At 44.0% G+C, this 71,823-nt stretch overlaps 17 non-coding genes across 17 annotated transcripts; all 17 read right to left on the minus strand.

Moving 5' to 3' along the window:
• Positions 1–6,369: 6,369 nt before the first annotated feature.
• Positions 6,370–6,441, minus strand: TRNAH-GUG (transfer RNA histidin (anticodon GUG)). The gene has a single exon. It is a non-coding gene; the product is annotated as a tRNA-His (tRNA).
• A 4,231-nt stretch (positions 6,442–10,672) lies between these two features.
• On the minus strand, positions 10,673–10,754 carry TRNAS-AGA (transfer RNA serine (anticodon AGA)). The gene has a single exon. It is a non-coding gene; the product is annotated as a tRNA-Ser (tRNA).
• Positions 10,755–15,183: 4,429 nt separating this feature from the next.
• On the minus strand, positions 15,184–15,255 carry TRNAH-GUG (transfer RNA histidin (anticodon GUG)). Its single transcript has one exon. It is a non-coding gene; the product is annotated as a tRNA-His (tRNA).
• Positions 15,256–16,551: 1,296 nt separating this feature from the next.
• TRNAS-AGA (transfer RNA serine (anticodon AGA)) lies at positions 16,552–16,633 on the minus strand. Its single transcript has one exon. It is a non-coding gene; the product is annotated as a tRNA-Ser (tRNA).
• A 10,503-nt stretch (positions 16,634–27,136) lies between these two features.
• TRNAS-AGA (transfer RNA serine (anticodon AGA)) lies at positions 27,137–27,218 on the minus strand. Its single transcript has one exon. It is a non-coding gene; the product is annotated as a tRNA-Ser (tRNA).
• Positions 27,219–28,716: 1,498 nt separating this feature from the next.
• TRNAH-GUG (transfer RNA histidin (anticodon GUG)) lies at positions 28,717–28,788 on the minus strand. The gene has a single exon. It is a non-coding gene; the product is annotated as a tRNA-His (tRNA).
• A 2,868-nt stretch (positions 28,789–31,656) lies between these two features.
• TRNAH-GUG (transfer RNA histidin (anticodon GUG)) lies at positions 31,657–31,728 on the minus strand. Its single transcript has one exon. It is a non-coding gene; the product is annotated as a tRNA-His (tRNA).
• A 614-nt stretch (positions 31,729–32,342) lies between these two features.
• TRNAH-GUG (transfer RNA histidin (anticodon GUG)) lies at positions 32,343–32,414 on the minus strand. Its single transcript has one exon. It is a non-coding gene; the product is annotated as a tRNA-His (tRNA).
• A 5,148-nt stretch (positions 32,415–37,562) lies between these two features.
• Positions 37,563–37,634, minus strand: TRNAH-GUG (transfer RNA histidin (anticodon GUG)). The gene has a single exon. It is a non-coding gene; the product is annotated as a tRNA-His (tRNA).
• Positions 37,635–45,436: 7,802 nt separating this feature from the next.
• TRNAS-AGA (transfer RNA serine (anticodon AGA)) lies at positions 45,437–45,518 on the minus strand. The gene has a single exon. It is a non-coding gene; the product is annotated as a tRNA-Ser (tRNA).
• An 8,122-nt stretch (positions 45,519–53,640) lies between these two features.
• Positions 53,641–53,712, minus strand: TRNAH-GUG (transfer RNA histidin (anticodon GUG)). Its single transcript has one exon. It is a non-coding gene; the product is annotated as a tRNA-His (tRNA).
• Positions 53,713–55,001: 1,289 nt separating this feature from the next.
• TRNAS-AGA (transfer RNA serine (anticodon AGA)) lies at positions 55,002–55,082 on the minus strand. Its single transcript has one exon. It is a non-coding gene; the product is annotated as a tRNA-Ser (tRNA).
• Positions 55,083–56,581: 1,499 nt separating this feature from the next.
• Positions 56,582–56,653, minus strand: TRNAH-GUG (transfer RNA histidin (anticodon GUG)). The gene has a single exon. It is a non-coding gene; the product is annotated as a tRNA-His (tRNA).
• Positions 56,654–57,941: 1,288 nt separating this feature from the next.
• On the minus strand, positions 57,942–58,023 carry TRNAS-AGA (transfer RNA serine (anticodon AGA)). The gene has a single exon. It is a non-coding gene; the product is annotated as a tRNA-Ser (tRNA).
• Positions 58,024–65,412: 7,389 nt separating this feature from the next.
• On the minus strand, positions 65,413–65,484 carry TRNAH-GUG (transfer RNA histidin (anticodon GUG)). Its single transcript has one exon. It is a non-coding gene; the product is annotated as a tRNA-His (tRNA).
• Positions 65,485–68,355: 2,871 nt separating this feature from the next.
• TRNAH-GUG (transfer RNA histidin (anticodon GUG)) lies at positions 68,356–68,427 on the minus strand. The gene has a single exon. It is a non-coding gene; the product is annotated as a tRNA-His (tRNA).
• A 2,862-nt stretch (positions 68,428–71,289) lies between these two features.
• On the minus strand, positions 71,290–71,361 carry TRNAH-GUG (transfer RNA histidin (anticodon GUG)). The gene has a single exon. It is a non-coding gene; the product is annotated as a tRNA-His (tRNA).
• Positions 71,362–71,823: the final 462 nt, after the last annotated feature.

Consider the following 71,823-nt stretch of genomic DNA (forward strand, 5'->3'; position numbering starts at 1 on the left):
GAAAAGATCCAACTCCCGCATTTGACGGAGGAAGAGGCGGAGCTTATGAATTCTGAAATAACAGTAGAAGAAGTAAGGAGCGCCATAAGTCAACTAAAGAAAGGAAAAGCGGCAGGTCCAGACGCATTGCCCAACGAATTTTATACCGCGCTGAAAGAAACACTAATCGAACCTCTAACTGAAACGATGAACAAGATATATCTGGAACATGAAATGATCCCAGACTCATGGAACGATGCCACGATAAGCATACTGCTTAAACCAGGAAAAAACCCAAAGATCTGCACATCATATAGACCAATATCGCTCCTAAATTGCGATTATAAGATCTTCATGAACATAATAGCAAAAAGAGTATCTAAAGTTATGCCTAAATTAATCGATCAGGACCAAAAGGGTTTTATAAAAGGCAGACAGATACAAGAAATCACGCATGAACTAATAGCAACAATCGACATAGCGATACTGGAAAATCTTTCTCTTACACTTATCACATATGATGCCGCCAAAGCTTTCGATCGTGTAAATTGGGCTTTTCTAATCAAAAGCATAGAGAAAAGCAAGTTCGGTTTCAACTTCATCCACATGGTTAGCGAAATTTATTCGAACCCAAGAACAAAGGTAGCTGTCAACGGCAACCTTACAGAAAATATTGAGATCCAAAGAGGCACAAGTCAGGGATGTCCTTTATCTCCATTACTTTTTAATTTATATATTGAACCCTTGGCATGCTCCATTAGAAATAACATCAATATCACACCTTTCAGATATTTACAATGGACAAGGAAAGTAGCGCTCTACGCAGATGACCTAATGGTGTTCACGGATAATTACAATTTCTCTAAAATGGCAATTGATGAAGAAATGAATAAATTTGGAAAAGTTTCAGGATATCTGATAAATACTGACAAAACGGAGATAATGAGCTGGAACTCACAATTAACTTCACCGCTTTTGAAGGATAAAATAAAATATTTAGGAATTACCATAACACAAGATCTTGGGAAACTAGCGGAAATAAACCTCAACCTAATTATGAATGAAACGAGAAGGCTCTTCAAAATCTGGTCAGGTCTACCATTAAGCTTTTTCGGTAAATCTAATATAATTAAAATGTCAATTATTCCAAAATTTACCTATCTTTTCAATAACATTCCATTAGAATTCGAGAAGGATGCCCTAAAAAAAATACAAGGAGAAATATCTAGCTTTATTTGGTCATCAAAGAGTGCAAGAATTTCATGGAATAAACTCAGGAGAAAGAAGGAACAAGGGGGCATAGCAAGTCCAGATTTATATGAATATTACAGATCCTTCCAATTCAAAAACGCTAGAGTCTTACTGAAAGCACACCAAGCATATCCAATATACTTGCAATACCTGACAAATGGCGAAGATTATTTCCTCTTCAAGTTTGGCCACCCTAAATTTTTCAAAAAAGTCAAACTAAAAGTTCTGAAGAATGCCGTCAAGATCTGGAATCAAATAAGATCCATTACACAGATTCCATATTATAGTAATATGGCTCCAATTTGGGACTCCCCAGGCACCCCTGACTGTTTAAAAGACTCTTTATCAAAACCACTTAGGCAGCATGGCATTGAAAAATGGAAACAACTTTTATCTGGACACTCCCTGATATCATGGGATCATTTGCAAATAATTACAGACCGCAAAATTTCAAAATTTAAATATTATCAACTGAGCAGTTGGGTAAGCAACATTCCAAAGGGAGCCTCAGATCCGGAAAACCTAGAACCAGAAATGGTGGGTGAAACGGTATTAAAGAAGGAAGTATCAAAATGGTATTGGGCATTAATTGAAACAGAAAAAGAAGAATTAACAACTGCTGAAAAAATATGGAAGAAAGACTCACAATATGAAGCTTCAGACCTTTGTCAATTCTGGAAAAAATCAGTAGAAAAATGTTGGTTATGTGTAAAGGCCGCCCCACTAAAGAGGAATCACCTTTTCTCTATACACAGAGCGTACTGGACCCCCAAAAAGTTATCAAAGTTCAAAGGAACTTCCGTAAAATCATGCAGCAAATGCGGAGAGGAAAAAGCGGATGATATACATATGTTCTGTGGGTGCCCCTCGCTCACACAATATTGGCAAGAAATTGGTAAGACTCTAACCGCAATACTGGCAACTCCAATAACTGTGAGTATTATTTTAATTATTTTTGGGATATATTGCACTACTCAACTGAATCAGATAAAGTTAGACAATCACCAAGAAAACTTATTATTTGTCATGATCTTGTTAGCTCGCAGAGAGATTTGTATTAATTGGACAAAACAGGTTCCCCCAACACATGAAAGCTGGTTAAACACGGCAATAAGAATTAGTAGTCTAGATAGAAAAGGGAAACAAACCAAAAAAATGAAATACTGGGAGATCCTGGAAAATTATATTAAATCTAGACAATAATCAATAATCTCTTCCTGCCAGAGGCCCCTTTGCCGGTTTCCCTTTTTCTTTTCTTTTCTCTTTTTTTCTTTACTTTTTTTTCTTTTTTTTTTTTTCTAATTCCAATGATTAAGCGGACAATAATTCCTGGCATGACTTGAAGTCTGTCAAACATCCAAAGGGTCACATAACTCCTGAAACAGTGGAATTATTGAGTAAGATGGAGGTGTGCAGAGGAGAACTGATCAGATCAAGAACGAGGCCTACCCCTTGTACCTCCCGATAGACGATCAGGGGCAGTTTTGTGAAACACCTTGTTCAGATGTGTATGATCCCCCAAACGCCTTTCTTTTCTTTTTACTTAACCCGCAAAATGAGGATAAAAAAAAAAAAAAAGACATGTACTGTGGTAGTTTGTATGTCCTAGTAGTATCAAACAGTCTAGTACATTTTTCACTACTGTGAGGTCTGCCCCTCTCATAGGTTAGCATTGGGTATTCCCTTATACTTTTTGGGGGGTAATTCCATATCAGAGAGGAGAGGCTTTATTTATTTATTGATAAATCCTATCTACTCGTGAGGTTGGATTTAATCTTACTATTGTATAAATGCCATTTTTAGAGAGTGAGCATTTCTCTGCACTTACTGCTCTATTTGCATGAAAACCTGTCTTCAATTGACGTCTGGATTGGGCTGCGAGACAGCTACTTATGTGCATTCCCTGTAGACAGCCACAACACAGGTCACTCAACTGCAACTGCATTCATCTGCATTCTGATTGGCCTGGGGGAGAGCTCCGCTCCCCTTACCGCAAATATTTTCAAGAACGATAATTTATGTCAGTAAGTACAGTATACCTACATCTTATAATCATGTGTGTTTAAATAATTTGTTGTTAGATCGTTTAAATATTGAAAAGGATCTGTTTTTAATAGACATTTTACAAAAACAACTGGTACATTTGGGAATTCTGTAAAGGAAATACCCAACTGCCGTGACATTGCCAACCACAACACCGTGACTCGGATTCGAACCGAGGTTGCTGCGGCCACAACGCAGAGTACTAACCACTATACAATCACGGCGAGCTACTTGGGCTCAATAACGTACAGTGACATGAAGAAATTATAATTAGGAACACTCAGGGCTACTCCTGTGATAGGCTGAATGTGTTCATTGCTTCCTCATTCCTTATACAAAGGCTTTATCTCCTCAGTGGATGATAGGCTGAAACCGTTTCCTGGCCGCCTGCTTGTGAACTGGCAGGAGTCAAAGATCATACATACACTGGTGGGCCTGTGATGGGACACCAATGCAGAGAAACACACCTGGCGCAGATATTCTATTCTGTTTATTAGACCTGCATCTCCCCTGTACCTCCTCAAGCCATCTGTATGTGAAGCAAGAAAGAGTTAAGGAACGGTCCATCTACACTTTTATTGGGAGGATGCTGCCGTGAGCTCCTCCCAGCTAATCACACAAACAGCAGTAAAGCAAGATAACTACACAGTTAGGGGGGACTGTATAGTTAGGTTTTTGAGGAATTATTGAAACTGACCTCAGTGACCCATAATCAGAGCTGTGGCTAATAACTGCATGCCTAATCATGATGAAGCAAGCACCATGGCTCGTAGGGGCCCCACAACACACTTTTCTTAGCTCATTGAATTAAAGTATAAACTTCTGCCATGTGTGAGTGGTAAAGGCTTGTTAATTTTGTTGCTTTTCAAATTCACGTCTGACAACAAGACGAAGGAACATTGGGGCATCAGACGCTTTGGAAAGTAGCCACCAACCGCAGAGAAAGAGAGAAAGAGGGAAAAGACAGTATGAGGTGTGGAGAAAACAGCAGCAGGTACAAGGAGCTCAAATGAGATTAATGGCGCCTAAATAGAGCACGTAGAGGAACAGTTACAAATCTAAGAAAAGGGAAAGAAAAGACTAGGAAAAAACACAGAAAGAGCTTGTAGATGAAATTCTCTTCCAGGAACAGCAGGTTAAGAGAAATTACACAGGGAGCAGTTAAGCTTGTAACACGGGGGAGAATAGAAAAGAAAATGCAGTTTTATGAAGTGTGTTTGCCTAATCCAGCTAGCACTTTTATTTTATTTCTCTATTGCCTTCTTTTATTGGTAAAGTAAGTTTCAAGTGCATGCACAGGTATGACCGAGAGAGCCAGGGTATAATAATTTGAAGCGTTTGCACCAGCGCTAATGAAGGACGAGAGTTATAGCAAAGATATGAAAGGGGGAGCAATAATAAATATGTGATATGGCAATAGTGACACCAAAATAAGCCACCTATTTATAAAACTGACATGGAAGAAATACTAAAGGTTAACTTCTGAAAATGTAGCAGATGTTAAAAAAAGATCTCCTTGTCGGCAGGATTCGAACCTGCTCGGGGAGACCCCAATGGATTTCTAGTCCATCGCCTGAACCACTCGGCCACAACAACTGACTGTAAGGCGTGTGCACATAATCTGTATGCAAGTTTTCAAGGTGTCCCACAGCAAATTCCTGATATTCTGCAATGCACTTTTTAAAAATAATGTTTTTTTCAGCAGGCACATTCTCTCCTAAAAACAAAAATTGCAGGCGCATATCTCTAGTTTGGATTACCATAATCTTGCATGCATACTCTCATGGGTCACTCAAGTTTTCTGGACCCTATTGCACTCTGTTTTCGTGCTGCTTTTAGTATATGGCCCATATTACAGAAGTCTACCATCTGTGAGTATTTGAGGCTCCTTTGTAAGTGCTTTATATTTTTTTCCTTGAAGAGCTATATAATAAAGGGGTCCGGGAAAGATTAAATTTATGGAAGATAAAAGAAGGCCCACTTGTCTCACCAAATGCTGTAGAGAAACCTGATGTTTTACTCATGTTATCCTTAGTTCATTTTTGTTAGACCTTGCATTCTTAAGGTGGTCCCAACCCCACCTTATTGCTTTTCACCTCCGCATTTTGCTGTATCTTTTTGTTGGCCTTAGGACTCTGATCACTTTATCGCTACTAATCAGTGCTGAAGTGCACGTGCTTCTTCCCTAATCATGTGTATAATTGGAGTATACCTGACTGACAGATTTAATTTACTTGAAAGCCCCTTGTAAAGTGGTATACCATATACCCAGGGACTGATTGTGCCGCCCAAAGAAATAGCATTTCAAACCTGTCTCAAGCCTGCTACTGCAGTGCCTGTGCTGCAGTGTAATGCCACTTCGACTTGGCATTTAAAACTACTTGCCAAGCCTTAAACTCCAATTTTATTACATATCAGTAACCCCTAAGGTAGGCCCTAGGTAGTCCTAGGGGCATCATGCTATGTAAGTAAAAGGTAAGACATGTACTGTGGTAGTTTGTATGTCCTAGTGGTATCAAACAGTCTATTACATTTTTCACTACTGTGAGGTCTGCCCCTCTCATAGGTTAGCATTGGGTATTCCCTTATACTTTTTGGGGGGTAATTCCATATCAGAGAGGAGAAGCTTTATTTATTTATTGATAAATCCTATCTACTGGTGAGGTTGGATTTAATCTTACTATTGTATAAATGCCATTTTTAGAGAGTGAGCATTTCTCTGCACTTACTGCTCTATTTGCATGAAAACCTGTCTTCAATTGACGTCTGGATTGGGCTGCGAGACAGCTACATATGTGCATTCCCTGTAGACAGCCACAACACAGGTCACTCAACTGCAACTGCATTCATCTGCATTCTGATTGGCCTGGGGGAGAGCTCCGCTCCCCTTACCGCAAATATGTTCAAGAACGATAATTTATGTCAGTAAGTACAGTATACCTACATCTTATAATCATGTGTGTTTAAATAATTTGTCGTTAGATCGTTTAAATATTGAAAAGGATCTGTTTTTAATAGACATTTTACAAAAACAACTGGTACATTTGGGAATTCTGAAAAGGAAAAACCCAACTGCCGTGACATTGCCAACCACAATGCCGTGACTCGGAATCGAACCAAGGTTGCTGCGGTCACAACGCAGAGTACTAACCACTATACGATCACGGCGAGCTACTTGGGCTCAATAACGTACAGTGACATGAAGAAATTATAATTCAGAACACTCAGGGCTACTCCTGTGATAGGCTGAATGTGTTCATTGCTTCCTCATTCCTTATACAAAGGCTTTATCTCCTCAGTGGTTGATAGGCTGAAACCGTTTCCTGGCCGCCTGCTTGTGAACTGGCAGGAGTCAAAGATCACACATACACTGGTGGGCCTGTGATGGGACACCAATGCAGAGAAACACACCTGGCACAGATATCCTATTCTGTTTATTAGACCTGCATCTCCCCTGTACCTCCTCAAGCCATCTGTATGTGAAGCAAGAAAGAGTTAGGGAACGGTCCATCTACACTTTTATTGGGAGGATGCTGCCGTGAGCTCCTCTCAGCTAATCACAAAAACAGCAGTAAAGCAAGATAACTACACAGTTAGGGGGGACTGCATGGTTAGGTTTTTGAGGAATTATTGAAACTGACCTCAGTGACCCATAATCAGAGCTGTGGCTAATGACTGCATGCCTAATTATGATGAAGCAAGCACCATGGCTCGTAGGGGCCCCACAACACACTTTTCTTAGCTCATTGAATTAAAGTATAAACTTCTGCCATGTGTGAGTGGTAAAGGCTTGTTAATTTTGTTGCTTTTCAAATTCACATCTGACAACAAGACGAAGGAACATTGGGGCATCAGACGCTTTGGAAAGTAGCCACCAACCGCAGAGAAAGAGAGAAAGAGGGAAAAGACAGTATGAGGTGTAGAGAAAACAGTAGCAGGTACAAGGAGCTCAAATGAGATTAATGGCGCCTAAATAGAGCACGTAGAGGAACAGTTACAAATCTAAGAAAAGGGAAAGAAAAGACTAGGAAAAAACACAGAAAGAGCTTGTAGATGAAATTCTCTTCCAGGAACAGCAGGTTAAGAGAAATTACACAGGGAGCAGTTAAGCTTGTAACACGGGGGAGAATAGAAAAGAAAATGCAGTTTTATGAAGTGTGTTTGCCTAATCCAGCTAGCACTTTTATTTTATTTCTCTATTTGCTTCTTTTATTGGTAAAGTAAGTTTCAAGTGCATGCACAGGTATGACCGAGAGAGCCAGGGTATAATAATTTGAAGCGTTTGCACCAGCGCTAATGAAGGACGAGAGTTATAGCAAAGATATGAAAGGGGGAGCGATAATAAATATGTGATATGGCAATAGTGACACTAAAATAAGCCACCTATTTATAAAACTGACATGGAAGAAATACTAAAGGTTAACTTCTGAAATTGTAGCAGATGTTAAAAAAAATCTCCTTGTCGGCAGGATTCGAACCTGCGCTGGGAGACCCCAATGGATTTCTAGTCCATCGCCTGAACCACTCAGCCACAACAACTGACTGTAAGGCGTGTGCACATAATCTGTATGCAAGTTTTCAAGGTGTCCCTCAGCAAATTCCTGATATTCTGCAATGCACTTTTTAAAAATATTGTTTTTTTCAGCAGGCACATTCTCTCCTAAAAACAAAAATTGCAGGCGTATATCTCTAGTTTGGATTACCATAATCTTGCATGCATACTCTCATGGGTCACTCAAGTTTTTTGGACCCTATTGCACTCTGTTTTCGTGCTGCTTTTAGTATATGGCCCATATTACAGAAGTCTACCATCTTTGAGTATTTGAGGCTCCTTTGTAAGTGCTTTATATTTTTTCCTTGAAGAGCTATATAATAAAGGGGTCCGGGAAAGATTGCATTTATGGAAGATAAAAGAAGGTCCACTTGTCTCACCAAATGCTGTAGAGAAACCTGATGTTTTACTCATGTTATCCTTAGTTCGTTTTTGTTAGACCTTGCATTCTTAAGGTGGTCCCAACCCCACCTTATTGCTTTTCACCTCCGCATTTTGCTGTATCTTTTTGTTGGCCTTAGGACTCTGATCACTTTATCGCTACTAATCAGTGCTGAAGTGCACATGCTTCTTCCCTAATCATGTGTATAATTGGAGTATACCTGACTGACAGATTTAATTTACTTGAAAGCCCCTTGTAAAGTGGTATACCATATACCCAAGGACTGATTGTGCCGCCCAAAGAAATAGCATTTCAAACCTGTCTCAAGCCTGCTACTGCAGTGCCTGTGCTGCAGTGTACTGCCACTTCGACTTGGCATTTAAAACTACTTGCCAAGCCTTAAACTCCAATTTTATTACATATCAGTAACCCCTAAGGTAGGCCCTAGGTAGTCCTAGGGGCATCATGCTATGTAAGTAAAAGGTAAGACATGTACTGTGGTAGTTTGTATGTCCTAGTAGTATCAAACAGTCTATTACATTTTTCACTACTGTGAGGTCTGCCCCTCTCATAGGTTAGCATTGGGTATTCCCTTATACTTTTTGGGGGGTAATTCCATATCAGAGAGGAGAAGCTTTATTTATTTATTGATAAATCCTATCTACTGGTGAGGTTGGATTTAATCTTACTATTGTATAAATGCCATTTTTAGAGAGTGAGCATTTCTCTGCACTTACTGCTCTATTTGCATGAAAACCTGTCTTCAATTGACCTCTGGATTGGGCTGCGAGACAGCTACATATGTGCATTCCCTGTAGACAGCCACAACACAGGTTACTCAACTGCAACTGCATTCATCTGCATTCTGATTGGCCTAGGGGAGAGCTCCGCTCCCCTTACCGCAAATATGTTCAAGAACGATAATTTATGTCAGTAAGTACAGTATACCTACATCTTATAATCATGTGTGTTTAAATAATTTGTCGTTAGATCGTTTAAATATTGAAAAGGATCTGTTTTTAATAGACATTTTACAAAAACAACTGGTACATTTGGGAATTCTGTAAAGGAAAAACCCAACTGCAGTGACATTGCCAACCACAATGCCGTGCCTCGGATTTGAACCGAGGTTGCTGCGGCCACAACGCAGAGTACTAACCACTATACGATCACGGCCAGCTACTTGGGCTCAATAACGTACAGTGACATGAAGAAATTATAATTCGGAACACTCAGGGCTACTCCTGTGATAGGCTGAATGTGTTCATTGCTTCCTCATTCCTTATACAAAGGCTTTATCTCCTCAGTGGTTGATAGGCTAAAACCGTTTCCTGGCCGCCTGCTTGTGAACTGGCAGGAGTCAAAGATCACACATACACTGGTAGGCCTGTGATGGGACACCAATGCAGAGAAACACACCTGGCGCAGATATTCTATTCTGTTTATTAGACCTGCATCTCCCCTGTACCTCCTCAAGCCATCTGTTTATGAAGCAAGAAAGAGTTAAGGAATGGTCCCTCCAAACTTTTATTTGGAGCATGCTGCCGTGAGCTCCTCCCAGCTAATCACACAAACAGCAGTAAAGCAAGATAACTACACAGTTAGGGGGGACTGCATGGTTAGGTTTTTGAGGAATTATTGAAACTGACCTCAGTGACCCATAATCAGATCTGTGGCTAATGACTGCATGCCTAATTATGATGAAGCAAGCACCATGGCTCGTAGGGGCCCCGCAACACACTTTTCTTAGCTCATTGAATTAAAGTATAAACTCCTGCCATGTGTGAGTGGTAAAGGCTTGTTAATTTTGTTGCTTTTCAAATTCACATCTGACAACAAGACGAAGGAACATTGGGGCATCAGACGCTTTGGAAAGTAGCCACCAACCGCAGAGAAAGAGAGAAAGAGGGAAAAGACAGTATGAGGTGTGGAGAAAACAGCAGCAGGTACAAGGAGCTCAAATGAGATTAATGGCGCCTAAATAGAGCACGTAAAGGAACAGTTACAAATCTAAGAAAAGGGAAAGAAAAGACTAGGAAAAAATACAGAAAGAGCTTGTAGATGAAATTCTCTTCCAGGAACAGCAGGTTAAGAGAAATTACACAGGGAGCAGTTAAGCTTGTAACACGGGGGAGAATAGAAAAGAAAATGCAGTTTTATGAAGTGTGTTTGCCTAATCCAGCTAGCACTTTTATTTTATTTCTCTATTTGCTTCTTTTATTGGTAAAGTAAGTTTCAAGTGCATGCACAGGTATGACCGAGAGAGCCAGGGTATAATAATTTGAAGCGTTTGCACCAGCGCTAATGAAGGACGAGAGTTATAGCAAAGATATGAAAGGGGGAGCGATAATAAATATGTGATATGGCAATAGTGACACCAAAATAAGCCACCTATTTATAAAACTGACATGGAAGAAATACTAAAGGTTAACTTCTGAAATTGTAGCCGATGTTAAAAAGATTCTCGTTGTCGGCAGGATTCGAACCTGCGCGGGGAGACCCCAATGGATTTCTAGTCCATCGCCTTAACCACTCGGCCACAACAACTGACTGTAAGGCGTGTGCACATAATCTGTATGCAAGTTTTCAAGGTGTCCCACAGAAAATTCCTGATATTCTGCAATGGACTTTTTAAAAAAAATGTTTTTCTCAGCAGGCACATTCTCTCCTAAAAACAAAAATTGCATGCGTATATCTCTAGTTTGGAATACCATAGGCTTGCATGCATACTCTCATGGGTCACTCAAGTTTTTTGGACCCTATTGCACTCTGTTTTCGTGCTGCTTTTAGTATATGGCCCATATTACAGAAGTCTACCATCTTTGAGTATTTGAGGCTCCTTTGTAAGTGCTTTATATTTTTTCCTTGAAGAGCTATATAATAAAGGGGTCCGGGAAAGATTGCATTTATGGAAGATAAAAGAAGGCCCACTTGTCTCACCAAATGCTGTAGAGAAACCTGACGTTTTACTCATGTTATCCTTAGTTCGTTTTCGTTAGACCTTGCATTCTTAAGGTGGTCCCAACCCCACCTTATTGCTTTTCACCTCCGCATTTTGCTGAATCTTTTTGTTGGCCTTAGGACTCTGATCACTTTATCGCTACTAATCAGTGCTGAAGTGCACGTGCTTCTTCCCTAATCATGTGTATAATTGGAGTATACCTGACTGACAGATTTAATTTACTTGAAAGCCCCTTGTAAAGTGGTATACCATATACCCAGGGACTGATTGTGCCACCCAAAGAAATAGCATTTCAAACCTGTCTCAAGCCTGCTACTGCAGTGCCTGTGCTGCAGTGTACTGCCACTTCAACTTGGCATTTAAAACTACTTGCCAAGCCTTAAACTCCAATTTTATTACATATCAGTAACCCCTAAGGTAGGCCCTAGGTAGTCCTAGGGGCATCATGCTATGTAAGTAAAAGGTAAGACATGTACTGTGGTAGTTTGTATGTCCTAGTAGTATCAAACAGTCTATTACATTTTTCACTACTGTGAGGTCTGCCCCTCTCATAGGTTAGCATTGGGTATTCCCTTATACTTTTTGGGGGGTAATTCCATATCAGAGAGGAGAAGCTTTATTTATTTATTGATAAATCCTATCTACTGGTGAGGTTGGATTTAATCTTACTATTGTATAAATGCCATTTTTAGAGAGTGAGCATTTCTCTGCACTTACTGCTCTATTTGCATTGAAACCTGTCTTCAATTGACGTCTGGATTGGGCTGCGAGACAGCTACATATGTGCATTCCCTGTAGACAGCCACAACACAGGTCACTCAACTGCAACTGCATTCATCTGCATTCTGATTGGCCTGGGGGAGAGCTCTGCTCCCCTTACCGCAAATATGTTCAAGAACGATAATTTATGTCAGTAAGTACCGTATACCTACATCTTATAATCGTGTGTTTAAATAATTTGTCATTAGATCGTTTAAATCTTGAAAAGGATCTGTTTTTAATAGACATTTTACAAAAACAACTGGTACATTTGGGAATTCTGTAAAGGAAAAACCCAAATGCCGTGACATTGCCAACAACAATGCCGTGACTCGGATTCGAACCGAGGTTGCTGCGGCCACAACGCAGAGTACTAACCACTATACGAGCACGGTGAGCTACTTGGGCTCAATAACGTACAGTGACATGAAGAAATTATAATTCGGAACACTCAGGGCTACTCCTGTGATAGGCTGAATGTGTTCATTGCTTCCTCATTCCTTATACAAAGGCTTTATCTCCTCAGTGGTTGATAGGCTGAAACCATTTCCTGGCCGCCTGCTTGTGAACTGGCAGGAGTCAAAGATCACACATACACTGGTGGGCCTGTGATGGGACACCAATGCAGAGAAACACACCTGGCGCAGATATTCTATTCTGTTTATTAGACCTGCATCTCCCCTGTACCTCCTCAAGCCATCTGTATGTGAAGCAAGAAAGAGTTAAGGAACGGTGCATCTACACTTTTATTGGGAGGATGCTGCTGTGAGCTCCTCCCAGCTAATCACACAAACAGCAGTAAAGCAAGATAACTACACAGTTAGGGGGGACTGCATGGTTAGGTTTTTGAGGAATTATTGAAACTGACCTCAGTGACCCATAATCAGAGCTGTGGCTAATGACTGCATGCCTAATTATGATGAAGCAAGCACCATGGCTCGTAGGGGCCCCACAACACACTTTTCTAAGCTCATTGAATTAAAGTATAAACTTCTGCCATGTGTGAGTGGTAAAGGCTCGTTAATTTTGTTGCTTTTCAAATTCACGTCTGACAACAAGACGAAGGAACATTGGGGCATCAGACGCTTTGGAAAGTAGCCACCAACTGCAGAGAAAGAGGGAAAAGACAGTATGAGGTGTGGAGAAAACAGCAGCAGGTACAAGGAGCTCAAATGAGATTAATGGCGCCTAAATAGAGCACGTAAAGGAACAGTTACAAATCTAAGAAAAGGGAAAGAAAAGACTAGGAAAAAACACAGAAAGAGCTTGTAGATGAAATTCTCTTCCAGGAACAGCAGGTTAAGAGAAATTACACAGGGAGCAGTTAAGCTTGTAACACGGGGGAGAATAGAAAAGAAAATGCAGTTTTATGAAGTGTGTTTGCCTAATCCATCTAGCACTTTTATTTTATTTCTCTATTTGCTTCTTTTATTGGTAAAGTAAGTTTCAAGTGCATGCACAGGTATGACCGAGAGAGCCAGGGTATAATAATTTGAAGCGTTTGCACCAGCGCTAATGAAGCACGAGAGTTATAGCAAAGATATGAAAGGGGGAGCGATAATAAATATGTGATATGGCAATAGTGACACCAAAATAAGCCACCTATTTATAAAACTGACATGGAAGAAATACTAAAGGTTAACTTCTGAAATTGTAGCCGATGTTAAAAAGATTCTCGTTGTCGGCAGGATTCGAACCTGCGCGGGGAGACCCCAATGGATTTCTAGTCCATCGCCTAAACCACACGGCCACAACAACTGACTGTAAGGTGTGTGCACATAATCTGTATGCAAGTTTTCAAGGTGTCCCACAGCAAATTCCTGATATTCTGCAATGCACTTTTTAAAAATAATGTTTTTTTCAGCAGGCACATTCTCTCCTAAAAACAAAAATTGCATGCGTATATCCCTAGTTTGGAATACCATAGGCTTGCATGCATACTCTCATGGGTCACTCAAGTTTTTTGGACCATATTGCACTCTGTTTTCGTGCTGCTTTTAGCATATGGCCCATATTACAGAAGTCTACCATCTTTGAGTATTTGAGGCTCCTTTGTAAGTGCTTTATATTTTTTCCTTGAAGAGCTATATAATAAAGGGGTCCGGGAAAGATTGCATTTATGGAAGATAAAAGAAGGCCCACTTGTCTCACCAAATGCTGTAGAGAAACCTGACGTTTTACTCATGTTATCCTTAGTTCGTTTTCGTTAGACCTTGCATTCTTAAGGTGGTCCCAACCCCACCTTATTGTTTTTCATCTCCGCATTTTGCTGTATCTTTTTGTTGGCCTTAGGACTCTGATCACTTTATTGCTACTAATCAGTGCTGAAGTGCACGTGCTTCTTCCCTAATCATGTGTATAATTGGAGTATACCTGACTGACAGATTTAATTTACTTGAAAGCCCCTTGTAAAGTGGTATTCCATATACCCAGGGACTGATTTTGCCGCCCAAAGAAATAGCATTTCAAACCTGTCTCAAGCCTGCTACTGCAGTGCCTGTGCTGCAGTGTACTGCCACTTCGACTTGGCATTTAAAACTACTTGCCAAGCCTTAAACTTCAATTTTATTACATATCAGTAACCCCTAAGGTAGGCCCTAGGTAGTCCTAGGGGCATCATGCTATGTAAGTTAAAGGTAAGACATGTACTGTGGTAGTTTGTATGTCCTAGTAGTATCAAACAGTCTATTACATTTTTCACTACTGTGAGGTCTGCCCCTCTCATAGGTTAGCATTGGGTATTCCCTTATACTTTTTGGGGGGTAATTCCATATCAGAGAGGAGAAGCTTTATTTATTTATTGATAAATCCTATCTACTGGTGAGGTTGGATTTAATCTTACTATTGTATAAATGCCATTTTTAGAGTGAGCATTTCTCTGCACTTACTGCTCTATTTGCATTGAAACCTGTCTTCAATTGACGTCTGGATTGGGCTGCGAGACAGCTACATATGTACATTCCCTGTAGACAGCCACAACACAGGTCACTCAACTGCAACTGCATTCATCTGCATTCTGATTGGCCTGGGGGAGAGCTCCGCTCCCCTTACCGCAAATATGTTCAAGAACGATAATTTATGTCAGTAAGTACAGTATACCTACATCTTATAATCATGTGTGTTTACATAATTTGTCATTAGATCGTTTAAATATTGAAAAGGATCTGTTTTTAATAGACATTTTACAAAAACAACTGGTACATTTGGGAATTCTGTAAAGGAAAAACCCAACTGCCGTGACATTGCCAACCACAATGCCGTGACTCGGATTCGAACCGAGGTTGCTGCGGCCACAACGCAGAGTACTAACCACTATACGATCACGGCGAGCTACTTGGGCTCAATAACGTACAGTGACATGAAGAAATTATAATTCGGAACACTCAGGGCTACTCCTGTGATAGGCTGAATGTGTTCATTGCTTCCTCATTCCTTTTACAAAGGCTTTATCTCCTCAGTGGTTGATAGGCTGAAACTGTTTCCTGGCCGCCTGCTTGTGAACTGGCAGGAGTCAAAGATCACACATACACTGGTGGGCCTGTGATCGGACACCAATGCAGAGAAACACACCTGGCGCAGATATTTTATTCTGTTTATTAGACCTGCATCTCCCCAGTACCTCCTCAAGCCATCTGTATGTGAAGCAAGAAAGAGTTAAGGAACGGTCCATCTACACTTTTATTGGGAGGATGCTGCCGTGAGCTCCTCCCAGCTAATCACACAAACAGCAGTAAAGCAAGATAAGTACACAGTTAGGGGGGACTGCATGGTTAGGTTTTTGAGGAATTATTGAAACTGACCTCAGTGACCCATAATCAGAGCTGTGGCTAATGACTGCATGCCTAATTATGATGAAGCAAGCACCATTACTCCATTACTCGTAGGGGCCCCACAACAGACTTTTCTTAGCTCATTGAATTAAAGTATAAACTTCTGCCATGTGTGAGTGGTAAAGGCTTGTTAATTTTGTTGCTTTTCAAATTCACGTCTGACAGCAAGACGAAGGAACATTGGGGCATCAGACGCTTTGGAAAGTAGCCACCAACCGCAGAGAAAGTGAGAAAGAGGGAAAAGACAGTATGAGGTGTGGAGAAAACAGCAGCAGGTACAAGGAGCTCAAATGAGATTAATGGCGCCTAAATAGAGCACGTAAAGGAACAGTTACAAATCTAAGAAAAGGGAAAGAAAAGACTAGGAAAAAACACAGAAAGAGCTTGTAGATGAAATTCTCTTCCAGGATCAGCAGGTTAAGAGAAATTACACAGGGAGCAGTTAAGCTTGTAACACGGGGGAGAATAGAAAAGAAAATGCAGTTTTATGAAGTGTGTTTGCCTAATCCAGCTAGCACTTTTATTTTATTTCTCTATTTGCTTCTTTTATTGGTAAAGTAAGTTTCAAGTGCATGCACAGGTATGACCGAGAGAGCCAGGGTATAATAATTTGAAGCGTTTGCACCAGCTCTAATGAAGCACGAGAGTTATAGCAAAGATATGAAAGGGGGAGCGATAATAAATATGTGATATGGCAATAGTGACACCAAAATAAGCCACCTATTTATAAAACTGACATGGAAGAAATACTAACGGTTAATTCTGAAATTGTAGCTGATGTTAAAAAGATTCGCGTTGTCGGCAGGATTCGAACCTGCGCGGGGAGACCCCAATGGATTTCTAGTCCATCGCCTTAACCACTCGGCCACAACAACTGACTGTAAGGTATGTGCACATAATCTGTATGCAAGTTTTCAAGGTGTCCCACAGCAAATTCTTGATATTCTGCAATGCACTTTTTAAAAATAATGTTTTTTTCAGCAGGCACATTCTCTCCTAAAAACAAAAATTGCATGCGTATATCTCTAGTTTGGAATACCATAGGCTTGCATGCATACTCTCATGGGTCACTCAAGTTTTTTGGACCCTATTGCACTCTGTTTTCGTGCTCCTTTTAGTATATGGCCCATATTACAGAAGTCTACCATCTTTGAGTATTTGAGGCTCCTTTGTAAGTGCTTTATATTTTTTCCTTGAAGAGCTATATAATAAAGGGGTCCGGGAAGGATTGCATTTATGGAAGATAAAAGAAGGCCCACTTGTCTCACCAAATGCTGTAGAGAAACCTGATGTTTTACTCATGTTATCCTTAGTTCATTTTTGTTAGACCTTGCATTCTTTTTTTTTTTTTTTTAATTTTTGAAAACCTTTATTGTGCATTAAGAACAGAACAAGTACGGGCCTACAACCATCAGGCCGGCCACGAATACTGTTGAAGCACCAGAGCGCGCAATACGGCGACACAGTATCACATTATACATAGGCAGGCATTTAAAGGTTACACTGTAGACCATCGTGATACCATGTCCCAGGAGCAATGAAGGTTAATTTTCAATGTTTTTGTTGCAACTATTAAGTTCGACATTCCCAATTTGCATTTTAAAACATAAACTATATACTAAAAAGGCGGAGTCCGTGCAGGCACAGCGTGACAGTAGCGACAAATTCACCACCTAGGCAACAAACTAAAAGTCAAGTCCCCCCAGGCGGAATGGCGGCTCAAAGTATTTGCAACAGGGTATCAGATCCAACATAGTAGACAATGTCCACCGCCACCCGCCCACTAGCATTCCCAAACACGGACCCAAGATAGAATAAAGAAGACGAAAAGAAACGAAGAGAAACAAGGCACCATAGAAACTGAAACAAACTAAAAACCCATCCCCTAACCCCCCACCCTACACGCATGCAGAGGCTACGGCGTACCCCCCCCCCCCCCCCAGCAGTGTGTCTGTCGCCCAATAAACCCGAAATATAGGACAAGAAAAGAGAGAAGAGAAAGAAAAAGAAATACAGTAATACCTGAAATAAAGGTAGGAAGAAAAGAGTATCCTAATCCAAACCTCCCATAGAACATCTAAGACCGGAGGAGGGCCAATACCACTTAATCTCTGACCCCCCAACCCGCACCAAACCTCCACCCCAACAGCTAGGATCAATCAAAGAAACAACCAGCTTGTGAACCCTCGGCCACCCATTCCCGGAACCCCGAACCATAGAGAAACACAAGTAACCAACTCCACAGTTTATGTCCTGCAACCCCGACAGTACACTCTACCGCAAATCAGGATAGTAGGAGCATCTTCAGCCCTGGCCCCTGCGATCTGGGGCACCGACGTGGTCCGGTTGTACAGTGGCCATATTGAACTGGAGAGATAGACGGAGCGATCCCGGCAGGGTATAACGCCGCCCATCAGAGCATGTCCACACCAAAGTCCTGCGAGCAACGATGATAGGAAGGGGGACCCCACGTTGGTTCAGAGCACTCAAATCAGTCTGCCAAAACAAAGTCATCCGCCTCAGGAGAAAGTTGCAATCGACACCAGCCGAACACAAAGGAAAAACCAAACATGGCGTCTGAGGACGGCTCACCAGCCACACCTCAGGACCCTCGTCCACAGGTATCCGCTCCTTCATGTCAATCCGCGCCGGAACATCACCAGTCTCACTCACTCCCAGGTTATCTGGACACAACTGGGTAGGCTCCCCACTGTGATCGGGGTCAGGATGTGGAGAAGTGTCCTGCAGACGGGCGCCATCAAAGACCACCGGAGTAGCATAGGAAGCATTAACATCAAGGCGATCAATTAAGTCCCGGGCATTGTCCAGCATTTCAGATCGGAAAGAGCTCAATGCCCGCATGATGTCTCCTACACTAAATGGTAACGCAGAGATGTACCGGGCAGCAGGTCTCTGCACACAGGGCTCGTAACAGGGTCGCAGCTCTCGAGGCCGGTCACCACCGTCTCTCCCATCTAGGTAGACGTCCAGTCCGGGTACAGGATGTGCGTTTTCAGGGAGCACAGAAGCAGCACACGCCACTCCGGTGCCACGCACGGCGCCAATACAGCAGGAACAGCAGGGCATCTCTCCGGCAGCAGCCCGGAAGAATCACAGGAGCAAGGGGCACAGTCAGCAGTATGGCTTCCACCCCTTCGCCGTCGGAGAGTAGCGAGCCAGCAGCGCCAAGCATGAACCAAGGCGCAGATACACTGTTGCACTGCCGACCCCAACAGTATCAAGGCACAAGATCAATCAAGGCTAAGCTGAGCCCCGCAGCGGTAAACACAGCGCCGCTACTTTTCCCCGCCGGTCAGATCGTCTCCGTGGCAAGATCCGTAAAAAGTGCAAACATGGCCGGCCATGTCGAGAACAAAGGAAACGTCCCTCTGCCGCCAGCGCCGAGGGGGAGACAAGGGCGGGGAGAAAAGCGGAGGGATCGGCGGAGCCGAGGGATCAGGCGGCCATCTCGGATTTAGGCTAGGCTCCTCCCCAGACCTTGCATTCTTAAGGTGGTCCCAACCCTACCTTATTGCTTTTCACCTCCGCATTTTGCTGTATCTTTTTGTTGGCCTTAGGACTCTGATCACTTTATCGCTACTAATCAGTGCTGAAGTGCACGTGCTTCTTCCCTAATCATGTGTATAATTGGAGTATACCTGACTGACAGATTTAATTTACTTGAAAGCCCCTTGTAAAGTGGTATACCATATACCCAGGGACTGATTGTGCCGCCCAAAGAAATAGCATTTCAACCCTGTCTCAAGCCTGCTACTGCAGTGCCTGTGCTGCAGTGTACTGCCACTTCGACTTGGCATTTAAAACTACTTGCCAAGCCTTAAACTTCAATTTTATTACATATCAGTAACCCCTAAGGTAGGCCCTAGGTAGTCCTAGGGGCATCATGCTATGTAAGTAAAAGGTAAGACATGTACTGTGGTAGTTTGTATGTCCTAGTAGTATCAAACAGTCTATTACATTTTTCACTACTGTGAGGTCTGCTCCTCTCATAGGTTAGCATTGGGTATTCCCTTATACTTTTTGGGGGGTAATTCCATATCAGAGAGGAGAAGCTTTATTTATTTATTGATAAATCCTATCTACTGGTGGGGTTGGATTTAATCTTACTATTGTATGAATGCCATTTTTAGAGAGTGAGCATTTCTCTGCACTTACTGCTCTATTTGCATGAAAACCTGACTTCAATTGACGTCTGGATTGGGCTGCGAGACAGCTACATATGTGCATTCCCTGTAGACAGCCACAACACAGGTCACTCAGCTGCAACTGCATTCATCTGCATTCTGATTGGCCTGGGGGAGAGCTCCGCTCCCCTTACCGCAAATATGTTCAAGAACAATAATTTATGTCAGTAAGTACAGTATACCTACATCTTATAATCATGCGTGTTTAAATAATTTGTCTTTTGATCGTTTAAATGTTGAAAAGGATCTGTTTTTAATAGACATTTTACAAAAACAACTGGTACATTTGGGAATTCTGTAAAGGAAAAACCCAACTGCCGTGACATTGCCAACCAAAATGCCGTGACTCGGATTGGAACCGAGGTTGCTGCGGCCACAACGCAGAATACTAACCACTATACGATCACGGCGAGCTACTTGGTCTCAATAAGGTACAGTGACATGAAGAAATTATAATTCGGAACACTCAGGGCTACTCCTGTGATAGGCTGAATGTGTTCATTGCTTCCTCATTCCTTATACAAAGGCTTTATCTCCTCAGTGGTTGATAGGCTGAAACCGTTTCCTGGCAGCCTGCTTGTGAACTGGCAGGAGGCAAAGATCACACATACACTTGTGGGCCTGTGATGGGACACCAATGCAGATAAACACACCTGGCGCAGATATTCTATTCTGTCTATTAGACCTGCATCTGCCCTGTCAAGTCATCTGTATGTTAAGCAAGAAAGAGTTAAGGAGTGGTCCATCTACACTTTTATTGGGAGGATGCTGCCGTGAGCTCCTCCCAGCTAATCACACAAACAGCAGTAAAGCAAGATAACTACACAGTTAGGGGGGACTGCATGGTTAGGTTTTTGAGGAATTATTGAAACTGACCTCAGTGACCCATAATCAGAGCTGTGGCTAATGACTGCATGCCTAATTATGATGAAGCAAGCACCATGGCTCGTAGGGGCCCCACAACACACTTTTCTTAGCTCATTGAATTAAAGTATAAACTTCTGCCATGTGTGAGTGGTAAAGGCTTGTTAATTTTGTTGCTTTTCAAATTCACGTCTGACAACAAGACGAAGGAACATTGGGGCATCAGACGCTTTGGAAAGTAGCCACCAACCGCAGAGAAAGAGAGAAAGAGGGAAAAGACAGTATGAGGTGTGGAGAAAACAGCAGCAGGTACAAGGAGCTCAAATGAGATTAATGGCGCCTAAATAGAGCACGTAAAGGAACAGTTACAAATCTAAGAAAAGGGAAAGAAAAGACTAGGAAAAACACAGAAAGAGCTTGTAGATGAAATTCTGATCCAGGAACAGCAGGTTAAGAGAAATTACACAGGGAGCAGTTAAGCTTGTAACACGGGGGAGAATAGAAAAGAAAATGCAGTTTTATGAAGTGTGTTTGCCTAATCCAGCTAGCACTTTTATTTTATTTCTCTATTTGCTTCTTTTATTGGTAAAGTAAGTTTGGAGGTGCGGAGGCGCTGTTCGCCGAGAGTACCTGGCGCCGATGGTGTCTGCAACCCATCGCTAAGACCGGAGACAGGAGACCAAGGCTAGCTGAGGAGAGGAGAGGAGAGAGAACACGGACAACGCGAAGGTGGCCTGAGGCGGTGAGCGGGAGCGGAGGAGCGACGTCGAGATTTACAGGAGATGGCGAGAACCCGCGGGTGAGAGGCATAGCAGGGAGGAGGAATAAAAGGGAAAGAAAACTATTGTGGCAGCACTCGAAGCGGCGCGCCTGACTTTAAAATGGCGGCCGCTTGAGACACAAGTAGTCCTTCCTCTCTCTGCAGGAAGTAAACAACCAAGAGGCAAGAAAGGGAAAAGGGACAAATAGGGTCTAAACAGAGAAGAAGGAGCCTATAACTGAGTCCAAGTCGAGACAAGAAATGGAAAATGGACTAATTGAAAGAAAGAATGAAAAGAGAAAAAGCCCCTGCCTATAGTAAGCACCAAAACGGCGGACATTTTGTAATACCCAGTTTTCAAACGTTTTAGAGCACAATAAGGGCTGTATAATTACTGCTACCTGAAATCACAACTAACAAAGTGCCAAGAAAATTAACTGGAAGAGAAACTGGCATGACTACTATATTAGAAGGAAATTACTAATAATAGATAAACTTGGATTTAACACTACCTTTGAAGAAAAATTTACCTAATGAGATATCTATGCATGCCACGATTTAACTCTAACCCCTGGAACATATAAGAGACTTATAGAGAAAAGCCACCATAAGATCTATAACACGAATCAAATATGGGCGAAAGGTACCGAGACGACTCAAACGCCCAGGTCATAAAATATCCATCTGATTTATCTAAAAACTGAGCCAAAAAATGTAAGCACAATACCCTGAAGAAAAACGCGGACTCACTGTTCGCCGACCCATACTTTAATTCAGATAAAGGCACTATAACGCATGACTTGATCTTTTACACTAATAAAACGGCTAAATGGCGCAATGCCTTCACAAGGACGCTCAACATAAAAGGTACGAAAAACATCCCACATGGCACAAAAATAATGACCTCACCATCAAGAAGATGCAGAGCAGAACTATGCATCACCATATATAAAACCGGAATAGTGCTGATACAGGCAGCGAACAGTGAACTCATGAAGTTCGACAAGATATTCCCTTCTATAAAAGAATCACTAGAGGGCTTAAGACACCAAATACACCCAACCCCACCAGAAGCCACTCATGATACGATTTATATCAATCGAACGGGAGGCTGCGTGGAGCCAGCTACTAAACCTGGAAAGAAAACTGAAACAGGAGAGATTATATCGAAAAATAAGACAGAACGGACAGGAAGATCGACGAGTCTTGAGAATAAAGAACAAGACCAACTCCAAAGAGAAGAGTCGACACCGCTTCCAAACACCGAGCCTTCCCACGCAGAACACACAGTGGTGCCGAGTGAACCACTCGATGTAAACTAAGAAACAGATAAGATAGGAGACAACAACCGTGCGCTACCTACCGCTAATACTATACTAAAACCAGGTAGAACCTCACCTACAAAAACTCTCCTATCTTTACATAACTCAGACAACTCACACAACATCCCAAGAAGGAATGGAACAGACGACCAAACAGAGGATATACAGGAAATGACTGAGGCACTAAGAAAAGATCGAAAACCGAGAAAAGCGACATACAACCCCTGGACACACAGGCTAACCATCCCCAAGAAACTAATCAGGAACCAGAAGGCTACTAATGATCTTCAGAAACTAGTCAGCAACATGACACAAATCACAATTAGTACTCTACAAGCGATGAAAGAAATACTGGAAATGACAGCAAGCACCCATTCTAAGATCACAAATATTCAAGATCTTGTACACTCCATACATAGAAAGAGCAAAGAAATTGACATATCACTAGCGAATAGGAACAACCGACCAAAAAGGACGAAGGCCCTGTCGAAGGAAGATGCCATTGCCTTACTCTAATCCTATGAATCGCCTGATCATGAAGAAGAGGAGAACATCAAAACAGTTCCGATTGACCCTAAAAGAACATCAAGAAAGAACGATAGGAAACTTAACCATAACAACTTACAACAAGTCCTGCTTAATTCCGAACACGAAACGCTGAAGATTAAGAACCCTGGGAAACAACTGACATGCCTCCTACTCAACTGTCGATCGGCTACAAAACATGCGTCAGACATAGCAGACCTCATCATCAACAAAGAAATTGATCTGGCAATTCTTACAGAAACGTGGCTATCGGAATCATCATCCCCAACCATGGATCTCTTAGTACCACCTGAATATAGCATTGTGAGACTAGATAGACCTATAAAGACGGGAGGAGGAATTGCCTGCATTCACCGATCAGAGATAGAGGTCAATCAAATTCAATCTGACCCTCTAGAATCTTGCGAATACTTAGGTCTCAATATAAAATCAGCAACGAATCAAAGATGCAATCTACATGCGTTTTACCACCCACCAGGAGAGAACGCTAAGTTCATAGAACAGTAAATGGAGATTATTATGATCAACTCTAACACGAATGCCAATAACATATTCTTAGGAGATTTTAACTTACACTGGGACGACTGCAATGACAAGCTAGTCAACACGCTTAAGGATTTCCTTGTTGAGCTAAAACTCAACCAAGCATGCACAGAACCCACACACTCAAAAGGAGCAACACTTGACTGGATTATTTCAGATATCAAAAATACATCAATCCTCTCAATAGCCCCATGTGACTGGTCGGACCACTATGCAATAACATTCCGGATACCCATATTGAAAAAGGGCAAGACTGTTCAACCTGCCAATGTTAAAAAATGGATCCGAGACACTAGAGACACTAATATTGAACTACTAGTACAAAGCTGTGAGAGTGACTTAAAGCCACCCAGCAACTTACAGAATGCAAACGAGTTGACAGAGCATTATATAACCTCAATCGGGAACATCGTCAACAACACCATGCCATTAAAACTAAAAAGAATAACGGAAAAGACGAAGAATCCATGGTTTGACGGATCATTGAACGAAGATAGGCGCAAACTAAGAATGGCCGAAAGAAAATGGAGACAAAACCCTTCATCCCCTGAGCTGAAAGCCCTCAGAAAAATTAGAAACCAATATAACAAAAAGATCATCAACTCCAAAAAGGAATTCATAAGATCGGAACTGGATAATGCCAAAAACAGACCACGGAAACTGTTTGAAATCCTGAAACAACAATCAAACAAACTAACCAAAACAGCGCATGAAAACGTAAAAACATCCATAAGTAGCGAGGAATTTTCTATATTTTTCACGGAAAAACCAAAGCGCTGGAAACGGAGCTCTTAAGCGCAGCAAATAACCTCCCCATTCAACCACTGACTACGAACGATCCCAATTCGACTACAGTGTGTAGCACAACAAAAAACAATGTAAACTGGGACATATTCGAATTATACAATCAGAACATGATCGCCAAAATGCTCGTGAAAAATCAAACCCAACAACCACTACCAAGATCCCCTACCTGCGAAATGCTTAAGAGAAATCAGCCACATTGTGGTGCCAATCTGGACCAAAATAATAAATGCATCACTGTCACAAGGGACCCACCCAGACTGTCTAAAAACTGGTCAAGTTGTTCCATTGATCAAAAAACCTACTGCAGATGCTACAAACCCGAACAACTTTTGACCAGTAACCAACGTCCCTCTATTGGCCAAACTAATTGAGAAATGCGTGCAGGGCCAGCTGAGCCAACACATCAACAAGTTTTCCCTACTAGATGATTGCCAATCAGGATTCAGATCAGGGCATAGCACGGAAACAGCGATCCTCCATATTGTCGACGACGCGCTACTGGCTCTTGATCGAAATCAAGCATGCTTGCTAATTCTCCTGGACCTGTCATCGGCATTTGACACAGTAAATCACGAAGCTTTACTGGCCAGGCTACAAGACAGGATGGGAGTGTCTGGAAATGTGTTGAAATGGTTCGAATCTTTCCTACGGAACAGAACACAACGTTTCCTGGTCAATCATTCAATTTCACCATCCTGCCCTAACTCAATTGGAGTCCCACAAGGATCGACATTATCCCCTGATCTGTTTAACTTGTATGTTGAACCTCTTACAACAATTCTCAGTAACTCACAGGTATCTTATCATATGTATGCGGATGACACGCAAATATATATAAAGATCACCTCCCTTGAAGACATTGAGCGAATGAATGAAATATTAAAAAGGGCATTGCAATGGCTAACTACCAATCTTCTGAAGCTAAATGCTCAAAAAACAGAATTCTTACTAATCTCTCCACCAAAGTGCGTTACGGAAATAAAGGAATGGACCAAGTTGGTGACTGCGCTCAACTGCACCCCGACTCTAGTCAACTCAGCTAAGTCGCTAGGAATCACTTTAGACGAGAGTCTTGACATGAAAACTCATATTAATTCAATGGCAAAAAACGCCCGCTTCCACCTGAACTACCTAAGAAAATTGAAACCATTCATCTCTGAAGCAGATCTGAAACTGGCAATCCAATCTTTAGTCATCTCTAGGATTGAATATGGTTGCACCACCTTAGCAGGTCTACCAAAAATATCCACAGCACCACTAAAAGCCTGCCTCAATGCTGCGGCGAGACTCATCCCCGGATCTAGGAAGTTTGACCACATCTCCCCTCACCTGAAAGCGTTGAATTGGCTACCCTATGAGGCCAGAATTCAACTAAAGATAGCATGTATCACCCACAGAGCACTCCACTACAATACTCCTAGATACCTATCCAAGAAAATTGAGCTATCAGGAGGCAACAGACCAGCCAGGAGTGCCAAAGAGTTGGTGCTGTGCCCAGCCATATTCAGAAAGAAAAAAACTTATGACAGAGCGTTCTCAGGAGCTGCCCCCAGGATTTGGAATTCATTGCCTCCAAGCATTAGGAAGATTCCTAATACCTCAAAATTTAAGCGAGAAGTGAAGAGCTTCTTAATGAGTAAATACCTTATATAGACAAGGTTATGTCTCACTATGAGATCGAATGCTAGCAGAAAGGGAAGGACTGCCGTGAAATAGATGAAAGATAATGATGGTCTGATACTGTCAACTTTCCTTTTGTAACTAAACTGTATACCAATTGCTACCTCTTGTCAAAACTAATTCATACAACTATCTCACATCCTGAAACTATATAACCGCTACCTCATAGGTATGACAAAAAGGACAAATGACATAACCTCATGTTGTAGAGTTAATTTGTATTATAATCGACGAACCTGAGTGGAATGTAGTTACTTAAGCACTCACTATAGCCATATAACTTTCTACCTCATATCTATTTGTTTGTTTAATGGTTATCTTCTTGTTAATATTTAAACTACTTTTATGTGAAGCGCTCTGATACCCACGGGTCTTGTTCGCGCTATATAAAACTTTAAATAAATAAATAAATAAATAAGTTTCAAGTGCATGCACAGGTATGACCGAGAGAGCCAGGGTATAATAATTTGAAGTGTTTGCACCAGCGCTAATGAAGGACGAGAGTTATAGCAAAGATATGAAAGGGGGAGCGATAATAAATATGTGATATGGCAATAGTGACACCAAAATAAGCCACCTATTTATAAAACTGACATGGAAGAAATACTAAAGGTTAACTTCTGAAATTGTAGCCGATGTTAAAAATATTCTTGTTGTCCGCAGGATTCGAACCTGCGCGGGGAGACCCCAATGGATTTCTAGTCCATCACCTTAACCACTCGGCCACAACAACTGACTGTAAGGCGTGTGCACATAATCTGTATGCAATTTTTCAAGGTGTCCCACAGCAAATTCCTGATATTCTGCAATGCACTTTTTAAAAATAATGTTTTTTTCAGCAGGCACATTCTCTCCTAAAAACAAAAATTGCATGCGTATATCTCTAGTTTGGAATACCTTAGGCTTGCATGCATACTCTCATGGGTCACTCAAGTTTTTTGGACCCTATTGCACTCTGTTTTCGTGCTGCTTTTAGTATATGGCCCATATTACAGAAGTCTACCATCTTTGAGTATTTGAGGCTCCTTTGTAAGTGCTTTATATTTTTTCCTTGAAGAGCTATATAATAAAGGGGTCCGGGAAAGATTGCATTTATGGAAGATAAAAGAAGGCCCACTTGTCTCCCCAAATGCTGTAGAGAAACCTGATGTTTTACTCATGTTATCCTTAGTTCGTTTTTGTTAGACCTTGCATTCTTAAGGTGGTCCCAACCCCACCTTATTGTTTTCACCTCCGCATTTTGCTGTATCTTTTTGTTGGCCTTAGGGCTCTGATCACTTTATCGCTACTAATCAGTGCTGAAGTGCACGTGCTTCTTCCCTAATCATGTGTATAATTGGAGTATACCTGACTGACAGATTTAATTTACTTGAAAGCCCCTTGTAAAGTGGTATACCATATACCCAGGGACTGATTGTGCCGCCCAAAGATATAGCATTTCAAACCTGTCTCAAGCCTGCTACTGCAGTGCCTGTGCTGCAGTGTACTGCCACTTCGACTTGGCATTTAAAACTACTTGCCAAGCCTTAAACTTCAATTTTATTACATATCAGTAACCCCTAAGGTAGGCCCTAGGTAGTCCTAGGGGCATCATGCTATGTAAGTAAAAGGTAAGACATGTACTGTGGTAGTTTGTATGTCCTAGTAGTATCAAACAGTCTATTACATTTTTCACTACTGTGAGGTCTGCCCCTCTCATAGGTTAGCATTGGGTATTCCCTTATACTTTTTGGGGGGTAATTCCATATCAGAGAGGAGAAGCTTTATTTATTTATTGATCAATCCTATCTACCGGTGAGGTTGGATTTAATCTTACTATTGTATAAATTCCATTTTTAGAGAGTGAGCATTTCTCTGCACTTACTGCTCCATTTGCATGAAAACCTGTCTTCAATTGACGTCTGGATTAGGCTGCGAGACAGCTAAATATGTGCATTCCCTGTAGACAGCCACAATACAGGTCACTCAACTGCAACTGCATTCATCTGCATTCTGATTGGCCTGGGGGAGAGCTCCGCTCCCCTTACCGCAAATATGTTCAAGAACGATAATTTATGTCAGTATGTACAGTATAGCTACATCTTATAATCATGTGTGTTTAAATAATTTGTGGTTAGATCGTTTAAATATTGAAAAGGATCTGTTTTTAATAGACATTTTACAAAAACAACTGGTACATTTGGGAATTCTCTAAAGGAAAAACCCAACTGCTGTGACATTGCCAACCACAATGCCGTGACTCGGATTCGAACCGAGGTTGCTGCGGCCACAACGCAGAGTACTAACCACTATACGATCACGGCGAGCTACTTGGTCTCAATAACGTACAGTGACATGAAGAAATTATAATTCAGAACACTCAGGGCTACTCCTGTGATAGGCTGAAAGTGTTCATTGCTTCCTCATTCCTTATACAAAGGCTATATCTCCTCAGTGGTTGATAGGCTGAAACCGTTTCCTGGCCGCCTGCTTGTGAACTGGCAGGAGTCAAAGATCACACATACACTGGTGGGCCTGTGATGTGACACCAATGCAGAGAAACACACCTGGCGCATATATTCTATTCTGTTTATTAGACCTGCAACTCCCCTGTACCTCCTCAAGCCATCTGTATTTGAAGCAAGAACGAGTTAAGGAACGGTCCATCTACACTTTTATTGGGAGGATGCTGCCGTGAGCTCCTCCCAGCTAATCACACAAACAGCAGTAAAGCAAGGTAACTACACAGTTAGGGGGGACTGCATGGTTAGGTTTTTGAGGAATTATTGAAACTGACCTCAGTGACCCATAATCAGAGCTGTGGCTAATGACTGCATGCCTAATTATGATGAAGCAAGCACCATGGCTCGTAGGGGCCCCACAACACACTTTTCTTAGCTCATTGAATTAAAGTATAAACTTCTGCCATGTGTGAGTGGTAAAGGCTTGTTAATTTTGTTGCTTTTCAAATTCACGTCTGACAACAAGACGAAGGGACATTAGGGCATCAGACGCTTTGGAAAGTAGCCACCAACCGCAGAGAAAGAGAGAAAGAGGGAAAAGGCAGTATAAGGTGTGGAGAAAACAGCAGCAGGTACATGGAGCTCAAATGAGATTAATGGCGCCTAAATAGAGCACGTAAAGGAACAGTTACAAATCTAAGAAAAGGGAAAGAAAAGACTAGGAAACACACAGAAAGAGCTTGTAGATGAAATTCTCTTCCAGGAATAGCAGGTTAAGAGAAATTACACAGGGAGCAGTTAAGCTTGTAACACGGGGGAGAATAGAAAAGAAAATGCAGTTTTATGAAGTGTGTTTGCCTAATCCAGCTAGCACTTTTATTTTATTTCTCTATTTGCTTCTTTTATTGGTAAAGTAAGTTTCAAGTGCATGCACAGGTATGACCGAGAGAGCCAGGGTATAATAATTCGAAGCGTTTGCACCAGCGCTAATGAAGGACGAGAGTTATAGCAAAGATATGAAAGGGGGAGCGATAATAAATATGTGATATGGCAATAGTGACACCAAAATAAGCCACCTATTTATAAAACTGACATGGAAGAAATACTAAAGGTTAACTTCTGAAATTTTAGCCGATGTTAAAAAGATTCTCGTTGTCGGCAGGTCTCGAACCTGCGCGGGGAGAACCCAATGGATTTCTAGTCCATCACCTTAACCACTCTGCCACAACAACTGACTGTGAGGCGTGTGCACATAATCTGTATGCAAGTTTTCAAAGTGTCCCACAGCACATTCCTGATATTCTGCAATGCACTTTTTAAAAATAATGTTTTTTTCAGCAGGCACATTCTCTCCTAAAAACAAAAATTGCATGCGTATATATCTAGTTTGGAATACCATAGGCTTGCATGCATACTCTCATGGGTCACTCAAGTTTATTGGACCCTATTGCACTCTGTTTTCGTGCTGCTTTTAGTATATGGCCCATATTACAGAAGTCTACCATCTTTGAGTATTTGAGGCTCCTTTGTAAGTGCTTTATATTTTTTCCTTGAAGAGCTATATAATAAAGGGGTCCGGGAAAGATTGCATTTATGGAAGATAAAAGAAGGCCCACTTGTCTCACAAAATGCTCTAGAGAAAGCTGATGTTTTACTCATGTTATCCTTAGTTCGTTTTTGTTAGACCTTGCATTCTTAAGGTGGTCCCAACCCCACCTTATTGCTTTTCATCTCCGCATTTTGCTGTATCTTTTTGTTGGCCTTAGGACTCTGATCACTTTATTGCTACTATTCAGTGCTGAAGTGCACGTGCTTCTTCCCTAATCATGTGTATAATTGGAGTATACCTGACTGACAGATTTAATTTACTTGAAAGCCCCTTGTAAAGTGGTATACCATATACCCAGGGACTGATTGTGCCGCCCAAAGAAATAGCATTTCAAACCTGTCTCAAGGCTGCTACTGCAGTGCCTGTGCTGCAGTGTACTGCCACTTCGACTTGGCATTTAAAACTACTTGCCAAGCCTTAAACTCCAATTTTATTACATATCAGTAACCCCTAAGGTAGGCCCTAGGTAGTCCTAGGGGCATCATGCTATGTAAGTAAAAGGTAAGACATGTACTGTGGTAGTTTGTATGTCCTAGTAGTATCAAACAGTTTATTACATTTTTCACTACTGTGAGGTCTGCCCCTCTCAAAGGTTAGCATTGGGTATTCCCCTATACTTTTTGGGGGGTAATTCCATATCAGAGAGGAGAAGCTTTATTTATTTATTGATAAATCCTATCTACTGGTGTGGTTGGATTTAATCTTACTATTGTATAAATGCCATTTTTAGAGAGTGAGCACTTCTCTGCACTTACTGCTCTATTTGCATGAAAACCTGTCTTCAATTGACGTCTGGATTGGGCTGCGAGACAGCTACATATGTGCATTCCCTGTAGACAGCCACAAGACAGGTCACTCAACTGCAACTGCATCCATCTGCATTCTGATTGGCCTGGGGGAGAGGTCCGCTCCCCTTACCGCAAATATGTTCAAGAACGATAATTTATGTCAGTAAGTACAGTATACCTACATCTTATAATCATGTGTGTTTAATAATTTGTCGTTAGATCGTTTAAATATTGAAAAGGGTCTGTTTTTAATAGACATTTTACAAAAACAACTGGTACATTTGGGAATTCTGTAAAGGAAAAACCCAACTGCCGTGACATTGCCAACCACAATGCCGTGACTCGGATTCGAACCGAGGTTGCTGCGGCCACAACGCAGAGTACTAACCATTATACGATCACGGCGAGCTACTTGGGCTCAATAACGTACACTGACATGAAGAAATTATAATTCGGAACACTCAGGGCTACTCCTGTGATAGGCTGAATGTGTTCATTGCTTCCTCATTCCTTATACAAAGGCTTTATCTCCTCAGTGGTTGATAGGCTGAAACCGTTTCCTGGCCGCCTGCTTATCTACTGGTGAGGTTGGATTTAATCTTACTATTGTATAAATGCCATTTTTAGAGAGTGAGCATTTCTCTGCACTTACTGCTCTATTTGCATCAAAACCTGTCTTCAATTGACGTCTGGATTGGGCTGCGAGACAGCTACATATGTGCATTCCCTGTAGACAGCCACAACACAGGTCACTCAACTGCAACTGCATTCATCTGCATTCTGATTGGCCTGGGGGAGAGGTCCGCTCCCCTTACCTCAAATATGTTCAAGAACGATAATTTATGTCAGTAAGTACAGTATACCTACATCTTATAATCATGTGTGTTTAAATAATTTGTCGTTAGATCATTTAAATATTGAAAAGGATCTGTTTTTAATAGACATTTTACAAAAACAACTGGTACATTTGGGAATTCTGTAAAGGAAAAACCCAACTGCCGTGACATTGCCAACCACAATGCCGTGACTCGGATTTGAACCGAGGTTGCTGCGGCCACAACGCAGAGTACTAACCACTATACGATCACGGCGAGCTACTTGGGCTCAATAACGTACAGTGACATGAAGAAATTATAATTCGGAACACTCAGGGCTACTTCTGTGATAGGCTGAATGTGTTCATTGCTTCCTCATTCCTTATACAAAGGCTTTATCTCCTCAGTGGTTGATAGGCTGAAACCATTTCCTGGCCGCCTGCTTGTGAACTGGCAGGAGTCAAAGATCACACATACACTGGTGGGCCTGTGATGGGACACCAATGCAGAGAAACACACCTGGCGCAGATATTCTATTCTGTTTATTAGACCTGCATCTCCCCTGTACCTCCTCAAGCCATCTGTATGTGAAGCAAGAAAGAGTTAAGGAACGGTCCATCTACACTTTTATTGGGAGGATGCTGCCGTGAGCTCCTCCCAGCTAATCACACAAACAGCAGTAAAGCAAGGTAACTACACAATTAGGGGAGACTGCATGGTTAGGTTTTTGAGGAATTATTGAAACTGACCTCAGTGACCCATAATCAGAGCTGTGGCTAATGACTGCATGCCTAATTATGATGAAGCAAGCACCATTACTCGTAGGGGCCCCACAACACACTTTTCTTAGCTCATTGAATTAAAGTATAAACTTCTGCCATGTGTGAGTGGTAAAGGCTTGTTAATTTTGTTGCTTTTCAAATTCACGTCTGACAGCAAGACGAAGGAACATTGGGGCATCAGACGCTTTGGAAAGTAGCCACCAACCGCAGAGAAAGAGAGAAAGAGGGAAAAGACAGTATGAGGTGTGGAGAAAACAGCAGCAGGTACAAGGAGCTCAAATGAGATTAATGGCACCTAAATAGAGCACGTAAAGGAACAGTTACAAATCTAAGAAAAGGGAAAGAAAAGACTAGGAAAAAACACAGAAAGAGCTTGTAGATGAAATTCTCTTCCAGGAACAGCAGGTTAAGAGAAATTACACAGGGAGCAGTTAAGCTTGTAACACGGGGGAGAATAGAAAAGAAAATGCAGTTTTATGAAGTGTGTTTGCCTAATCCAGCTAGCACTTTTATTTTATTTCTCTATTTGCCTCTTTTATTGGTAAAGTAAGTTTCAAGTGCATGCACAGGTATGACCGAGAGAGCCAGGGTATAATAATTTGAAGCGTTTGCACCAGCGCTAATGAAGCACAAGAGTTATAGCAAAGATATGAAAGGGGGAGCGATAATAAATATGTGATATGGCAATAGTGACACCAAAATAAGCCACCTATTTATAAAACTGACATGGAAGAAATACTAAAGGTTAACTTCTGAAATTGTAGCTGATGTTAAAAAGATTCGCATTGTCAGCAGGATTCGAACCTGCGCGGGAAGACCCCAATGGATTTCTAGTCCATCGCCTTAACCACTCGGCCACAACAACTGACTGTAAGGTGTGTGCACATAATCTGTATGCAAGTTTTCAAGGTGTCCCACAGCAAATTCCTGATATTCTGCAATGCACTTTTTAAAAATAATGTTTTTTTCAGCAGGCACATTCTCTCCTAAAAACAAAAATTGCATGTGTATATCTCTAGTTTGGAATACCATAGGCTTGCATGAATACTCTCATGGGTCACTCACGTTTTTTGGACCCTATTGCACTCTGTTTTCGTACTGCTGTTAGTATATGGCCCATATTACAGAAGTCTACCATCTTTAAGTATTTGAGGCTCCTTTGTAAGTGCTTTATATTTTTTCCTTGAAGAGCTATATAATAAAGGGGTCCGGGAAGGATTGCATTTATGGAAGATAAAAGAAGGCCCACTTGTCTCACCAAATGCTGTAGAGAAACCTGATGTTTTACTCATGTTATCCTTAGTTCGTTTTTGTTAGACCTTGCATTCTTTTTTTTTTTTTTTTTAATTTTTGAAAACCTTTATTGTGCATTAAGAACAGAACAAGTACGGGCCTACAACCATCAGGCCGGCCACGAATACTGTTGAAGCACCAGAGCGCGCAATACGGCGACACAGTATCACATTATACATAGGCAGGCATTTAAAGGTTACACTGTAGACCATCGTGATACCATGTCCCAGGAGCAATGAAGGTTAATTTTCAATGTTTTTGTTGCAACTATTAAGTTTGACATTCCCAATTTGCATCTTAAAACATAAACTATATACTAAAAAGGCGGAGTCCGTGCAGGTACAGCGTGACAGTAGCGACAAATTCACCACCTATGCAACAAACTAAAAGTCAAGTCCCCCCAGGCGGAATGGCGGCTCAAAGTATTTGCAACAGGGTATCAGATCCAACATAGTAGACAATGTCCACCGCCACCCGCCCACTAGCATTCCCAAACACGGACCCAAGATAGAATAAAGAAGACGAAAAGAAACGAAGAGAAACAAGGCACCGTAGAAACTGAAACAAACTAAAAACCCATCCCCCAACCCCCCCACCCTACACGCATGCAGAGGCTACGGCCTAGCCCCCCCCCCCAGCAGTGTGTCTGTCGCCCAATAAACCCGAAATATAGGACAAGAAAAGAGAGAAGAGAAAGAAAAAGAAATACAGTAATACCTGAAATAAAGGGAGGAAGAAAAGAGTATCCTAATCCAAACCTCCCATAGAACATCTAAGACCTGAGGAGGGCCAATACCACTTAATCTCTGACCCCCCAACCCGCACCAAACCTCCACCCCAACAGCTAGGATCAATCAAAGAAACAACCAGCTTGTGAACCCTCGGCCACCCATACCCCGAACCATAGAGAAACACAAGTAACGAACTCCACAGTTTATGTCCTGCAACCCCGACAGTACACTCTACCGCAAATCAGGATAGTAGGAGCATCTTCAGCCCTGGCCCCTGCGATCTGGGGCACCGACGTGGTCCGGTTGTACAGTGGCCATATTGAACTGGAGAGATAGACGGAGCGATCCCGGCAGGGTATAACGCCGCCCATCAGAGCATGTCCACACCAAAGTCCTGCGAGCAACGATGATAGGAAGGGGGACCCCACGTTGGTTCAGAGCACTCAAATCAGTCTGCCAAAACAAAGTCATCCGCCTCAGGAGAAATTTGCAATCGACACCAGCCGAACACAAAGGAAGAACCAAACATGGCGTCCGAGGACGGCTCACCAGCCACACCTCAGGACCCTCGTCCACAGGTAGCCGCTCCTTCATGTCAATCCGCGCCGGAACATCACCAGTCTCACTCACTCCCAGGTTATCTGGACACAACTGGGTAGGCTCCCCACTGTGATCGGGGTCAGGATGTGGAGAAGTGTCCTGCAGACGGGCGCCATCAAAGACCACCGGAGTAGCATAGGAAGCATTAACATCAAGGCGATCAATTAAGTCCCGGGCATTGTCCAGCATTTCAGATCGGAAAGAGCTCAATGCCCGCATGATGTCTCCTACACTAAATGGTAACGCAGAGGTGTACCGGGCAGCAGGTCTCTGCACACAGGGCTCGTAACAGGGTCGCAGCTCTCGAGGCCGGTCACCACCGTCTCTCCCATCTAGGTAGACGTCCAGTCCAGGTACAGGATGTGTGTTTTCAGGGAGCACAAAAGCAGCACACGCCACTCCGGTGCCACGCACGGCGCCAATGCAGCAGGAACAGCAGGGCATCTCTCCGGCAGCAGCCCGGAGGAATCACAGGAGCAAGGGGCACAGTCAGCAGTATGGCTTCCACCCCTTCGCCGTCGGAGAGTAGCGAGCCAGCAGCGCCAAGCATGAACCAAGGCGCAGATACACTGTTGCACTGCCGACCCCAACAGTATCAAGGCGCAAGATCAATCGAGGCTAAGCTGAACCCCGCAGCGGTAAACACAGCGCCGCTACTTTTCCCCGCCGGTCAGATCGTCTCCGTGGCAAGATCCGTAAAAAGTGCAAACATGGCCGGCCATGTCCAGAACAAAGGAAATGTCCCTCTGCCGCCAGCGCCGAGGGGGAGACAAGGGCGTCCCGGTACTTCTGCTTCACGGAACGAGCAGGGACGCACACCGCTGGATGCCAAATCGTCTCCCGGTCCCGAGAATGCAGTTTGAAGACAGGATGGACAGCAGGAGAAATCACGGGCCGGGAGAAAAGCGGAGGGATCGGCGGAGCCGAGGGATCAGGCGGCCATCTCGGATTTAGGCTAGGCTCCTCCCCAGACCTTGCATTCTTAAGGTGGTCCCAACCCCACCTTATTGCTTTTCACCTCCGCATTTTGCTGTATCTTTTTGTTGGCCTTAGGACTCTGATCACTTTGTCGCTACTAATCAGTGCTGAAGTGCATGTGCTTCTTCCCTAATCATGTGTATAATTGGAGTATACCTGACTGACAGATTTAATTTACTTGAAAGCCCCTTGTAAAGTGGTATACCATATACCCAGGGACTGATTGTGCCGCCCAAAGAAATAGCATTTCAACCCTGTCTCAAGCCTGCTACTGCAGTGCCTGTGCTGCAGTGTACTGCCACTTCGACTTGGCATTTAAAACTACTTGCCAAGCCTTAAACTTCAATTTTATTACATATCAGTAACCCCTAAGGTAGGCCCTAGGTAGTCCTAGGGGCATCATGCTATGTAAGTAAAAGGTAAGACATGTACTGTGGTAGTTTGTATGTCCTAGTAGTATCAAACAGTCTATTACATTTTTCACTACTGTGAGGTCTGCCCCTCTCATAGGTTAGCATTGGGTATTCCCTTATACTTTTTGGGGGGTAATTCCATATCAGAGAGGAGAAGCTTTATTTATTTATTGATAAATCCTATCTACTGGTGAGGTTGGATTTAATCTTACTATTTTATAAATGCCATTTTTAGAGAGTGAGCATTTCTCTGCACTTACTGCTCTATTTGCATGAAAACCTGTCTTCAATTGACGTCTGGATTGGGCTGCGAGACAGCTACATATGTGCATTCCCTGTAGACAGCCACAAGACAGGTCACTCAACTGCAACTGCATTCATCTGCATTCTGATTGGCCTGGGGGAGAGGTCCGCTCCCCTTACCGCAAATATGTTCAAGAACGATAATTTATGTCAGTAAGTACAGTATACCTACATCTTATAATCATGTGTGTTTAAATAATTTGTCGTTAGATCGTTTAAATATTGAAAAGGATCTGTTTTTAATAGACATTTTACAAAAACAACTGGTACATTTGGGAATTCTGTAAAGGAAAAACCCAGCTGCCGTGACATTGCCAACCACAATGCCGTGACTCGGATTCGAACCGAGGTTGCTGCGGCCACAACGCAGAGTACTAACCATTATACGATCACGGCGAGCTACTTGGGCTCAATAATGTACAGTGACATGAAGAAATTATAATTCGGAACACTCAGGGCTACTCCTGTGATAGGCTGAATGTGTTCATTGCTTCCTCATTCCTTATACAAAGGCTTTATCTCCTCAGTGGTTGATAGGCTGAAACCGTTTCCTGGCCGCCTGCTTGTGAACTGGCAGGAGTCAAAGATCACACATACACTGGTGGGCCTGTGATGAGACACCAATGCAGAGAAACACACCTGGCGCAGATATTCTATTCTATTTATTAGACCTGCATCTCCCCTGTACCTCCTCAAGCCATCTGTATGTGAAGCAAGAAAGAGTTAAGGAACGGTCCATCTACACTTTTATTGGGAGGATGCTGCCGTGAGCTCCTCCAGCTAATCACACAAACAGCAGTAAAGCAAGATAACTACACAGTTAGGGGGGACTGCATGGTTAGGTTTTTGAGGAATTATTGAAACTGACCTCAGTGACCCATAATCAGAGCTGTGGCTAATGACAGCATGCCTAATTATGATGAAGCAAGCACCATGGCTCGTAGGGGCCCCGCAAAACACTTTTCTTAGCTCATTGAATTAAAGTATAAACTCCTGCCATGTGTGAGTGGTAAAGGCTTGTTAATTTTGTTGCTTTTCAAATTCACGTCTGACAACAAGATGAAGGAACTTTGGGGCATCAGACGCTTTGGAAAGTAGCCACCAACCCCAGAGAAAGAGAGAAAGAGGGAAAAGCCAGTATGAGGTGTGGAGAAAACAGCAGCAGGTACAAGGAGCTCAAATGAGATTAATGGCGCATAAATAGAGCACGTAAAGGAACAGTTCAAATCTAAGAAAAGGGAAAGAAAAGACTCGGAAAAAACACAGAAAGAGCTTGTAGATGAAATTCTCTTCCAGGGACAGCAGGTTAAGAGAAATTACACAGGGAGCAGTTAAGCTTGTAACACGGGGGAGAATAGAAAAGAAAATGCAGTTTTATGAAGTGTGTTTGCCTAATCCAGCTAGCACTTTTATTTAATTTCTCTATTTGCTTCTTTTATTGGTAAAGTAAGTTTCAAGTGCATGCACAGGTATGACCGAGAGAGCCAGGGTATAATAATTTGAAGCGTTTGCACCAGCGCTAATGAAGGACGAGAGTTATAGCAAAGATATGAAAGGGGGAGCGATAATAAATATGTGATATGGCAATAGTGACACCAAAATAAGCCACCTATTTATAAAACTGACATGGAAGAAATACTAAAGGTTATCTTCTGAAATTGTAGCCGATGTTAAAAAGATTCTCGTTGTCGGCAGGATTCAAACCTGCGCGGGAAGACCCCAATGGATTTCTAGTCATTCCTCAACCACTCGGCCACAACAACTGACTGTGAGGCTTGTGCACATAATCTGTATGCAAGTTTTCAAGGTGTCCCACAGCAAATTCCTGATATTCTGCAATGCACTTTTTAAAAATAATGTATTTTTCAGCAGGCACATTCTCTCCTAAAAACAAAAATTGCATGCGTATATCTCTAGTTTGGAATACCATAGGCTTGCATGCATTCTCCCATGGGTCACTCAAGTTTTTTGGACCCTATTGCACTCTGTTTTCGTGCTGCTTTTAGTATATGGCCCATATTACAGAAGTCTACCATCTTTGAGTATTTGAGGCTCCTTTGTAAGTGCTTTATATTTTTTCCTTGAAGAGCTATATAATAAAGGGGACCGGGAAAGATTGCATTTATGGAAGATAAAAGAAGGCTCACTTGTCCCACCAAATGCTGTAGAGAAACCTGATGTTTTACTCATGTTATCCTTAGTTCGTTTTTAGGTCTCGCCTGTCGATGCGCATGCGCATCGAGCAAGGCGAGAGTATTGGGACTTATCTACTTTTTATCCACACTGCAAGGAATCGTGGCGATTCCTTGCAGTGCCCGTGACTTTTAAGCTCAATGCGCATGCGCATTGAGCTTAAAAGCGCGTGCACGTCCGTCTTTGTTTACCCGCTCCGCCCCCTCCCCGCCGTCTCGCATTTCCCCTGCCGCATCAAAGGCTTTCACGGCCGGCCGGCCATGCTTTCAGTTTCACGACCGGCCGGCCGTGTCAATTACATTCCAAAGCCCGCTCTCCCTGCTCCGCCCCCTGCTCCGGCCGAGACGTGCAATTTCATGTCAACAACGTAAGTACGGAGAGGCATTTTTTTACTCTATGCTTTAAAAACGCAATTTGTTATTTACTAAGACACCTTTCCCTTGCTAAAATGCCCCTTAATTGTGTGTCTGATGTTAGCTGCGTGCCCAATACACCTACCGTAACATTCAAGCACAACTAAACTTAAAGCCACCATATGAGCCACCGCATAAAATGTGCCCCCTCCCCACCAATAAAGGACTTAGGTGAACAATTTCTCGTGCCCCGTTTCTTTCACTTTGCGGTGTGCAAAAATAACATGAAAGGGTTTAGCGATTTCTTTACAATCCAATTTGATTTTTTGTTGTTGTCCAATTAAACAGCTGCCAGATCTAATCGAATGCGCTATGTAACTTCCTGGTCCGTCACTCAGAGCGCCACGTCAGACCAGCCCCACACACATTTCCCTAGCTTTAGTGACACTTGGGCACCCACCACCTGGCATGTATTTATCTCCGCTCGCTCACAATGGCGTATTATACATTTTTAAAGTGGGGTTTGTTTTATAAGTCATAACTCCCCTCCCCCATGCTTGTCTCCCCTCCCCCTGTCTGGAAAAGTGTCTCTTGCCTTTGGCAGCAAGCGGATGTTTTTGTATGTGCTGGCAAATTGGCACATCCCATTTCCCCCTCCCATCCCCCAAGCCCCCTCCTCTTCTCTGTGATGGATGCAGCTAATTGCACTCAGCTCCTTCTCAGCAGAGGCTGCGAGCATCTCCCCTCCCCCTCTCCGTGCATTTTTGTGAATGGGGCTCATTATCTATGCAGGTTCCCCTCGCTCCATTCAAGCCTCTCTCCCTCCTCTGCTCTTTTCTACAGACCCCGTGGGGAGGAGGAAGTGCTCTCTTCATGACCACAAACTTTAACGCCCTCGCAATCTCCTACTTTGGCACCATTGGTGCACCGATTTTATATAATTGTCTGTGCGCGTATATGCCTTTGTTTTTAAAATAAATTAAATACTGCTCTTAGTCCCAAGTCAGACACTCTATCACTGACGCTTTGGGAGCTTACGGGATTATTGCCCCAGCTACCATGTCAGGGAGGGAACGAGAGAAGCACCGGGAAGCCAGCAGCTCCCAGTGCAGGATATGGGCTGCCACGGTATACAAAAAGAGAATGATAATAGGAGACTTACGAGTCTCCTACTATCATTCTCTTTTTGTATACCCTGGCAGCCCATATCCTGCACTGGGAGCTGCTGGCTTCCCGGTGCTTCTCTCGTTCCCTCCCTGACATGGTAGCTGGGGCAATAATCCCGTAAGCTCCCAAAGCGTCAGTGATAGAGTGTCTGACTTGGGACTAAGAGCAGTGTTTAATTTATTTTAAAAACAAAGTGTCTATGCCCGAAGCTCTGCTCAGAAGCCCACGGTTGTACGAGTAAATCTCGTCTCGCCTGATATCGAGGCGGATGGTCTTAAATACAGGTCATGACTCATTAATCCACTGCCAGACACCTTACATTCCAACACACCCAGTTCAGATCGAAGACTACTGATTTCAAAGCTACCTCCCAAATACCGATTTGAACACTCACTCACACTCACTCACTCACCCTCACTCACACTCACTCACCCTCACTCACCCTCACTCACCCTCAACCCCTCACCCTCACTCAGCCCCACTCACCCTCACTCACCCTCACTCACCCTCACCCTCACTCACCCTCACCCTCCCTCACCCTCACCCACCCTCACTCACCCTCACCCTCACTCACCCTCACCCTCACTCACCCTCACTCACCCTCACCCTCACTCACCCTCACTCACCCTCACCCTCACTCACCCTCACCCTCACTCACCCTCAACCCCTCACCCTCACTCACCCTCAACCCCTCACTCACCCTCACTCCCTCACCCTCACTCACCCTCACACTCACTCACCCTCAACCCCTCACCCTCACTCACCCTCAACCCCTCACCCTCACTCACCCTCACTCACCCTCAACCCCTCACCCTCAACCCCTCACCCTCACTCACCCTCACCCTCACTCACCCTCAACCCCTCACCCTCACTCACCCTCACTCACCCTCACCCACCCTCACTCACCCTCAACCCCTCACTCTCACTCACCCTCACTCACCCTCACTCACCCTCACTCACCCTCACTCACCCTCACTCACTCACCCTCACTCACCCTCACTCACTCACCCTCACTCACCCTCACTCACCCTCACTCACCCTCACTCACCCTCACTCACCCTCACTCACCCTCACTCACCCCCTCACCCTCAACCCCTCACTCACCCTCACTCTCACTCATCCTCACTCACCCTCAACCCCCCACCCTCACCCTCACTCACCCTCAACCCCTCACCCTAACTCACCCTCACCCTCACTCACCCTCAACCCCTCACTCACCCTCACTCACCCTCAACCCCTCAACATCAACCCCTCACCCTCACTCACCCTCACCCTCAATCACCCTCACTCACCCTCACCCTCACTCACCCTCACCCTCACTCACCCTCACCCTAACTCACCCTCACTCACCCTCACCCTCACTCACCCTCACCCTCACTCACCCTCACCCTCACTCACCCTCACTCACCCTCACCCTCACTCACCCTCACCCACTCTCACCCTCACTCACCCTCACTCTCACTCACCCTCACTCACCCTCACTCACCCTCACTCTCACTCACCCTCAACCCCTCACTCACCCTCACTCACCCTCAACCCCTCAACATCAACCCCTCACCCTCACTCACCCTCACCCTCACTCACCCTCACCCTCACTCACCCTCACCCTCACCCTCACTCACCCTCACCCTCACTCACCCTCACCCTCACTCACTCACCCTCACCCTCACTCACCCTCACTCACCCTCACCCTCACTCACCCTCACCCTCACTCACCCTCACTCACCCTCAACCTCACTCACCCTCACCCACTCTCACCCTCACTCACCCTCACTCACCCTCACTCACCCTCACTCTCACTCACCCTCAACCCCTCACTCACCCTCACTCACCCTCACCCACCCTCACCCACCCTCACCCTCACTCACCCTCAACCCCTCACCCTCACACAGTGCAATAGGTCTCGGAGCATTTGAGTTAGAGCTTTTAGAAATGTTTATGGCTTTTTTTTTTTAATTCTTTAGCATTGGCTACAGGAAACAAAAATGCTAAAGATTTACAAAAAAACCCATAAACAATTCTAAAAGCACTAACTCTAATGCTGCGAGACCTATTGCATTTCCAATGCTTGTTGTTAGACCTTGCATTCTTAAGGTGGTCCCAACCCCACCTTATTGCTTTTCACCTCCGCATTTTGCTGTATCTTTTTGTTGGCCTTAGGACTCTGATCACTTTATCGCTACTAATCAGTGCTGAAGTGCACGTGCTTCTTCCTTAATCATGTGTATAATTGGGGTATACCTGACTGACAGATTTAATTTACTTGAAAGCCCCTTGTAAAGTGGTATACCATATACCCAGGGACTGATTGTGCCGCCCAAAGAAATAGCATTTCAAACCTGTCTCAAGCCTGCTACTGCAGTGCCTGTGCTGCAGTGTACTGCCACTTCGACTTGGCATTTAAAACTACTTGCCAAGCCTTAAACTCCAATTTTATTACATATCAGTAACCCCTAAGGTAGGCCCTAAGTAGTCCTAGGGGCATCATGCTATGTAAGTAAAAGGTAAGACATGTACTGTGGTAGTTTGTATGTCCTAGTAGTATCAAACAGTCTATTACATTTTTCACTACTGTGAGGTCTGCCCCTCTCATTGGTTAGCATTGGGTATTCCCTTATACTTTTTGGGGGGTAATTCCATATCAGAGAGGAGAAGCTTTATTTATTTATTGATAAATCCTATCTACTGGTGAGGTTGGATTTAATCTTACTATTGTATAAATGCCATTTTTAGAGAGTGAGCATTTCTCTGCACTTACTGCTCTATTTGCATGAAAACCTGTCTTCAATTGACGTCTGGATTGGGCTGCGAGACAGCTACATATGTGCATTCCCTGTAGACAGCCACAACACAGATCACTCAACTGCAACTGCATTCATCTGCATTCTGATTGGCTTGGGGGAGAGCTCCGCTCCCCTTACCGCAAATATGTTCAAGAACGATAATTTATGTCAGTAAGTACAGTATACCTACATCTTATAATCATGTGTGTTTAAATAATTTGTCGTTAGATCGTTTAAATATTGAAAAGGATCTGTTTTTAATAGACATTTTACAAAAACAACTGGTACATTTGGGAATTCTGTAAAGGAAAAACCCAACTGCCGTGACATTGCCAACCACAATGCCGTGACTCAGATTCGAACCGAGGTTGCTGCGGCCACAACGCAGAGTACTAACCACTATACGATCACGGCAAGCTACTTGGGCTCAATAACGTACAGTGACATGAAGAAATTATAATTCGGAACACTCAGGGCTACTCCTGTGATAGGCTGAATGTGTTCATTGCTTCCTCATTCCTTATACAAAAGCTTTATCTCCTCAGTGGTTGATAGGCTGAAACCGTTTCCTGGCCGCCTGCTTGTGAACTGGCAGGAGTCAAAGATCACACATACACTGGTGGGCCTGTGATGGGACACCAATGCAGAGAAACACACCTGGCGCAGATATTCTATTCTGTTCATTAGACCTGCATCTCCCCTGTACCTCCTCAAGCCATCTGTATGTGAAGCAAGAAAGAGTTAAGGAACGGTCCATCTACACTTTTATTGGGAGGATGCTGCCTTGAGCTCCTCCCAGCTAATCACACAAACAGCAGTAAAGCAAGATAACTACACAGTTAGGGGAGACTGCATGGTTAGGTTTTTGAGGAATTATTGAAACTGACCTCAGTGACCCATAATCAGAGCTGTGGCTAATGACAGCATGCCTAATTATGATGAAGCAAGCACCATGGCTCGTAGGCGCCCCGCAACACACTTTTCTTAGCTCATTGAATTAAAGTATAAACTCCTGCCATGTGTGAGTGGTAAAGGCTTGTTAATTTTGTTGCTTTTCAAATTCACGTCTGACAACAAGACGAAGGAACATTGGGGCATCAGACGCTTTGGAAAGTAGCCACCAACCGCAGAGAAAGAGAGAAAGAGGGAAAAGACAGTATGAGGTGTGGAGAAAACAGCAGCAGGTACAAGGAGCTCAAATGAGATTATTGGCGCCTAAATAGAGCACGTAAAGTAACAGTTCAAATCTAAGAAAAGGGAAAGAAAAGACTAGGAAAAAACACAGAAAGAGCTTGTAGATGAAATTCTCTTCCAGGGACAGCAGGTTAAGAGAAATTACACAGGGAGCAGTTAAGCTTGTAACACGGGGGAGAATAGAAAAGAAAATGCAGTTTTATGAAGTGTGTTTGCCTAATCCAGCTAGCACTTTTATTTTATTTCTCTATTTGCTTCTTTTATTGGTAAAGTAAGTTTCAAGTGCATGCACAGGTATGACCGAGAGAGCCAGGGTATAATAATTTGAAGCGTTTGCACCAGCGTTAATGAAGGACGAGAGTTATAGCAAAGATATGAAAGGGGGAGCGATAATAAATATGTGATATGGCAATAGTGACACCAAAATAAGCCACCTATTTATAAAACTGACATGGAAGAAATACTAAAGGTTATCTTCTGAAATTGTAGCCGATGTTAAAAAGATTCTCGTTGTCGGCAGGATTCGAACCTGCGCGGGGAGACCCCAATGGATTTCTAGTCCATCGCCTTAACCACTCGGCCACAACAACACATTGTAAGGCGTGTGCACATAATCTGTATGCAAGTTTTCAAGGTGTCCCACAGCAAATTCCTGATATTCTGCAATGCACTTTTTAAAAATAATGTATTTTTCAGCAGGCACATTCTCTCCTAAAAACAAAAATTGCATGCGTATATCTCTAGTTTGGAATACCATAGGCTTGCATGCATACTCCCATGGGTCACTCAAGTTTTTTGGACCCTATTGCACTCTGTTTTCGTGCTGCTTTTAGTATATGGCCCATATTACAGAAGTCTACCATCTTTGAGTATTTGAGGCTCCTGTGTAAGTGCTTTATATTTTTTCCTTGAAGAGCTATATAATAAAGGGGTCCGGGAAAGATTGCATTTATGGAAGATAAAAGAAGGCCCACTTGTCCCACCAAATGCTGTAGAGAAACCTGATGTTTTACTCATGTTATCCTTATTTTTATTTTTTTAATATATTTTTTTAAATATATTTTTATTGCAGGAATTAGTAAATTGTTACATATCTGACCAGCATTATAGATCAATCAAAATCAGTGGAATACAACCCTCCGTCCCCCAGAGGATGAACCCTTACACAGCCATTCAGCCCACAATCCAATGGTCGGGCGGCGATATCCAATGGGGACTCAACAGGGAGTCGAAGCTGGTCCGGATGATCCACTGTCCGTCATCTGCTTTTCCAAACAATCCTACAAAACCAAAAGAAAAACCCCTCCCTCAAAACACTATGCACCAAATTAACCCCTGCCCAACCCCGCCACCAGTGCACGGCAACAACCGTAATAGGATCTGTGGGAGGACCCACGAGGAAAGCAACAGACCTGTAAAGTGCAATCGCCTATCGGGACTCGGGGCGAGCTGCTTCCTCACTTTCGGAATCGCTGGGGGCGCAATAATCCCTGAGGGCCTGCACTAATGTCTCCCATTCTAGCGCTGCCTCCTGCGCCTTCTCGTTGTGTTGTCTCCTAGCTAACTGGTACCTCAGCGTGCTTTCTCCCGCCGCCCATTTCAAGAGTTCGCTGTGCCATCGGGCCCCCGTCGGACCAACCCGTGCCTTCCAGTTCCTGGTCACCTCTCGTTTAGCAAGGAGAAGCCCCAAATCAATGAATTTACTGGTAAATTTGTTTTTGGGGGTATGTGGAAACCAGTGTAGGAGTCCCACTGCCGCATCAACCGATAAGGATCTCCCCGTTACCTCCTCCAGGGTCTTCCCCACTTCCAGCCAGTAGGAGGACAATCCCGGGCAGGACCACAACATGTGGAGGAGGTCTGCATCCGGCGCCTGGCATCTGGGGCAGTCCGCGGAGCCTGTGGCAAAATACTGTTGGATTTTCGCCGGGGTCAAATATGCCCTATGGAGTACGTAGTAGTGGACCAATTGAAAGCGGGCGTGGCGCGTGCCATTCCAGGCTCGCCGCACGAGTTGGGACCAGGTCGTCTCTGGGATCTCCTTACCTATGTCTTCCTCCCAACGGGTTCTTAAGGTAGTGAGGGGGGCCAACCCCTCATTGAGCAGTCTACTGTATAGGCAAGTGACCGCCTTCACCGTACCCGCAGACATCATGACATATTGGCACACCGGTGACGTAGGAGGTTCCTCCTGCCCGTGCTTCCAGTGCGCCTGGATCGCTCGGACCAGGGCCGAGTGCAAAAGAAAGTCGCCGCGAGGAACCTCGAAGCGATCAATGAGCTCCTGAAAGGGCAAAAGCGCCCCGTCCTTCTAGAGGTCACCCACCAATTGTAGGCCCGCGTCCTCCCAGTCCGCTAATCGTGACCAATCACCGCCATGAGGCAGGGCCGTCAGCATACCCAAAGGTATTTCGGGTGCATACGGTGTTCGCAACTGGCCCCGGGCGTGGACTCGGTTCCAACACAGGCGAATGGTCTTCTCCTCAAGCGTCAAGTCCTGCAAGGCCAAACGCTGTCGCAGCGATATGAATGAGAGAACATGCCTGGCCATCCCCGTGCCTCTTCTGTCCTCCGGGCCTCGGAATTCCCTGGCGACCTCCTGGGTGAGGGTCTGTAGCTGCGCCGCCAAGTAGTACTTTTCAAAGTCCGGCACCGCAAGCCCACCCTCAGCTTTCGGCCTCATCAGGGTCTTGAGGGCCACTCTTCGGCGGCCCGAACCCCAGAGGAATCCGACCACCATTGACCGTAACAGTCGAAATGCGGCCGGTGGGACCCAGATCGGTAGCGCCCGGAAATAATACAGCAACCGGGGGAGCGCCACCATTTTGAGCAAAGCGATCCGCCCTGCCACCGAAAGCGGTAGAGCAGCCCAGAAGTCCATGCTACCCCGCAGCGCTCGAGTGCTGCGAGCTATGTTCCCATCCGGGAGATCAGATGGTTCATGGTAGACGTACACCCCCAGGTACTTAAAGCAGTCAGGTTCCCACCTAATCTCTCTACTGATATCAGGGCTAGGTGTGCCCTTGCGAACCGGGAAAAGACAGGTCTTAGCCCAATTCACCCGAAGGCCCGAGACCTCCCCAAACGCCGTGAGCGCCGTCGCAGCTCCATTCAGGGCAGCAACCGGGTCCTCAAGGAAGAGCAACAGGTCATCGGCGTACAGCGAGATGTAGTGTGGGCCCGAAGGTGTCCACAATCCATTATAATGGACTCCCGATCGGAGTAGCAGCGCCAGTGGCTCCACCGCTAACGCAAAGAGAAGCGGGGATAATGAACAACCCTGTCTCGTGCCTCTCGCCACCGGGTATTGTGAGGAGATCAGCGGGCCTGCCTGAACCCTGGCCGATGCCCAGGCATATAGGACCGTGGTCCATCTGACGAAACCCTCACCGAGGCCGAATCGCAGTAACACAGTGCGCAGGTAGTCCCATTCCAGGCTGTCAAAAGCCTTCTCCAAATCTACCGATAGGACCACCGGGCATGGGGCGTCCACGAGCGGTTCTCCCAGCAAGCGGAACAACCTACGGATGTTCATGGTCGTGTTTCGTCTGGGGATGAATCCAGCCTGGTCCTCATGTACCAGGGAGCTCATGTGACCTAGCAACCTCGAAGCCAAGATGCTGCTCAGTATTTTATAATCGACCGTCAGCATTGATAAAGGACGGTAGGACGCCGGATCGGACGAGTCCCTTCCCGGCTTGAGGAGGGGAACCACTAAGGCCTCGCACATTGAGCCGGGGAGCCGACCAAGCCGCTTCGCCTCTCTATACACTATCAGCAACCTTGGTGCTAGGAGATCAGCATAAGCTGCATAAAATTCAACAGGAAGGCCGTCCAGGCCCGGGGTCTTATTCCTCGCCATCTTTTGAATGGCGCTGCGAATCTCCCCCAGTTCTATGTCGGACCCCAGGGCTTTCGCTACGTCAGGCTCCACTGTTGGGAGCTCCAGGGGTCGCAGATAATCATCGAGCAGGTCAGGGTCTCTGGCAGAACGACTGCGGTACAAACGTTCGTAGTAGTGCAGGTAACAGCTCAGAATCTCAGGCTGAGTGTGTACTTCGGTCCCGTCCGCCGTGCGCATGGACGTCGTCAGAGAGGTCTGGCGCGTAGGGTTAGCTAGCCATGCCAGCAATGCGCTCGATCTATCCCCCTCTGCGAGGGACCTAACAGTATAGGCCTTGTAGTTGAAACAGCGCAGCCGTTCGACCTCCGCCGCTACCGCCTCCTTCGCCTCTGCCGTGCGTTCCTGGAGTTCAGGGCGCCCGGGGCGGCGGAGTTCCAACTCACGGAGTTTCCGATCAGCTGTATCTAAGTCGTCAAGGATAACTCGCCTCATGCCTACCTTTTTGGAGATGCAGTAACCCCTTACCACCACCTTAAAAGCGTCCCATTCCAGCGCCCTCGAACTCGCAGTGCCCCCGTTGGACGCGAAGTATTCTGAAATCTTATCTCCTAGGTCCGCTTTGAATACACTGTCCTCTAGGATTTCGGGACGCAACTTCCAGGTGGGCACTGCAGGCACCCCAGGAAACCAGCGAAGGTCCAGCAGGAGAGGGTTATGATCTGAGATGGTCCTGGTCAAATATTCAGACCGGACCGCCGCTGAAACCAATTCAGTCGAGCCAAGAAATCCGTCCAGTCGGACGTGTAACTCGTGCAGGCCTGAGAAGTAGGAATAGTCTCTAGTGTCGGGGTGTTGCGCCCTCCAGATATCCGTCAGGCCCCAGTGTGTCTGCCAGTCCATACGACCTTTAGCCACACGGCGAACCGGAGAGGCAGGGAGGGGGGGGTGTGAGCGGTCATTCTCCACATCTACTACTGAATTGAAATCCCCACCGATCAGGAGGGGCCCGGAGAAGAAGTGGGCCAACGAGCCCGATAACCTGGAAAGGAAGGCAAGCTGGTCCACATTGGGCGCGTAAACACAGCAAACGTTTAGGTCCCTCCCCCCAGAGTGCCCGAAATGGCCACGTAGCGCCCCTCCGGATCCACCACTGATTTCGTGACCTGGAAGGGAACCCCAGCTCTGATCCAAATTAGCGCCCCCCTGGCATACGCGGAGTACGAAGTACAAAAGACCTGCCCTCTCCACCTACGCTGTAGCGCCGCCCCTTCCGCCTTGTTCAGATGGGTCTCCTGCAGCAGCGCTATTTGTACCCCTCTACGCACTAAATAAGCGTGGACTTTGTGACGCCTAGACATGGTGTGAAGCCCCCGCACGTTCCAAGTAATACATTTCACATTAGCAACATCAGCCATTGTCCCACATTGTTCGTGCAAAGTCTCCCCATCGGGGTCCCAACAAAGAAAGAGCAACAATCGACCCAGCGCTGATGGCGGCCATTTTCCCCAACCAAAACTCAACAACCCCGATTCGACCCAAAACCCTGCCCACCCTCCCCAGAACAGGACCCAAACAACACCATCTAGTTCCCATCCAAACCATACCCCCAGAAAACCCCCTATCCCCGACTAATCCTGCGGTCGCCACCGTAGGAAGGCCTTAAGGGCCAGGTGTGGGCTGGGCGTTGGCAGTGGGCCCTCGATGCTCGGGCTACCAGGACTAAAGCAAGCCCAAAACAGTAAAAGAAACCCTCAGGGCACGAGCATGGCACCCCACCTCCACTTCCCCGGGATTCATGATCAATCACCGGCCCCCGCCACCCCCGCTGCGGGCCCCCACCCAAATGGATGCAGCTCACCCCGTCAACCCTGTCCATCCAGAAGGTCCTCACCCGATTTCGGTGTGATCACCGGCGTGTGGACGCTATCGGTCACCGATTCCTCCGAGTCCGTTGGCACCCCCTCGTCACCAGGGTCCGCTTCCTCTTCAATGGTACCGTCCCGTGAGCCAGACAGCGCAGACAACACCTCCAACACTCCCTTCCGCTCCGTCGACGTCTCCGCAGTCGAGGGTCCACCTGACCGGCCACGGCGACTCCGAATCCTTTTGGACCGCCGTCGCTGTCCAGGCTCCACTGCTAGCTGAGATGAGGAGCCAAAGCCATCTTTTCCGGCTCTATAGAGTTCGAGCCAGTTACAGACATCCTCCGGGGAATCAAAGAATTGAGTCTTGTCATCGACAATTATGCGGAGCCTTGCAGGAAACAGGAGCGAGTATTGGATGCCCTCGCTCCGGAGCTCGCGCTTGACCGCCAGGAATGAGAACCGCCTGCGTTGGGTCTCATAGGTGTAGTCCGGGAAGATGTTCACCTGGCTGTTCGCCACCTTGAAGGGGCCATTATGTCTGGCGGCATTAAGGATGAGGTCTCTGTCCCGAAAGTGCAATAACCGTGCCACCACCGGTCGCGGGGCACGGCCCTGTTGCGGTGGCCTCGCTGGGACTCTATGTGCTCGCTCCAGGGTGTAGAAGGAGGATAGACCCTCCGGGGCCACCGTGTCTCGGAGCCAGGCTTCCAAGTAGGCCACCATGTCGCCATCTTCAATCTTCTCCGGCAGGCCCACCACTCGAATGTTGTTTCGCCTGTTACGGCCTTCCGCGTCTTCCGCTCGCTGCTCCAGGGCATCAATCCGGGATAGGGCATCCTTCATTGTCGCGGCCAGGGTTCGCTGTGCTGGCTCCAAGGTTTTTATCGAGCCCTCCACTTCCTTGACCCTATCCGAGAGCTTGCCGTGATCCGCTCTAAGGAGGCCCAGACTTGTCGCCACCTGGGCAATGTCCTGCTGGAGGGCCGAGCGTGTGGTCACGATCGCCTCCAAGACATGGTCAAATTGTTGCTGCAATGGTGCGCCACCAGAACTCTCCGGGTCTCCATGTTCCTCTTTGTCCGGGGCCTCCGAGTCTGAGGCGGCTGGGGTAGTCCCCTTGGCTCCCCTCCGTTTCCCCATGTCGCAGGAATCACACGGTGGGGAGTCAGGTAGAGGCGCCACCGAGTGCGGGCGTCGGCTATGTCTCTCCCGGTTGGTGGTCTTCGGGCCGAGGGCCAGCGATCTCCGTCTCCAGGGCCTATTGGACCTCCACAGCTTCGGGCCGCGCCACCACCACGTCGTCGGAGGGCACTGAGGAGGAGGCGGAGACAATCGGCGCCAGGTCGGGCAGGCCCGTTTGGCTGATGAGGACCTGGAGCGAGGGTCACCAACACCACCGGAGACTTTGTGGCGCCAAGGGGCCGTGCTGCCCATGGACGTCAGTCGATCGGGGAGATGCAGCCAAGTGCGGCTCGGGGGGTCGGCACCGCGGCTAGGGCCGCCAGGCGTCCGTGGGTCGAGGTCCACTATAGTGAGGGCACCCGACCATCTAGGAGCGATCCCCGTTGCCAGAGTCCAATCAGATCGATACCCGGACCATCATATCACAGGGAGATAAAAGGGTGGAGGGTGCGCTGTAGCTAGCGATGCTCCTCCAGTCTAATGGTCCCGACCAAGGGGACAAAGAGGTCCGGGCGCCATGTTGGGTCGCACTCCGCGGATCCACAAACTTCGATTTTCCGTCGGATCAACTCATGTTCGAGTTGTGCCAGGTGCTTCGGCAGGTCCCAATCGGTCCGATCAACGGTTTGCGGGGATTAGGGTGCCCCACGGCCGCCGATTTACAGGATAATCCCGGGCTCAGTCCCGGAGCCGAGCCGAGCTCTCAGGCGACCATCGCCATCGGCGTCCAAGCCACGCCCCCCCTCATGTTATCCTTAGTTCGTTTTTGTTAGACCTTGCATTCTTAAGGTGGTCCCAACCCCACCTTATTGCTTTTCACCTCTGCATTTTGCTGTATCTTTTTGTTGGCCTTAGGACTCTGATCACTTTATCACTACTAATCAGTGCTGAAGTGCACGTGCTTCTTTCTTAATCATGTGTATAATTGGAGTATACCTGACTGACAGATTTAATTTACTTGAAAGCCCCTTGTAAAGTGGTATACCATATACCCAGGGACTGATTGTGCCGCCCAAAGAAATAGCATTTCAAACCTGTCTCAAGCCTGCTACTGCAGTGCCTGTGCTGCAGTGTACTGCCACTTCGACTTGACATTTAAAACTACTTGCCAAGCCTTAAACTCCAATTGTATTACATATCAGTAACCCCTAAGGTAGGCCCTAGGTAGTCCTAGGGGCATCATGCTTTGTAAGTAAAAGGTAAGACATGTACTGTGGTAGTTTGTATGTCCTAGTAGTATCAAACAGTCTATTACATTTTTCACTACTGTGAGGTCTGACCCTCTCATAGGTTAGCATTGGGTATTCCCTTATACTCTTTGGGGGGTAATTCCATATCAGAGAGGAGAAGCTTTGTTTATTTATTGATAAATCCTATCTACTGGTGAGGTTGGATTTAATCTTACAATTATATAAATGCCATTTTTAGAGAGTGAGCATTTCTCTGCACTTACTGCTCTATTTGCATGAAAACCTGTCTTCAATTGACGTCTGGATTGGGCTGCGTGACAGCTACATATGTGCATTCCCTGTAGACAGCCACAACACAGGTCACTCAACTGCAACTGCATTCATCTGCATTCTGATTGGCCTGGGGGAGAGCTCCGCTCCCCTTACCGTACATATGTTCAAGAACGATAATTTATGTCAGTAAGTACAGTATACATACATCTTATAATCATGTGTGTTTAAATAATTTGTCGTTAGATCGTTTAAATATTGAAAAGGATCTGTTTTTAATAGACATTTTTACAAAAAAAACGGGTACATTTCGGAATTCTGTAAAGGAAAAACCCAACTGCCGTGACATTGCCAACCACAATGCCGTGACTCGGATTCGAACCGAGGTTGCTGCGGCCACAACGCAGAGTACTAACCACTATACGATCACGGCGAGCTACTTGGGCTCAATAAAGTACAGTGACATGAAGAAATTATAATTCGGAACGCTCAGGGCTACTCCTGTGATAGGTTGAATGTGTTCATTGCTTCCTCATTCCTTATACAAAGGCTTTATCTTCTCAGTGGTTGATAGGCTGAAACCGTTTCCTGGCCGCCTGCTTGTGAACTGGCAGGAGTCAAAGATCACACATACACTGGTGGGCCTGTGATGGGACACCAATGCAGAGAAACACACCTGGCGCAGATATTCTATTCTGTTTATTAGACCTGCATCTCCCCTGTACCTCCTCAAGCCATCTGTATGTGAAGCAAGAAAGAGTTAAGGAACGGTCCATCTACACTTTTATTGGGAGGATGCTGCCGTGAGCTCCTCCCAGCTAATCACACAAACAGCAGTAAAGCAAGATAACTACACAGTTAGGGGGGACTGCATGGTTAGGTTTTTGAGGAATTATTGAAACTGACCTCAGTGACCCATAATCAGAGCTGTGGCTAATGACTCCATGCCTAATTATGATGAAGCAAGCACCATGGCTCGTAGGGGCCCCACAACACACTTTTCTTAGCTCATTGAATTAAAGTATAAACTTCTGCCATGTGTGAGTGGTAAAGGCTTGTTAATTTTGTTGCTTTTCAAATTCACGTCTGACAACAAGACGAAGGAACATTGGGGCATCAGACGCTTTGGAAAGTAGCCACCAACCGCAGAGAAAGAGAGAAAGAGGGAAAAGACAGTATGAGGTGTGGAGAAAACAGCAGCAGGTACAAGGAGCTCAAATGAGATTAATGGCGCCTAAATAGAGCACGTAAAGGAACAGTTACAAATCTAAGAAAAGGGAAAGAAAAGACTAGGAAAAAACACAGAAAGAGCTTGTAGATGAAATTCTCTTCCAGGAACAGCAGGTAAGGAGAAATTACACAGGGAGCAGTTAAGCTTGTAACACGGGGGAGAATAGAAAAGAAAATGCAGTTTTATGAAGTGTGTTTGCCTAATCCAGCTAGCACTTTTATTTTATTTCTCTATTTGCTTCTATTATTGGTAAAGTAAGTTTCAAGTGCATGCACAGGTATGACCGAGAGAGCCAGGGTATAATAATTTGAAGCGTTTGCACCAGCGCTAATGAAGGACGAGAGTTATAGCAAAGATATGAAAGGGGGAGCGATAATAAATATGTGATATGGCAATAGTGACACCAAAATAAGCCACCTATTTATAAAACTGACATGGAAGAAATACTAAAGGTTATCTTCTGAAATTGTAGTCGATGTTAAAAAGATTCTTGTTGTCGGCAGGATTCGAACCTGCGCGGGGAGACCCCAATGGATTTCTAATCCATCGCCTAACCACTCGGCCACAACAACTGACTGTAAGGCGTGTGCACATAAGCTGTATGCAAGTTTTCAAGGTGTCCCACAGAAAATTCCTGATATTCTGCAATGCACTTTTTAAAAATAATTTATTTTTCAGCAGGCACATTCTCTCCTAAAAACAATAATTGCATGCGTATATCTCTAGTTTGGAATACCATAGGCTTGCATGCATACTCCCATGGGTCACTCAAGTTTTTTGGACCCTATTGCACTCTGTTTTCGTGCTGCTTTTAGTATATGGCCCATATTACAGAAGTCTACCATCTTTGAGTATTTGAGGCTCCTTTGTAAGTGCTTTATATTTTTTCCTTGAAGAGCTATATAATAAAGGGGTCCGGGAACGATTGCATTTATGGAAGATAAAAGAAGGCCCACTTGTCTCACCAAATGCTGTAGAGAAACCTGATGTTTTACTCATGTTATCCTTAGTTCGTTTTTGTTAGACCTTGCATTCTTAAGGTGGTCCCAACCCCACCTTATTGCTTTTCACCTCTGCATTTTGCTGTATCTTTTTTTTGGCCTTAGGACTCTGATCACTTTATCGCTACTAATCAGTGCTGAAGTGCACATGCTTCTTCCCTAATCATGTGTATAATTGGAGTATACCTGACTGACAGATTTAATTTACTTGAAAGCCCCTTGTAGAGTGGTATACCATATACCCAGGGACTGATTGTGCCGCCCAAAGAAATAGCATTTCAAACCTGTCTCAAGCCTGCTACTGCAGTGCCTGTGCTGCAGTGTACTGCCACTTCGACTTGGCATTTAAAACTACTTGCCAAGCCTTAAACTCCAATTTTATTACATATCAGTAACCCCTAAGGTAGGCCCTAAGTAGCCCTAGGGGCATCATGCTATGTAAGTAAAAGGTAAGACATGTACTGTGGTAGTTTGTATGTCCTAGTAGTATCAAACGGTCTATTACATTTTTCACTACTGTGAGGTCTGCCCCTCTCATAGGTTAGCATTGGGTATTCCCTTATACTTTTTGGGGGGTAATTCCATATCAGAGAGGAGAAGCTTTCTTTATTTATTGATAAATCCTATCTACTGGTGAGGTTGGATTTAATCTTACTATTGTATAAATGCCATTTTTAGAGAGTGAGCATTTCTCTGCACTTACTGCTCTATTTGCATGAAAACCTGTCTTCAATTGACGTCTGGATTGGGCTGCGAGACAGCTACATATGTGCATTCCCTGTAGACAGCCACAACACAGGTCACTCAACTGCAACTGCATTCATCTGCATTCTGATTGGCCTGGGGGAGAGCTCTGCTCCCCTTACCGCAAATATGTTCAAGAACGATAATTTATGTCAGTAAGTACAGTATACCTACATCTTATAATCATGCGTGTTTAAATAATTTGTCGTTAGATCGTTTAAATATTGAAAAGGATCTGTTTTTAATAGACATTTTACATAAACAACTGGCACTTTTGGGAATTCTGTAAAGGAAAAACCCAACAGCCGTGACATTGCAAACCACAATGCCGTGACTCGGATTCGAACCGAGGTTACTGCGGCCACAACGCAGAGTACTAACCACTATACAATCACGGCGAGCTACTTGGGCTCAATAACGTACAGTGACATGAAGAAATTATAATTCGGAACAATCAGGGCTACTCCTGTGATAGGCTGAATGTGTTCATTGCTTCCTCATTCCTTATACAAAGGCTTTATCTCCTCAGTGGTTGATAGGCTGAAACCGTTTCCTGGCCGCCTGCTTGTGAACTGGCAGGAGTCAAAGATCACACATACACTGGTGGGCCTGTGATGGGACACCAATGCAGAGAAACACACCTGGCGCAGATATTCTATTCTGTTTATTAGACCTGCATCTCCCCTGTACCTCCTCAAGCCATCTGTATGTGAAGCAAGAAAGAGTTAAGGAACGGTCCATCTACACTTTTATTGGGAGGATGCTGCTGTGAGCTCCTCCCAGCTAATCACACAAACAGCAGTAAAGCAAGATAACTACACAGTTAGGGGGGACTGCATGGTTAGGTTTTTGAGGAATTCTTGAAACTGACCTCAGTGACCCATAATCAGAGCTGTGGCTAATGACAGCATGCCTAATTATGATGAAGCAAGCACCATGGCTCGTAGGGGCCCCGCAACACACTTTTCTTAGCTCATTGAATTAAAGTATAAACTCCTGCCATGTGTGAGTGGTAAAGGCTTGTTAATTTTGTTGCTTTTCAAATTCACGTCTGACAACAAGACGAAGGAACATTGGGGCATCAGACGCTTTGGAAAGTAGCCACCAACCGCAGAGAAAGAGAGAAAGAGGGAAAAGACAGTATGAGGTGTGGAGAAAACAGCAGCAGGTACAAGGAGCTCAAATGAGATTATTGGCGCCTAAATAGAGCACGTAAAGGAACAGTTCAAATCTAAGAAAAGGGAAAGAAAAGACTAGGAAAAAACACAGAAAGAGCTTGTAGATGAAATTCTCTTCCAGGGACAGCAGGTTAAGAGAAATTACACAGGGAGCAGTTAAGCTTGTAACACGGGGGAGAATAGAAAAGAAAATGCAGTTTTATGAAGTGTGTTTGCCTAATCCAGCTAGCACTTTTATTTTATTTCACTATTTGCTTCTTTTATTGGTAAAGTAAGTTTCAAGTGCATGCACAGGTATGACCGAGAGAGCCAGGGTATAATAATTTGAAGCGTTTGCACCAGCGCTAGTGAAGGACGAGAGTTATAGCAAAGATATGAAAGGGGGAGCGATAATAAATATGTGATATGGCAATAGTGACACCAAAATAAGCCACCTATTTATAAAACTGACATGGAAGAAATACTAAAGGTTAACTTCTGAAATTGTAGCCGATGTTAAAAAGATTCTCGTTGCCGGCAGGAATCGAACCTGCGCGGGGAGACCCCAATGGATTTCTAGTCCATCGCCTTAACCACTCGGCCACAACAACTAATTGTAAGGCGTGTGCACATAATCTGTATGCAAGTTTTCAAGGTGTCCCACAGCAAATTCCTGATATTCTGCAATGCACTTTTTAAAAATAATGTATTTTTCAGCAGGCACATTCTCTCCTAAAAACAAAAATTGAATGCGTATATCTCTAGTTTGGAATACCATAGGCTTGCATGCATACTCCCATGGGTCACTCAAGTTTTTTGGACCCTATTGCACTCTGTTTTCGTGCTGCTTTTAGTATATGGCCCATATTACAGAAGTCTACCATCTTTGAGTATTTGAGGCTCCTTTGTAAGTGCTTTATATTTTTTCCTTGAAGAGCTATATAATAAAGGGGTCCGGGAAAGATTGCATTTATGGAAGATAAAAGAAGGCCCACTTGTCTATCCAAATGCTGTAGAGAAACCTGATGTTTTACTCATGTTATCCTTAGTTCGTTTTTGTTAGACCTTGCATTCTTAAGGTGGTCCCAACCCCACCTTTTTGCTTTTCACCTCTGCATTTTGCTGTATCTTTTTGTTGGCCTTACGACTCTGATCACTTTATCGCTACTAATCAGTGCTGAAGTGCACATGCTTCTTCCTTAATCATGTGTATAATTGGAGTATACCTGACTGACAGATTTAATTTACTTGAAAGCCCCTTGTAGAGTGGTATACCATATACCCAGGGACTGATTGTGCCGCCCAAAGAAATAGCATTTCAAACCTGTCTCAAGCCTGCTACTGCAGTGCCTGTGCTGCAGTGTACTGCCACTTCGACTTGGCATTTAAAACTACTTGCCAAGCCTTAAACTCCAATTTTATTACATATCAGTAACCCCTAAGGTAGGCCCTAGGTAGTCCTAGGGGCATCATGCTATGTAAGTAAAAGGTAAGACATGTACTGTGGTAGTTTGTATGTCCTAGTAGTATCAAACAGTCTATTACATTTTTCACTACTGTGAGGTCTGCCCCTCTCATAGGTTAGCATTGGGTATTCCCTTATACTTTTTGGGGGGTAATTCCATATCAGAGAGGAGAAGCTTTATTTATTTATTGATAAATCCTATCTACTGGTGAGGTTGGATTTAATCTTACTATTGTATAAATGCCATTTTTAGAGAGTGAGCATTTCTCTGCACTTACTGCTCTATTTGCATGAAAACCTGTCTTCAATTGACTTCTGGATTGGGCTGCGAGACAGCTACATATGTGCATTCCCTGTAGACAGCCACAACACAGGTCACTCAACTGCAACTGCATTCGTCTGCATTCTGATTGGCCTGGGGGAGCGCCCCGCTCCCCTTACCGCAAATATGTTCAAGAACGATAATTTATGTCAGTAAGTACAGTATACCTACATCTTATAATCATGAGTGTTTAAATAATTTGTCGTTAGATCGTTTAAATATTGAAAAGGATCTGTTTTTAATAGACATTTTACAAAAACAACTGGTACATTTGGGAATTCTGTAAAGGAAAAACCCAACTGCCGTGACATTGCCAACCACAATGCCGTGACTCGGATTCGAACCGAGGTTGCTGCGGCCACACCGCAGAGTACTAACCACTATACGATCACAGCGAGCTACTTGGGCTCAATAACGTACAGTGACATGAAGAAATTATAATTCGGAACACTCAGGGCTACTCCTGTGATAGGCTGAATGTGTTCATTGCTTCCTCATTCCTTATACAAAGGCGTTATCTCCTCAGTGGTTGATAGGCTGAAACCGTTTCCTGGCCGCCTGCTTGTGAACTGGCAGGAGTCAAAGATCACACATACACTGGTGGGCCTGTGATGGGACACCAATGCAGAGAAACACACCTGGCGCAGATATCATATTCTGTTTATTAGACCTGCATCTCCCCTGTACCTCCTCAAGCCATCTGTATGTGAAGCAAGAAAGAGTTAAGGAACGGTCCATCTACACTTTTATTGGGAGGATGCTGCCGTGAGCTCCTCCCAGCTAATCACACAAACAGCAGTAAAGCAAGATAACTACACAGTTAGGGGGGACTGCATGGTTAGGTTTTTGAGGAATTATTGAAACTGACCTCAGTGACCCATAATCAGAGCTGTGGCTAATGACTGCATGCCTAATTATGATGAAGCAAGCACCATGGCTCGTAGGGGCCCCGCAACACACTTTTCTTAGCTCATTCAATTAAAGTATAAACTCCGGCCATGTGTGAGTTGTAAAGGCTTGTTAATTTTGTTGCTTTTCAAATTCACGTCTGACAACAAGACGAAGGAACATTGGGGCATCAGACGCTTTGGAAAGTAGCCACCAACCGCAGAGAAAGAGAGAAAGAGGGAAAAGACAGTATGAGGTGTGGAGAAAACAGCAGCAGGTACAAGGAGCTCAAATGAGATTAATGGCGCCTAAATAGAGCACGTAAAGGAACAGTTACAAATCTAAGAAAAGGGAAAGAAAAGACTAGGAAAAAACACAGAAAGAGCTTGTAGATGATCTTCTCTTCCAGGAACAGCAGGTTAAGAAAAATTACACAGGGAGCAGTTAAGCTTGTAACACGGGGGAGAATAGAAAAAAAAATGCAGTTTTATGAAGTGTGTTTGCCTAATCCAGCTAGCACTTTTATTTTATTTCTCTATTTGCTTCTTTTATTGGTAAAGTAAGTTTCAAGTGCATACACAGGTATGACCGAGAGAGCCAGGGTATAATATTTTGAAGCGTTTGCACCAGCGCTAATGAAGGACGAGAGTTATAGCAAAGATATGAAAGGGGGAGCGATAATAAATATGTGATATGGCAATAGTGAAATAGTGACACCAAAATAAGCCACCTATTTATAAAACTGACATGGAAGAAATACTAAAGGTTAACTTCTGAAATTGTAGCCGATGTTAAAAAGATTCTCGTTGTCGGCAGGATTCGAACCTGCGCGAGAAGACCCCAATGGATTTCTAGTCCATCGCCTTAACCACTCGGCCACAACAACTGACTCTAAGGCGTGTGCACATAATCTGTATGCAAGTTTTCAAGGTGTCCCACAGCACATTCCTGATATTCTGCAATGCACTTTTTAAAAATAATGTATTTTTCAGCAGGCACATTCTCTCCTAAAAACAAAAATTGCATGCGTATATCTCTAGTTTGGAATACCATAGGCTTGCATGCATACTCCCATGGGTCACTCAAGTTTTTTGGACCCTATTGCACTCTGTTTTCGTGCTGCTTTTAGTATATGCCCATATTACAGAAGTCTACCATCTTTGAGTATTTGAGGCTCCTTTGTAAGTGCTTTATATTTTTTCCTTGAAGGGCTATATAATAAAGGGGTCCGGGAAAGATTGCATTTATGGAAGATAAAAGAAGGCCCACTTGTCTCACCAAATGCTCTAGAGAAACCTGATGTTTTACTCATGTTATCCTTAGTTCGTTTTTGTTAGACCTTGCATTCTTAAGGTGGTCCCAACCCCACCTTATTGCTTTTCACCTCCGCATTTTGCTGTATCTTTTTGTTGGCCTTAGGACTCTGATCACTTTATCGCTACTAATCAGTGCTGAAGTGCACGTGCTTCTTCCTTAATCATGTGTATAATTGGAGGATACCTGACTGACAGATTTAATTTACTTGAAAGCCCCTTGTAAAGTGGTATACCATATACCCAGGGACTGATTGTGCCGCCCAAAGAAATAGCATTTCAAACCTGTCTCAAGCCTGCTACTGCAGTGCCTGTGCTGCAGTGTACTGCCACTTCGACTTGGCATTTAAAACTACTTGCCAAGCCTTAAACTCCAATTTTATTACATATCAGTAACCCCTAAGGTAGGCCCTAAGTAGTCCTAAGGGCATCATGCTATGTAAGTAAAAGGTAAGACATGTACTGTGGTAGTTTGTATGTCCTAGTAGTATCAAACAGTCTATTACATTTTTCACTACTGTGAGGTCTGCCCCTCTCATAGGTTAGCATTGGGTATTCCCTTATACTTTTTGGGGGGTAATTCCAAATCAGAGAGGAGAAGCTTTATTTCTTTATTGATAAATCATATCTACTGGTGAGGTTGGATTTAATCTTACTATTGTATAAATGCCATTTTTAGAGAGTGAGCATTTCTCTGCACTTACTGCTCTATTTGCATGAAAACCTGTCTTCAATTGACGTCTGGATTGGGCTGCGAGACAGCTACATATGTGCATTCGATGTAGACAGCCACAACACAGGTCACTCAACTGCAACTGCATTCATCTGCATTCTGATTGGCCTGGGGGAGAGCTCCGCTCCCCTTACCGCAAATATGTTCAAGAACGATAATTTATGTCAGTAAGTACAGTATACCTACATCTTATAATCATGTGTGTTTAAATAATTTGTCGTTAGATCGTTTAAATATTGAAAAGGATCTGTTTTTAATAGACATTTTACAAAAACAACTGGTACATTTAGGAATTCTGTAAAGGAAAAACCCAACTGCCGTGAGATTGCCAACCACAATGCCGTGACTCAGATTCGAACCGAGGTTGCTGCGGCCACAACGCAGAGTACTAACCACTATACGATCACGGCGAGCTACTTGGGCTCAATAACGTACAGTGACATGAAGAAATTATAATTCGGAACACTCAGGGCTACTCCTGTGATAGGCTGAATGTGTTCATTGCTTCCTCATTCCTTATACAAAGGCTTTATCTCCTAAGTGGGTGATAGGTTGAAACCGTTTCCTGGCCGCCTGCTTGTGAACTGGCAGGAGTCAAAGATCACACATACACTGGTGGGCCTGTGATGGGACACCAATGCAGAGAAACACACCTGGCGCAGATATTCTATTCTGTTTATTAGACCTGCATCTCCCCTGTACCTCCTCAAGCCATCTGTATGTGAAGCAAGAAAGAGTTAAGGAACGGTCCATCTACACTTTTATTGGGAGGATGCTGCCGTGAGCTCCTCCCAGCTAATCACACAAACAGCAGTAAAGCAAGATAACTACACAGTTAGGGGGGACTGCATCGTTAGGTTTTTGAGGAATTATTGAAACTGACCTCAGTGACCCATAATCAGAGCTGTGGCTAATGACAGCATGCCTAATTATGATGAAGCAAGCACCATGGCTCGTAGGGGCCCCGCAACACACTTTTCTTAGCTCATTGAATTAAAGTATAAACTCCTGCCATGTGTGAGTGGTAAAGGCTTGTTAATTTTGTTGCTTTTCAAATTCACGTCTGACAACAAGACGAAGGAACATTGGGGCATCAGACGCTTTGGAAAGTAGCCACCAACCGCAGAGAAAGAGAGAAAGAGGGAAAAGACAGTATGAGGTGTGGAGAAAACAGCAGCAGGTGCAAGGAGCTCAAATGAGATTAATGGCGCATAAATAGAGCACGTAAAGGAACAGTTCAAATCTAAGAAAAGGGAAAGAAAAGACTAGGAAAAAACACAGAAAGAGCTTGTAGATGAAATTCTCTTCCAGGGACAGCAGGTTAAGAGAATTTACACAGGGAGCAGTTAAGCTTGTAACACGGGGGAGAATAGAAAAGAAAATGCAGTTTTATGAAGTGTGTTTGCCTAATCCAGCTAGCACTTTTATTTTATTTCTCTATTTGCTTCTTTTATTGGTAAAGTAAGTTTCAAGTGCATGCACAGGTCTGACCGAGAGAGCCAGGGTATAATAATTTGAAGCGTTTGCACCAGCGCTAATGAAGGACGAGAGTTATAGCAAAGATATGAAAGGGGGAGCGATAATAAATATGTGATATGGCAATAGTGACACCAAAATAAGCCACCTATTTATAAAACTGACATGGAAGAAATACTAAAGGTTAACTTCTGAAATTGTAGCCGATGTTAAAAAGATTTTCGTAGTCGGCAGGATTCGAACCTGCATGGGGAGACCCCAATGGATTTCTAGTCCATCGCCTTAACCACTCAGCCACAACAACTGACTGTAAGGCGTGTGCACATAATCTGTATGCAAGTTTTCAAGGTGTCCCACAGCACATTCCTGATATTCTGCAATGCACTTTTTAAAAATAATGTTTTTTCAGCAGGCACATTCTCTCCTAAAAACAAAAATTGCATGCGTATATCTCTAGTTTGGAATACCATAGGCTTCCATGCATACTCTCATGGGTCACTCAAGTTTTTTGGACCCTATTGCACTCTGTTTTCGTGCTGCTTTTAGTATATGGCCCATATTACAGAAGTCTACCATCTTTGAGTATTTGAGGCTCCTTTGTAAGTGCTTTATATTTTTTCCTTGAAGAGCTATATAATAAAGGGGACCGGGAAAGATTGCATTTATGGAAGATAAAAGAAGGCCCACTTGTCTCACCAAATGCTGTAGAGAAACCTGATGTTTTACTCATGTTATCCTTAGTTCGTTTTTGTTAGACCTTGCATTCTTAAGGTGGTCCCAACCCCACCTTATTGCTTTTCACCTCCGCATTTTAGTGTATCTTTTTGTTGGCCTTAGGACTCTGATCACTTTATCGCTACTAATCAGTGCTGAAGTGCACGTGCTTCTTCCTTAATCATGTGTATAATTGGAGTATACCTGACTGACAGATTTAATTTACTTGAAAGCCCCTTGTAAAGTGGTATACCATATACCCAGGGACTGATTGTGCCGCCCAAAGAAATAGCATTTCAAACCTGTCTCAAGCCTGCTACTGCAGTGCCTGTGCTGCAGTGTACTGCCACTTCGACTTGGCATTTAAAACTACTTGCCAAGCCTTAAACTCCAATTTTATTACATATCAGTAACCCCTAAGGTAGGCCCTAAGTAGTCCTAGGGGCATCATGCTATGTAAGTAAAAGCTAAGACATGTACTGTGGTAGTTTGTATGTCCTAGTAGTATCAAACAGTCTATTACATTTTTCACTACTGTGAGGTCTGCCCCTCTCATTGGTTAGCATTGGGTATTCCCTTATACTTTTTGGGGGGTAATTCCATATCAGAGAGGAGAAGCTTTATTTATTTATTGATAAATCCTATCTACTGGTGAGGTTGGATTTAATCTTACTATTGTAAAAATGCCATTTTTAGAGAGTGAGCATTTCTCTGCACTTACTGCTCTATTTGCATGAAAACCTGTCTTCAATTGACGTCTGGATTGGGCTGCGAGACAGCTACATATGTGCATTCCCTGTAGACAGCCACAACACAGGTCACTCAACTGCAACTGCATTCATCTGCATTCTGATTGGCCTGGGGGAGAGCTCCGCTCCCCTTACCGCAAAAATGTTCAAGAACGATAATTTATGTCAGTAAGTACATGTATACCTACATCTTATAATCATGTGTGTTTAAATAATTTGTCGTTAGATCGTTTAAATATTGAAAAGGATCTGTTTTTAATAGACATTTTACAAAAACAACTGGTACATTTGGGAATTCTGTAAAGGAAAAACCCAACTGCCGTGACATTGCCAACCACAATGCCGTGACTCGGATTCGAACCGAGGTTGCTGCGGCCACAACGCAGAGTACTAACCACTATACGATCACGGCGAGCTACTTGGGCTCAATAACGTACAGTGACATGAAGAAATTATAATTCGGAACACTCAGGGCTACTCCTGTGATAGGCTGAATGTGTTCATTGCTTCCTCATTCCTTATACAAAGGCTTTATCTCCTCAGTGGTTGATAGGCTGAAACCGTTTCCTGGCCGCCTGCTTGTGAACTGGCAGGAGTCAAAGATCACACATACACTGGTGGGCCTGTGATGGGACACCAATGCAGAGAAACACACCTGGCGCAGATATTCTATTCTGTTTATTAGACCTGCATCTCCCCTGTACCTCCTCAAGCCATCTGTATGTGAAGCAAGAAAGAGTTAAGGAACGGTCCATCTACACTTTTATTGGGAGGATGCTGCCGTGAGCTCCTCCCAGCTAATCACACAAACAGCAGTAAAGCAAGATAACTACACAGTTAGGGGAGACTGCATGGTTAGGTTTCTGAGGAATTATTGAAACTGACCTCAGTGACCCATAATCAGAGCTGTGGCTAATGACTGCATGCCTAATTATGATGAAGCAAGCACCATGGCTCGTAGGGGCCCCGCAACACACTTTTCTTAGCTCATTGAATTAAAGTATAAACTCCTGCCATGTGTGAGTGGTAAAGGCTTGTTAATTTTGTTGCTTTTCAAATTCACGTCTGACAACAAGACGAAGGAACATTGGGGCATCAGACGCTTTGGAAAGTAGCCACCAACCGCAGAGAAAGAGAGAAAGAGGGAAAAGACAGTATGAGGTGTGGAGAAAACAGCAGCAGGTACAAGGAGCTCAAATGCGATTAATGGCGCATAAATAGAGCACGTAAAGGAACAGTTCAAATCTAAGAAAAGGGAAAGAAAAGACTAGGAAAAAACACAGAAAGAGCTTGTAGATGAAATTCTCTTCCAGGAACAGTAGGTTAAGAGAAATTACACAGGGAGCAGTTAAGCTTGTAACACGGGGGAGAATAGAAAAGAAAATGCAGTTTTATGAAGTGTGTTTGCCTAATCCAGCTAGCACTTTTATTTTATTTCTCTATTTGCTTCTTTTATTGGTAAAGTAAGTTTCAAGGGCATGCACAGGTATGACCGAGAGAGCCAGGGTATAATAATTTGAAGCGTTTGCACCAGCGCTAATGAAGGACGAGAGTTATAGCAAAGATATGAAAGGGGGAGCGATAATAAATATGTGATATGGCAATAGTGACACCAAAATAAGCCACCTATTTATAAAACTGACATGGAAGAAATACTAAAGGTTAACTTCTGAAATTGTAGCCGATGTTAAAAAGATTCTCGTTGTCGGCAGGATTCGAACCTGCGCGGGGAGACCCCAATGGATTTCTAGTCCATCGCCTTAACCACGCGGCCACAACAACTGACTGTAAGGCGTGTGCACATAATCTGTATGCAAGTTTTCAAGGTGTCGCACAGCACATTCCTGATATTCTGCAATGCACTTTTTAAAAATAATGTATTTTTCAGCAGGCACATTCTCTCCTAAAAACAAAAATTTGCATGCGTATATCTCTAGTTTGGAATACCATAGGCTTGCATGCATACTCCCATGGGTCACTCAAGTTTTTTGGACCCTATTGCACTCTGTTTTCGTGCTGCTTTTAGTATATGGCCCATATTACAGAAGTCTACCATCTTTGAGTATTTGAGGCTCCTTTGTAAGTGCTTTATATTTTTTCCTTGAAGAGCTATATAATAAAGGGGTCCGGGAAAGATTACATTTATGGAAGATAAAAGAAGGCCCACTTGTCTCACCAAATGCTGTAGAGAAACCTGATGTTTTACTCATGTTATCCTTAGTTCGTTTTTGTTAGACCTTGCATTCTTAAGGTGGTCCCAACCCCACCTTATTGCTTTTCACCTCCGCATTTTGCTGTATCTTTTTGTTGGCCTTAGGACTCTGATCACTTTATCGCTACTAATCAGTGCTGAAGTGCACGTGCTTCTTCCCTAATCATGTGTATAATTGGAGTATACCTGACTGACAGATTTAATTTACTTGAAAGCCCCTTGTAAAGTGGTATACCATATACCCAGGGACTGATTGTGCCGCCCAAAGAAATAGCATTTCAAACCTGTCTCAAGCCTGCTACTGCAGTGCCTGTGCTGCAGTGTACTGCCACTTCGACTTGGCATTTAAAACTACTTGCCAAGCCTTAAACTCCAATTTTATTACATATCAGTAACCCCTAAGGTAGGCCCTAAGTAGTCCTAGGGGCATCATGCTATGTAAGTAAAAGCTAAGACATGTACTGTGGTAGTTTGTATGTCCTAGTAGTATCAAACAGTCTATTACATTTTTCACTACTGTGAGGTCTGCCCCTCTCATTGGTTAGCATTGGGTATTCCCTTATACTTTTTGGGGGGTAATTCCATATCAGAGAGGAGAAGCTTTATTTATTTATTGATAAATCCTATCTACTGGTGAGGTTGGATTTAATCTTACTGTTGTAAAAATGCCATTTTTAGAGAGTGAGCATTTCTCTGCACTTACTGCTCTATTTGCATGAAAACCTGTCTTCAATTGACGTCTGGATTGGGCTGCGAGACAGCTACATATGTGCATTCCCTGTAGACAGCCACAACACAGGTCACTCAACTGCAACTGCATTCATCTGCATTCTGATTGGCCTGGGGGAGAGCTCCGCTCCCCTTACCGCAAAAATGTTCAAGAACGATAATTTATGTCAGTAAGTACATGTATACCTACATCTTATAATCATGTTTGTTTAAATAATTTGTCGTTAGATCGTTTAAATATTGAAAAGGATCTGTTTTTAATAGACATTTTACAAAAACAACTGGTACATTTGGGAATTCTGTAAAGGAAAAACCCAACTGCCGTGACATTGCCAACCACAATGCCGTGACTCGGATTCGAACCGAGGTTGCTGCGGCCACAACGCAGAGTACTAACCACTATACGATCACGGCGAGCTACTTGGGCTCAATAACGTACAGTGACATGAAGAAATTATAATTCGGAACACTCAGGGCTACTCCTGTGATAGGCTGAATGTGTTCATTGCTTCCTCATTCCTTATACAAAGGCTTTATCTCCTCAGTGGTTGATAGGCTGAAACCGTTTCCTGGCCGCCTGCTTGTGAACTGGCAGGAGTCAAAGATCACACATACACTGGTGGGCCTGTGATGGGACACCAATGCAGAGAAACACACCTGGCGCAGATATTCTATTCTGTTTATTAGACCTGCATCTCCCCTGTACCTCCTCAAGCCATCTGTATGTGAAGCAAGAAAGAGTTAAGGAACGGTCCATCTACACTTTTATTCGGAGGATGCTGCCGTGAGCTCCTCCCAGCTAATCACACAAACAGCAGTAAAGCAAGATAACTACACAGTTAGGGGAGACTGCATGGTTAGGTTTCTGAGGAATTATTGAAACTGACCTCAGTGACCCATAATCAGAGCTGTGGCTAATGACTGCATGCCTAATTATGATGAAGCAAGCACCATGGCTCGTAGGGGCCCCGCAACACACTTTTCTTAGCTCATTGAATTAAAGTATAAACTCCTGCCATGTGTGAGTGGTAAAGGCTTGTTAATTTTGTTGCTTTTCAAATTCACGTCTGACAACAAGACGAAGGAACATTGGGGCATCAGACGCTTTGGAAAGTAGCCACCAACCGCAGAGAAAGAGGGAAAAGACAGTATGAGGTGTGGAGAAAACAGCAGCAGGTACAAGGAGCTCAAATGCGATTAATGGCGCATAAATAGAGCATGTAAAGGAACAGTTCAAATCTAAGAAAAGGGAAAGAAAAGACTAGGAAAAAACACAGAAAGAGCTTGTAGATGAAATTCTCTTCCAGGAACAGTAGGTTAAGAGAAATTATACAGGGAGCAGTTAAGCTTGTAACACGGGGGAGAATAGAAAAGAAAATGCAGTTTTATGAAGTGTGTTTGCCTAATCCAGCTAGCACTTTTATTTTATTTCTCTATTTGCTTCTTTTATTGGTAAAGTAAGTTTCAAGTGCATGCACAGGTATGACCGAGAGAGCCAGGGTATAATAATTTGAAGCGTTTGCACCAGCGCTAATGAAGGACGAGAGTTATAGCAAAGATATGAAAGGGGGAGCGATAATAAATATGTGATATGGCAATAGTGACACCAAAATAAGCCACCTATTTATAAAACTGACATGGAAGAAATACTAAAGGTTAACTTCTGAAATTGTAGCCGATGTTAAAAAGATTCTCGTTGTCGGCAGGATTCGAAACTGCGCGGGGAGACCCCAATGGATTTCTAGTCCATCGCCTTAACCACGCGGCCACAACAACTGACTGTAAGGCGTGTGCACATAATCTGTATGCAAGTTTTCAAGGTGTCGCACAGCACATTCCTGATATTCTGCAATGCACTTTTTAAAAATAATGTATTTTTCAGCAGGCACATTCTCTCCTAAAAACAAAAATTGCATGCGTATATCTCTAGTTTGGAATACCATAGGCTTGCATGCATACTCCCATGGGTCACTCAAGTTTTTTAGACCCTATTGCACTCTGTTTTCGTGCTGCTTTTAGTATATGGCCCATATTACAGAAGTCTACCATCTTTGAGTATTTGAGGCTCCTTTGTAAGTGCTTTATATTTTTTCCTTGAAGAGCTATATAATAAAGGGGTCCGGGAAAGATTACATTTATGGAAGATAAAAGAAGGCCCACTTGTCTCACCAAATGCTGTAGAGAAACCTGATGTTTTACTCATGTTATCCTTAGTTCGTTTTTGTTAGACCTTGCATTCTTAAGGTGGTCCCAACCCCACCTTATTGCTTTTCACCTCCGCATTTTGCTGTATCTTTTTGTTGGCCTTAGGACTCTGATCACTTTATCGCTACTAATCAGTGCTGAAGTGCACGTGCTTCTTCCCTAATCATGTGTATAATTGGAGTATACCTGACTGACAGATTTAATTTACTTGAAAGCCCCTTGTAAAGTGGTATACCATATACCCAGGGACTGATTGTGCCGCCCAAAGAAATAGCATTTCAAACCTGTCTCAAGCCTGCTACTGCAGTGCCTGTGCTGCAGTGTACTGCCACTTCGACTTGGCATTTAAAACTACTTGCCAAGCCTTAAACTCCAATTTTATTACATATCAGTAACCCCTAAGGTAGGCCCTAAGTAGTCCTAGGGGCATCATGCTATGTAAGTAAAAGCTAAGACATGTACTGTGGTAGTTTGTATGTCCTAGTAGTATCAAACAGTCTATTACATTTTTCACTACTGTGAGGTCTGCCCCTCTCATTGGTTAGCATTGGGTATTCCCTTATACTTTTTGGGGGGTAATTCCATATCAGAGAGGAGAAGCTTTATTTATTTATTGATAAATCCTATCTACTGGTGAGGTTGGATTTAATCTTACTATTGTAAAAATGCCATTTTTAGAGAGTGAGCATTTCTCTGCACTTACTGCTCTATTTGCATGAAAACCTGTCTTCAATTGACGTCTGGATTGGGCTGCGAGACAGCTACATATGTGCATTCCCTGTAGACAGCCACAACACAGGTCACTCAACTGCAACTGCATTCATCTGCATTCTGATTGGCCTGGGGGAGAGCTCCGCTCCCCTTACCGCAAAAATGTTCAAGAACGATAATTTATGTCAGTAAGTACATGTATACCTACATCTTATAATCATGTGTGTTTAAATAATTTGTCGTTAGATCGTTTAAATATTGAAAAGGATCTGTTTTTAATAGACATTTTACAAAAACAACTGGTACATTTGGGAATTCTGTAAAGGAAAAACCCAACTGCCGTGACATTGCCAACCACAATGCCGTGACTCGGATTCGAACCGAGGTTGCTGCGTCCACAACGCAGAGTACTAACCACTATACGATCACGGTGAGCTACTTGGGCTCAATAACATACAGTGACATGAAGAAATTATAATTCGAAACACTCAGGGCTACTCCTGTGATAGGCTGAATGTGTTCATTGCTTCCTCATTCCTTATACAAAGGCTTTATCTCCTCAGTGGTTGATAGGCTGAAACCGTTTCCTGGCCGCCTGCTTGTGAACTGGCAGGAGTCAAAGATCACACATACACTGGTGGGCCTGTGATGGGACACCAATGCAGAGAAACACACCTGGCGCAGATATTCTATTCTGTTTATTAGACCTGCATCTCCCCTGTACCTCCTCAAGCCATCTGTATGTGAAGCAAGAAAGAGTTAAGGAACGGTCCATCTACACTTTTATTGGGAGGATGCTGCCGTGAGCTCCTCCCAGCTAATCACACAAACAGCAGTAAAGCAAGATAACTACACAGTTAGGGGAGACTGCATGGTTAGGTTTCTGAGGAATTA

Source organism: Lissotriton vulgaris, chromosome 1_1 (genome assembly GCF_964263255.1).
Source record: "Lissotriton vulgaris chromosome 1_1, aLisVul1.2, whole genome shotgun sequence".
NCBI classification, from domain to species: Eukaryota; Metazoa; Chordata; class Amphibia; order Caudata; family Salamandridae; genus Lissotriton; species Lissotriton vulgaris.